The sequence below is a fragment of the Chelonoidis abingdonii genome, chromosome 14 (assembly GCF_003597395.2).
Source record: "Chelonoidis abingdonii isolate Lonesome George chromosome 14, CheloAbing_2.0, whole genome shotgun sequence".
NCBI lineage: Eukaryota > Metazoa > Chordata > Testudines > Testudinidae > Chelonoidis > Chelonoidis abingdonii.
Window position 1 is genome coordinate 8,214,655 of NC_133782.1, and position 72,089 is coordinate 8,286,743.

Below are 72,089 nucleotides of genomic sequence, written 5' to 3' on the forward strand. Positions count from 1 at the left end.
ACCCAGCTTGATTTTTTTAAATTTATTTTTTTTTATTTATTTATATATTTTTGTCCAGGTCTCTGACCCCTTAAAATCTCCCTCCCCAGTTTAAGCACCACCTACAGTATTGAGCACATCAAGGGACCTATGTAATAAACAAATAAATAACTTACAAAAAATACTGATGCTTTCAAAGCACAGCAGGCATGTTAATGAATTAGCCCTTCAACTCCCTGCTGGGATGGGGGGCAGATTAGGATTATTGTTCCATGTGGGGGAAGCTCAGATACAGGGAGGGTAGGTGACTTGCATGAGGCACAGCAGGTCCTATGGCCAAACTCTGCACAACACATCCCTCTGACTCCGCATGGAGATAGTGCCCCTTGGGTGTCTGGCCTCAGGGGGCAGGTGCTTCTATGCGCCCCCCAGGGGTGTGTCCGCTTGTGCCTCCACCCCTAGGGGTGGACCCCTTGAACTCCGCCCCGGGGGGTGTCTCTTTGTCCCCCAGACTGGGGAGTGTCTCCTTGTGGCCCCGCCCCTAGGGCCGCTGTCCCTTGTTCCTCCCCCATTGTGCGCTCCGCGCTGTTGCCGGCTTCAGGACCCAGTAGAGCCCGCAGGGCCGGTGGGGCGGGCTCGAGAATGGGAAGAGGGGCGCAGGCCGAGCCAATGAGCGCGCGCCTCGGCCCGTTCCTCATTTGCATACCGGCGCGAAGCGGCCAATGGGGCGGCGGCTGGCTGGCTGGGGCGGCCGCGCAGCCAGCGCTGAGGAAGAGGATGGCGGCGGCCGCGGCGTGCGGGTCTCGCCAGCCGGCCGTCCGGGAGCAGCCCCGCCGCGGAAGCGGGGCGACTCCCGGCGCAGGCAGGCCCCTCTACTTCCTCAACACATCTCCCTGGACGGGCGCCCCCTGGCCTGGCCCGCAGAAACCGCCGCCCCCTCGGCCCCGGCGGCGGCGGGGGAGGGCGGCGGCCAGCAGAGCCGGCCGGAGCCCTCAGCCGGCCTCTTCCCGCCCCGCTGCTCCCAGCGGGCCCCCCCGGCCCACGCCGTGGGGGCCAAGGGCGAGGCGGAGCCGGCCGGCTGGCCGCCTTCCTGCCCAGCTGCTCCTGGGCGCCAGCTCGGACCCCCGCCCCCCACGCCGCCTGCCCCGCCAGGGCCCCCCAAGCCGGGCACTGCCCCCCCGGGGCTGCTCAGCCCCACGCAGCTCGTCCCAGGAGGAGGAGGCGGCGGCGGATTCACGCTGGAGGTGCAGCGGCAAAGGTGAGCGCGCGGGGGGGTCCCGGACACCTGGGTCCCGCCCCTCTCCCAGGATGGGGGTGGCCGTGTCCCCTCCGCGCTCGCCTGCCCTGGGCAGAGCGTTGGAGCAGGCAGGGCCCCCCTGGGTCTCTGCTCTGAGCTGAGACCGAGCAGGGGGACACTTCATTCCCCCGAAGGAGAATGTGGGATGAGCCCCTAGCCCCCGCCTCAACACCCCGCCGCTCCCCTCCTCCCCCGGCCGAGGCATGGGCCTGGGAGAATCCAGTCCCGAAGGGGGGCTTAGCTGCGACCCTTTTCCCCGGACCCTCCCCAGCCCGTGAACTAATCTCCAGCCTGAGAGCAAGCAGGGGAATGTCAGTACTATGGAAAGCATGGGGGGAGGGGGCTGAGAGCCAGCCTGGGAAAGTTGGGAGCACCTCCCGGGCGTGTGCGGGGGCGGGGGGGGCGCCAAGTGTATAGCGACTTCTTGTGCTGGTATTAGCCCCTGGATTGCATCCGCCTGCCTTTTGTTGAGGTTCGTTAGGAGAAAGCCCTTAGCTGAGTGGCCTGTCTTTTTATAAAAGCGAGAGGAAGTATGTTGGGGGGGGGGGGGTTGGTTCGGTTCGGTACTACTAATCCCTTCGTACTCCTGCAAGTTTATTTTTATGCGAGTGGGAGCGTGTTTCCCTTTCTGTCTGTCTTCGTGAAATCCAGTCAGTGAACTTTAGGGGGTTCCTCATCAGCCTGAGATCTAGGAGGTCATTTTGACATCTGTCTTCCTTAAGGCTGGGCACAAACCAGCTGGTCTGTGTTTCTGTTTCTCTACTCAGCTCACTTGATATGTTGATACTAGCAGGCATGCTCCTTGCAGAAAAACTTTTCTTCCTCTGAGCCTTACAAAAGTCTGTAAGTGGCTAATGCTTGGTAGTTTGGTAGCATACTGATAAAGATGTAATGAGTGATCAGACTCTTAAAAAGCATTTTTGTGGGGAAAGGGGCTGTTTTGCAACATATTTCTGTCAGAAAACAAGGTTTGAAGTAATACAAATACTGTACTGTATGGTATTTAGCGATCATAGGTTTTCAACTGTTCAGAAGCATGTTTTTTCCCCCTCAGATCATGCTGATTCAATTAATTAAACACAACTTTGTGCCAGTGAATGTCCTAGCTAGAGCTATAATTTGCTCCCCTTAGTTTCAATTCTCTGTACCTTTTTTTTTAATTGTCTACTTCTTGTTTACACTATTGTTTGATGAGCAATATTAATCAATAGCTTGTATGCTATAGGTGTCTTTGGGTGAACTTCAGAGATGGGTACATTGTGTTTCAGTGAAAAAATATGACTGGACTGTGTTTAGGAGAATTCTTACTGGTCTGAAGTATGGATTATCTAATTATAGATTATCTAGTTAATGATTATTCTACTCATCTTGCTCACATAAATGGCCATACAGTGTTAACTGCCTCACTGAGTCTAGGGGCTGAAACAATCATACAAAGAGATACAAGCCCCTTAGTCATGGTCAGTGGTTTGCTAACTTCAGAAGTTGATTGCAGTGCTTAAATAGGAATGTTGTTACTCAAGTTGTAATGCCAGGCAGCTTCTCCGATGCATCTGACCAATGTACTTGTTCAGTGCAGCTGAAAGTAATGGATATGTCCAGTGATCCATAGGACACTGTTACCAGGACACATGAAGGCTCCAGCATCAATGAAGATAGAATCCTTTTATGATGAGTGACTCATGTCAGTTGTCCTGTCCTTTCTTTACTCCTCCACTCCCACATTCCTATCTGCTTCCCGCCTCCCCACCCCCCATAAAATAGTGACCATTCCTGTCTCAGTTCCCTTAGGTAGATGGAGAGAAGCCCCAACTGTCATGTTTAGCTTTTTACACATTGCAGATTACTGTACAAAATATTGTTATTACATAAGATCTAAAGAAACAGTGTTGCTCTGCAACATTTTCCTGCACAGCAGACCTGTATACCAAGGGTATACCATGTATGGTCCACAAAGTCTTTATATGCAGGCCCAGGCTACCCTCTCTGTTAGCGATCTGAAAACAACAGTGTTGATCAACAGTATTTTTTTTTTCTTGCAGGTGCACATTAATAACAAGCAGTTCTTCATTTTTCAAGGAAGATATAAGTAACAGGAGATGTTTTGGTTGTGTGCACTTCCTCTTGACTTTTAAATCATAATTAAATCTCTTAGGGAAATTTCCATCTGGATCTCTGCTTCTATAAGCACTAAAGTGCCCCTAACTTTTCAGGTATAGACCCCTATGTACTTGTAGGTATCTTGCATGCTACTGACACAGAGGCAAAATCGTGTGCATGAAGTTTCGCATATGTACACCAATGGAGGCTGAAGAAATATAACTGGATATGTAAATTAACTGTTCAGTGTGACTCTTCCCCTTCATGTGCCAAGTTAATTATAAGGAACTAACACAATATGTATTACACAAACAACCATGTGACTTTATAGTATGTAAACATTCCTTTCCTTATCACATCTCCCTCCTCTTGTCTGAGGTCATTTCTCCCTATTCAGTATCTAGTTTAGATGGTAATCTTCTTAGGTCAGTGACTGGTCACATTTTTTGTCTGTACTGCACCATGCACATCTATGGTGCTGTAATAAATAACTAGGTTCAGTCTTGGGAAGTAATCCGTCTGTCTGCAAAGGGTAGAAATTTCTGCTCTGTATTTTCAGTGGAACAGGTTCCTATTATCCATATAGAGTTTTGGGTTTTTTTTTTTAAATTCCATCATATGTATCAGCCACTGTATCCTCTGTATAATATGGAACAGAAAATGTTTCACAATAGCTGCATGTTTTTCTGTCATCCCAAATCTTGTACAAAACAATGAGGAAAACAATTGCATTTTAGTGGGACTCCAGAATTTAAATAGTAGATATTCAGTTTTTGCTGTATGGTGGTGCTCACTCAAATGGATTGAACTATTTGTGTCATGTAAATAAGCTCCAAATCGATGTATTCATAACATATCCAATGCCCCTGTAATACTGTGGCACAGCTGTTGATTCGATGGCACTGACACCCATATAATTACAGGGAACATTCTAAATTTATTTGTACGGTGTTGCTAACTAGGATGTGGCTTCACTGAAGAACTTGTAATGTTTGGATGCTATTGGGAAGAGCCAAGACAAGAACATAAGAAGAGCCATACTGGGTCAGACCAAAGGTCCATCTAGCCCAGTATCCTGTCTTCCAACACTGGCCAATGCCAGGTACTTCAGAGGGAATGAACAGAACAGGTAATCCTTGAGTGATCCATCCCCTGTCACCTATTCCCAGCTTCTGGCAAACGGAAGGTAGCTGACATGTCTGGTCAATATAGACCAGGGCAAACCATGATTACCCTCTACTAGGTGGAGGGTTTAATGAATATTTGACCAATGTTATGCCGAACACAGTTTGCTCAGGTCCAACGTGACTGGTCAGTGACGTGATGCACGGTTGCTATACAGTTGTCTAGTAAAGACAAGCCCGAAGGGTGGAAAGTTCCAACACATACCCCTTATTAATATTTAGCCTGAGAGAATATGCTAACAGCGCTTTCTTTCTTGAGCTGCCTTATAAATCTCAGTACCCAATTTTAAAATGCTGCTGGCTATACATTGTACATTTAAAAGAAAGCTTGAAGGTTGAAAGCCTATGTCTTTTGTGCATATGGGCTGGTAGACTATCTAAAATTACGAACATGCTTTTTTACCACCTTCTTTTTACTGCCTGTCATCCCTCCTCCCTCTCTCCTTCTCCATCTTACTCTGTTCTTTTGTTCTTTCAAAGAATAAGGTTAACAAAGGAGGGAGGAGGTGAATAGGGAACAGAGCAGCATTGCCAGATTTTAATGAATTTCTGCACCTGGGCCTGAAATTGGCTATTTTCAGAGTCCTCAGTTATCTGATTCCATGGCAAACTGTGCCAAGTTATGAAAGCGTGAAGAATGAGAGCAACAGCTATGCATGACGTTGTTTTATTTTGCACTTGTGAGGTTTTGGTATGGCACTAATGCAGGGAATAACAGTGAAATACATCTGCTGTGCATTTAGTTTAGCCTGCAAACAAATATCTGGCTGGATCAAAACCTCAGTAGTCACAATGCCATTTCATATTCTGCATGCAGTCACTTACTTTCCCAAGTTAAGCTGTTTTTGGCTTAGCAATTGGGGGAACTGTTCATAATAATGTGTGGTTGCTAATAAATCAGAAATGGCTTAAATAGATCATCTTTTTAGGTGGGTGATATTAAAATATGATTTATTGTTAAGGCTGACATTTTTTTTAAATAGCTGCTATTAATTGTGTGTCATGTTGATCTACTCATTGTCAAATTAATTCAGTATGTAAAGGGGGAGAAATATCCCACCAAGCAGCTACATCTGTGACTGCTGATGTCATGCTTTGCAGCACCATCATTCATACTTGAAGAAACATTTTATCTTTAAGCCATTAATGCAAACATACATGTTTGATCCATATGGCTGGGGCAACATTTTATCAAACATTTTTCAAAAGATATGTTATGAAGTCATTACTGAGACTCAAGCAGATCTTAAATTCATAATATAGATGCTTTCTATGCCATTTAGTTTTAATTTTGTAAGACTTCAAATGGCTTTTGATAGTGCACTGAGCTCTCAGTACTTTACAAGAAGCAGAAGATACTAAACAAAGAACAAAGTCCCCAGCTTTTGAAGAGCTTGCAGTCTGCAGGCGCAAGTACAATAGTGGCATGTGCTTTGTAGAGCTGAAATGAATAAATTCACAATTTACACTTTGTTCGTTTGTCTAAATGTTAGCCAGGCATTAGCCTAGTCACTGTTTAGCAAGTACCGTTTTCACGCATATAACTTGTACCTGCCTTCTTTGCAGTAGCAAACGAGTTGTGAGTGTAAAGGTCAATGTTTGCATGGCTAGCTTCTGTTGTGCCCACCAATCATCCTAATATTCATGTTCGCAATTCACCAAACAAAACAACAAACCCACTGTAACATATGTCTATAAAAGAGGGGCTGGTCTGCAGACAAAATGTGCCTTGATGCACTCTGCACTCCGGCCAAAGAGTCCTTAGGCAAAATTTCCACTGTGACTGACCTATGAGATCATTTGGCATCATCTTCTAAAGGAGACCAGCAGCTTTTAAAAATATCTTTTAAGATCCCAATCAGGGAAATCTATGTGTAGACTTAATTATACTTGCAATTGTTCTTATCTTCATGCAATTGCTGTAATTTTTCAAAGCAATTAATTGCTTGTGAAAATGTCATTGACAAGTGCATTAGAATCAACTATATGCTAAAAAAGACACAGCAGTGCCTTTTCTATCACTTTTACCCCACCTGCCTGCCTGCAACTCACTCATGCCAGCTTGCATCATCCCTGTTCTGGAGAAACCACTGCTAGAGGCGAAACCAATACAAGTGAAATCCTTGCCCTTTTCTGAGACAGTAAAAAATGAATGCTGCCAATTGAGATGTACTCATGAGCAATATTAATCTAAACACTTTATAACTTATAACAAAAAATGGGGGTGTTCTCGTCTCAACTTCTTAGCAAAAATATGCCAGCAGATTCTGTAGCAAGGTCTCATATAACCAGGACTTCATTATTTTCACGGTAGGCTACCATAATTATGCTTTCTGAAATACCATAAATTATAGCTGTCCAATATATATGTAATGATGCAGTATTCATGGGGAGGTTAATAGCTTACTTGAGAACTTACAGCATTCAGTGATTTTTTCAGTGTTCTTCCTCCCCCTTCCCCCCCCATCCCCACTCAGCAAACTAGTGAGGTTTTTACTGCATTTTGTTTTAAAATGCATCCTCTAGGTTTGAAATCTATTTGAGATCTCTGTTTATTTTTTAAAACAAAATCTATGCAATTCGCCTTTTAAAAGAATATCTTTTCTCCCCAAAACTGAGGTAGTGAACTAGTGTTTTCCCTCAGGTTTTGGCACTCAAGTTCAGAGAGCTCACGGTGTGCAACAGCTGTACCATTTCTGAGAGCTGAGTGTGTGTGTGATGAGTCAATGTTTAGACTGTCAGATGCTTTTTACCATAACAAGTCTTAGAGCAGGAGTCTCTCGTCTCAATAACTGCAGATAAGTGGATTGTTCGAACTTACAGCTGCTTAGCTGATTGAACTGATGGCCGTTCTACTGTGTCTGTATTTGAATTGCATGCCCCAGTGCTGCTGTATACTGTTGACATAGGATTAGGGAAGTTATCATGGGTGATCTAGAACCAGTCCGTGTGAGGTGTTAGCTTAATAGCACTGGGATGTGTATTTCCATTTGTTGCAAGCTATTCACTAATAGGGGGATGAGGCAGGTAGTGCAGGTTATTTACCACCAGTTCAGAGAGCTCCTTCAAACTGCAGAGAGAAATTGGCTCTCTAACCTTTTTTGCAGTAAGAGCAGCAGCTAGCCAGTGACTGACTGTTTTGTAGCTCTATACATTTCCCCTGAATAAATGGTTTTATTGTTTGGTTAGCTGGAATAAAACTTCAGTATCTACCCTGTATATCTTTCCCAAATAGTTAAAAGCTGTGAAATTGTAAAGGTAAGCATGCCTGGAGATGCCTGTGATCCTTCATAGAAATATTTTGGCTCTGTGGTTTATTCAGAGTTTAAAAATGCTTTAGTACTCAGTCACACAAGCAAACAATGAAATTTAGATTGTGTAACAAACATGAAGTATTTTTGATAAAGCAGGTAACTACGTACTGATTGCCCTGAGCTAAGAACATTCTGGCATTGTTCAAATGTAGAGTTCTTAAACACCTACATAGCTAATCTTTGGCTTCTGGCTGTTATTTTTATGATTTATTATAAATGACTATTACAGTTTTACCTTCAGAAAGCTGATGTTAAATTGAAGTCTTTAATTGTTACCTTGTAAGCAAAGTAATTATATTAGAGGGACACTCATCCCTCAGATCTGTGCCCTTAAAAAAATTATAGGGTGCACTCAGAAGTGGATTAAAATTTATTATGGCCCTGGGCACAAAAAAAAATTTGGGCCCCCCACACTTTGGGGGGCCCAGGAGTGTCAGAACCAGAGAAGTTGGTGGGGCCATGCCTCCCCACACTTAAGAGGTGGGAGGGCCACGCCCCCCACTTTTTAACGTGCATAGTAGCATCAGGCAGAATGGCCATGGCATAGTTTGGGGTGGGGGAGGCGTAGGGGTGTTGCCTCTCAAACTGCAAGCCTTGGGCCAGAGGTGACAGGAGGAGCGGTGCCACACATGGTTAGGCACTGCCTTGGGCACTGTCAGGGTTCCTTCTCCACTCTAAACTCTAGGGTACAGATGTGGGGACCCACATGAAAGACCCCCTAAGTTTATTTCTACCAGGTTAGGTTAAAAACTTCCCCAAGGCACAAATTCCTTCCTTGCCCTTAGTATCACTGCCACCACCAAGTGATTTAAACATTCAGGGAGGGCCACTTGGAGCCCTACACCCCATTTCCTGGGTAGGCTTGAGAGTAATACCCTAACCAGTTGGTTACAAAGTGAGCACAGATCAAACTCCCTGGGGCTTTAGGACACTGAAAAACAATAAGGTTCTTAAAAGAAGTCTATTTAGAAAAAAAAAAAAAAATCCCCTCTCTAAAATCATGATGGAAGATAACTTTACAGGTAACAAAAAGATTCAAAACAGAGGATTTCCCCTCTAGGCAAAACTTTAAAGTTACAAAAACAGGGATAAACCTCCCTCTTAGCATAGGGAAAATTCACAAGCTAAAACAAAAGATAATTTAATGCATTTCCTTGCTATTACTTACTATTTCTGTAATATTAGATACTTAATTTAGATATGGCTTAGGGCAGTAGGTCTCAAACTTTTTTTTTTTACTGGCGACTCCTTTCACATCGCAAGCCTCTGACTGCGACCCCCCCCCCCCAATAAATTAAACACTATTTTTAATATATTTAACACCATTATAAATGCTGGTGGCAAGCGGAGTTTGGGGTGGAGATTGACAGCTCATGACACCCCATGTAATGACTTTGTGACCCCTGAGGGGTCCCAAACCCGTTTGAGAACCCCTGGCTTAGAGAGATGTGTTTTCTCTGCCCTGGCTCCTCACTGACTGGGAGAGAACAAAGAAACATGATAACAAAAACCTTCCCCCACAGATTTGAAAGTATCTTCTCCCCTTATTGGTCCTTTTGGTCAGGTGCCAACCAGGTTATCTGAGCTTCTTGACTCTTTACAGGGTAAGGAGGGATTTTATGCTACCCTTAGCTGTATGTTTATGACAGGCACAAAGCCCAGGTGGCAGTAGGAGCAGCCTTTGAGCTGGGTGCAGGCACTGAGTGAGCCTGGGGAGAGTGCGGCAGCCGCCGAGGCTGGCCCAGGAGCAATAGGAGCTGCACTGGAGGAGCCCTCCCTGCCTGGCTCATCATTGCCTGTAATCTTCCCAGGGCTCCTCGCTGCCGGGGCAGGGTCCTCTCCCCACAGAGCGTGTCTACAGGCCTGAAGGAGGGGGCAGGAAGCCAGACTGGATTCCCTGCCCTTGGATCCCAAAAGCAGCAGCATGCCCCGGAGAGTGGGGACACAAGCTGGGGGCTGCTCTCAGGTACTCTGGCCCCCACCTAGGGCAGGCAGGGGATCTGGGGCTCTTCACAGTGGGCTGGGCCCACTCAGCAGCTCTGACCACTGCCTGGCTCTGGTTCCTAGCCTGGCCGGGGCAGGGCCACAGTTCCGGCACTGGTGGGTCCCCCTTCCACACTTCTACCCAGGTTCCGGCGCCCCTGTGGGGGCTCCCAAATTGAACGGGGCCCATGCATTAGTCTGCCACTGGGTGTGCTGGTAACAATCCCTATATTTAGGTTGCCTAACACTTCTCATTATAAAAGATTTTGATAATCTTTTCCTGGAAAGTTCTAACACATTCATTGTTTTCAGCAGGCCCTCAAAATCCATCCGGGGGAGGGGAGAGGCTGTGAGCTAGAGAAGTGCTTTCTCTTTGTCCTGTGAAATTCCATTCAGGTTTGGGTGAGAGGCAAATTTGTATTTTAAAACAATGCTTGTGTTCTTCTAGAAAGCTTTAACAGCAAGCCAAGGTGATAACTGAGCTTAACGTTCTAAGGCCTGGCTCGCACTGCTGCCAAAGCATTAGTGCACATTTCATTGGGAGCTGCTAGCACAGTAGTGGGGGAAGAGGGTTGGACTGGATGCACCCCTCCTCAGACCCAGCAGTGGTCACAGCAGCCCGTTTCCATCTCTGGGAAAGCAAAGCTGTTAGTGGACATGGATAGTCCTGTGGCTTAAGTGGTAGAAGTCTATGGGCTTGTCTTCACTACGGGGGTAAGTCAACCTAAGTAACACTACTCTAGCTAAGTGAATAAGGTAATTGGAGTCGATGTGACTTAGGTCGACTTACCCCATGTCTTCACTGCGCTGCGTCAACGGGAGACGCTGTCCAGTTGACTTCCCTTATTCCTCTTGGAGAGCTGGAGTACTGGGGTTGAGCGAAGAGAGACCTCTGCTGTCGATTTAGTGGATCTTCACCAGACCCACTAAATTGATCCCTGCTGCAGCAGTGTCAGACTCCCCCATAGTGAAGACCAGTCCTCAGCTGCAGGATTCAGAGTTCAAATGCTGCTTATGTTGCATGATGGGGAGATTGTTACAATTGTGTATAACCTTGTTTTTAATCATTTTCCTTCATTTAAAAAAAAAAACCTAGGAAATTGCATTCAGAACAAGGTAAAAGAATATTTAGGTTGAAAAGAAGATCAAGTATTTGGAAGTTGGGGAAATGTCAGAAGTACAGTTGCCATGCAACCTTAATCCTAAATAACATCCTTTTAACAGTTTTTAATGTAACACATACATCAAGCACTATTCTCAACATATCCCACACTGAGGCCATAAATTGGTTGTTTCATTTCTAAATGTGATCTGTATTTGTCACATTATTTGGGTCACTCAAGATGCAAATGTGTCCTATGCTTTTTGTATGGACAGACCTACATAGATGCCAGTGTGGGGTGAAATGGGATTTGGAGAGAAGGTTCTAACATCTTTCATCTAATGCTGTTCAGAGGAATCAGTGCAATCTAAATAGCCTTTGTAAAGCAAATTTTTGCAAGAGCACCAATGCCCAGAGTTAGCCTGAGGAAATACTGGCTCCCAGCAGTCTTTCTAGGTGCTAGCAGGTAAAAGGTGACATCTGGACTTGAGTTTGAAAAGAACTAGGGTTGGTGGTGAGGCTAGAACCTTGTGTTTGTGTGGATCTAGAGCAGCATTTCTCAACTAAGTCTGGCAGCACAGCATGTGGCAATTACACACCCACCCACCTTCCCCACTGCCAGAGAGAGGTGCCAGTCACTTTTTGGAGCAGCCTGAGGTAAGCGCCACCCGGCCAGAGCCTAAACCCCTCCTGCACCCCAGCCCAGAGTCTGCCCCCAAACTCCCTCCCAAAGCCCACACCCCTTCCTGCACCCCAATCCCCTGCTCCAGCCTGGTGAAAGTGAGGGAGAGTGAGGGAGAGCAAGCGACTGAGGGAGGAGTGATGGAGTAAGCCGGGGGGAGGGGGGCGGGTTGGAAGAAGTGGGATGGGGCCTTGGCAGAAGAGGCAGAGTGGGGGCAGGGCTTGGTGTCCCCAAAAAAATTAAAATCAAAATGGGGGTCCTGATGTTAAAGTTTTGAGAACTGCTGGTCTAGTGGGTAGAGGATATTGATTTGATGGAAAGATGGTGGGGTTGTGTATAAAATAACTACAATGAAACCTCTTTACAAATGTGTTAGGTACAAGCGCCTTTCTCGGTCAAATGCTTGGAGATGCTGCAGTTCTACTGTATTGGATGCTTTTATTTTAATGAGACATGTGAATGAGCAACCACTTATTCTACCGGCGGAGTGCAAGTTGGCTTTCACAGTAGTGTATGCATATGAGTTGTCTCTGGTAATCAAAACAAATATCCATTCTGGCAAATATGCATTTCACTAAAATAGAATATGCTTTCTTCGTATTTGAGCATAAGCTTTCGTGAGCTAAAACCCACTTCAAAAGATGCATGCAGTGGAAAATACAGTAGGAACGGGGGCGGAGGGGGGGGTGTACACAGGGTTTGGCAACACCCATATTTTCCGTGTCCTCTAACTGCAGGGAGAGTAATCAGTTAAGGTGGGCTATAATCAGCAGGAGGAAGAAAAAAAACTTTTGTAGTGATATGGGGGAGGGAATTAGCATGGGGAAATAGGTTTTACTTTGTGTAATGACCCATCCACTCCCAATCTTTATACAAGCCTAACTTAATTTGCAAATTAAGGTTTTACTTTGTGTAATGATATTTCCCCATGCTAATTTTTCCCCTACTGTTACTCTCACCTTCTTGTCAACTGTTGAAATGGGCCATCCTGATTATCACTACAAACTTTTTTTTCTCCTGCTAGTCTTGTACATTTCTATCCCCTTCACCCACTTCTAGAATACACAGAGCAAAGGACAGCTCTACCTCATATAACCAAGCAACAACTGGAAGTATCCAGGGGGCTCTTGGAGGTCTGGAGGTGGGGTTGCCACTGAGAATGGAATCCAGCTCTGTAGAGAAGCAGCAGGTCTTTGGCACAGCACCAGAGTGACAGTTTGACTCCCTTGCCTTCTGGTATGCCTGCCTCAGCTTCTTTATCTTTGCATCGCACTGATGTGTGTCCCATTTGTAGCCCTTATCCAACATGCCACAAAAAATCTGACTGTAGGTATCAAAGTTCCTGCGGCTGGAGTGGAGCTGGGTCTGCACAGCCTCCCCTCCCCACAGGACAAGTAGATCCAACAACTCAGGTGTGCTCCAAGTGGGAGAGCATTTGCTGCGTGGAGCTGCCATGGCCAGCTGGGAAGATGTGATGTGAGCTCTCGGTGCCGAGGAAACAGGAAGTGGAATTTCAAAAATTCCCAGGCCTTTAAAGGGGGAAGGGCAGATGCCTGTGTACTTGGGTGCAGGGCAATGGAGTTCAAACCGCTGACCAGAGCCTCTGGTCAGAATGGACATTGTGGGACACCTCTTGGAGGCCATTTACAGCGACATAACCAAGCGCAGTGTCTATGCTAACACTTTATCAATATAACTTTTCTGCAAAAAGTTCTGTGCCTCTCATCAAGGTGGTTTTATTTTGTCGGCAAAGTAGGAGAGTTTTCTTGGCGGAAGGAGCATTGTAGGGTGTATACCTCCACTGGTTTGTCAACAAAACTCTGTAGTGTAGACAAGGCATTATTCTGTGCCAATGCTGAATACAAAGGAGCTCTTCTCCAACAGAACTAATGTTGGTCCTAGTGAGCTTGACTCCACTGCTCCTGCTTTTGAAGTGCTACAGTATGTGTGAGAGCCCATACACACAGAAACGTAATTCTCTTACTGCTTGGCTCAGGAGGGAGACTGTAGGTAGGGGAAACTATTCTTTCCTTTATTACCCCCTCCCCCTGTAGTATCGGACTTGTTTCCCCCTTTTCTTTCTTGCTGTCTTCCCCTCCCCACAGGAGAAGCTCCATGAAACTGGCAAGGATCCTGTTTCATGTCTAAATTCTAGTAGCACTTGGGGACTCAATGTGCTAGCTGCTGTACAATCTGTATCGCTCTTCTGCTGCTGTGGGAAACACTCTGTATATCAGGAGAGGTGGAAGCATGAACCTCTTCCTGACATTCCAATGAGCCCATGCTGAACTAAAGATTGTATAACCTTTTCCCGGGTAAATATTTTGTAAAGATGTAACCTTGTTTAACATCATAAAGCAAACATTAACTCCTCACAGGCTTTCAGAAAAAGAATATACACAACATTTGTATAAAACAAAAGAGAGAGCAGTAAAAAGCAGCATGAGAATAGTTGAGGAAATATTTAGATAACATCACCAAGGATGCTGAAGCAGCTGCTAAAAAGAGTGGTAGTAAATCAACTCAGCAGGGTTCTAACTGGCAAGTTCACTCCAGCCCAGGGCCTGTTAAGGAAAGACCCTAACAGAAAACAAGAACAGCGTGTGATGGATGGAGCACTTCTTAGAAGCGCTAACCAGCACTACAGGAAGCTATTACTGCTTTTTGACAAGAAATCAAACACCCAGAACTAGACATCTTAACATCTTGCATCACAAACAAAGAAATGGAAGGTGCAATAAGTTTTTTAAAGCTGAAAGTGAGGACCAAGTCACTGGGGAAATTACAGTGTGATACAACCATTGATAAAATCACTGAATTGTCCAAGCAAGTGTGGAACCAAGGAGAGCCACAAGAACAATGGAAAAATGGCTGTATATTCAAAATACTAAAGCAAGGTGACCTAAGTGATTTCAGTATCTGGCAAGATATTGTACTCCCTTCCAATGATAGGCAAAGGCTTCTGCAGAATCAAGGAAGCAGTTGAGGCAAAACTAAGGGAAGATCATGTCTCAACCACACTTTAACCCTAAGAGTAATCATTGAAGGAGAACATCAGGTGGTAAAACCCACTCCTCATAAACTTCATAGATTTTTAAGAAAGCATTTGACAGCCTCCATTGCTGTTCATCTGTATTATGATATGCCAGTAGAAATAATTATCATCATCAAGTCTTCAAATGAAGATGCAGCATGCCCAGTTATCGTGAACGCAGACTTGAGGGAATGGTTTAACATGGACACGTGTCAAACAAGGATGCATTCTTACCTCTCCTGTTTGGCTTTGCCATTGACTTCATTATGAGAACAAGTGTAGATGGATCCAACATGGCCATGGTTTAACAGAATCAAAAAAAAATTTTAGTATACTTCTGCTGATATAACTCTCAGAGTATGGCTACACTTACAGCTGTACAGCTGTGTAGGGAAAGCGCTGCGGTGTGGCCACACTGACAGCTACCAGCGCTGCGGTGTGGCCGCATTTGCAACGCTATTGGGAGTGGTGCATTGTGGGCAGCTATCCCAGCGTTCAAGTGGCTGCAAAGTGCTTTTCAAAAGAGGGGCATGGGGTGGAGTGTGACAGGGAGCGTGGGGGAGACAGAGTGGATTTTTAGAGCTGACACTGTTCTCAGCTCCCTGCCTTGCAAGTTCTAAGGACTGGAAGATACACAGCACCTACCTTCAATCATTTTAAAAGTTTTTTTGACCCCTTCCCCCACCCCTCTTTTATTCACTAAATGCAAATTATGCACTCCTAAATAGCCTTCAGACCACATAAGCAGCTGCTCAACACGGACTCCCTCTCTCTCAAGCAAACAGCTGTGAACATTCCAAAGCAATTCCCCTGCCTCCGCTCGCTCGCTGGGGCAAAGAGCAGCTGTGTTGTTTTTTTAGATAAGTAGCTCCGGGGAGCTCGGAGTTCAGCCATTCTCCTGGTTTGTTGTGGACAGGAATTCTGGGATACCTCTGAATACCCTGGAGGCCAATAAAAGCGCTTTTGGTGGCCACACTTGATGAGCAGCGCTGCAATCGTTATACCCCAAGCAGACCAGGTGTACAGCCCGCACTGCAGCCGGGGAGTTGCAGCGCTGGCTGTGCCTTGCAAGTGTAGACACAGAGTAATCTGCAGCGCTGTAACCTCATCACCAGCACTGCAACTCTCCAGTGTAGCCACACCCTAAGTGACTGTTCAACCAACATGCAAATAAAGACTGAACATCATTGCAAGAAAGATGAGGTTAATAATGAATTACAAAAAAATAAATCCAGTGAGATCCCAGCAACTCCCAACTCCATTGAGACATTACATTGGAAGGCAAAGGAGTACAGGAGGTGAATCAATTCACATACCTTGGCGCTAATATGCAACCAATGGAGATATCTGGAAGGAAATAATGTCATGAATTGTCAAGATGACAACTGCATTCACCAGATTAAACATGATTTGTTCATCAAACATCTACAGCTTAAAGAACAAACTATGAATCTTCAACGTAAATACACCCATTCTTAAAATGAGAGGGAATGGGTGGAGATGTGTTCCTACTACTTTTAAGAACGAGAGTTGAGTTTCCACTTTTTGATCTGTTCTTAACTAGCTTCTTTTCACGCACCCAGTGACCCCTTCCCTCCTTGCTCAGGTGAGTTAATTGTCTGCAGTGACTAACCCAATCCTTGCTCTTGCATTTAGAACAGTAGTAGCCATTCCATCTCTTCTTCCACCTTTTACTCTTTCATGGACAGAGTACTGGTCCGCTAGACCCCCATCTTTCCTTCCACACTGGGGTTTGGTGGAAGCATCTTCACCTTCTATTTTCCCACAACCTTTTGCTGGAGCTTTCCTTTGATCAGAGACGCAACTGGGGAGCCCTTACTCCAAGCAAAGGTCCCAGCAGCAAAGGACCCAACTTTAGAGGCTGACTGCAGCTGGTGTTCTCCTAACAACATAAGGTAAAGGCTGTCTCAGGTCCTATACTCATTCAGAAAAGGAGGGGATGCTCACTAATTGAAACTCAATGTCAGTGTCAAATTAAGGGTAGTATTTGTTTTACATAAACTCTTAAAAGATTTTTCTATCCTTAGTTGCTTTCTCGGCAAGGATACTTTATTTTATTGTAACAGAGGATCTACTCCTTTGCTCCTACCTGCTGTTGGTTTCTACCAGCCAGTTTCCCCTGGTATATAGCTCACAGATTTTATTTGCTTGAACTGAATTACTTTTCTTAAGAATGCTGTATTTGGTGTATAAAGTGTTAGCTCAGGTAGGATTTTGGATGAAATAACATGCACTGCTTGAGCTCCTAAATGTCAAATCTGTGTGGTATTTGTCTTTAAGGCAGTTTAAACATATCTGTAAATGTGCTACAGTAGGTAGTTGTCTTTAAGACATCTTACAGGTGAATTTTCTTTGTCTTTAAATTACTCTTAGCGCTGAGAGCTCTGGAAACTCCTCTAATTATAATCCTTTATATTCCAATTCATAAAGCTACAGGCCAGGAACTTCATCCTAGATAAATCTGCGTAGAACAGAATAAATCCATTTTAAATATGGTTTCATCAGGCAGAACCTGACAAGTGGTCAGCTCATCCATGTAATCCAAGGTTTCTTATTATAAGAGAGCCTCACTAATTCACACTATGATAATGGGTATGGGGTGGGGGGAATAAAAAACAAGTTAACAAATTGCAAAATGTTCTTACACTTATTTTGACAATGGTAGAAAGTGTTATGGTACCACAGTATACTCTGTAAAAATACATTTATAAAAATAAACCATAACAATAGTAAAACTGTTGTTCTTTAAAACTCTGCTGATAGGTTCATGAATATCTAAAATAGAATCAGTCTGTTTTAGTGAGGTGGTATTTTACTATTAAATCTCTGCACAACTTTTGTGTGTGCAAATTATGGCATATATGAATTAGTAAAACTCCGTGGCACCCTTATTCCATAAGAATATGTCTTATTCAATGCCTTGGACTTCCAAAGGGAAAACAATTATCCTGCTTTGGTAGAAAAATCTTAACTCTGTTAATGCAGCTAAACTGGAGTGAAGTCTCCTGTTTACACACTAAGGTGTATTGTTTGTAGTTCAGAGTGTGGGGTGGGATCTTCCTATGCTGTAGTGTGTGTACTGCTTCTGATATCTCTTCCTGACCATCTCAACTTCAAGACGCTGCAACTGTGGGAAGCAAAGCTTTGTGATATTCAAGAATGGATAATATTCCGGACACTTCTTCAGTGTGCAGGCAAAGCACATCGTCAAGTGCCTAAGTTTGGGAGTGAAAGAGGAAGGTATTAATGCAAACACCTTTTTCATTTCTTGTCAAAATGCAATCTTTTAGAGTGGATCACCTAGACATGTGCTCTCTCCATTCCTAACATTGAGCCAAATGGACTGGGATTAATTATTTTATTTAGGAAAAAATAAACTTCAGTTAGATAAGCTTCCCCTGGTCCTAGAGTGAGGTTCCTCTTGGATAATTTTCATGTCTAATGTGTCAAACAGCAAATAAAAACTCAGAGCAAGCCCAGCAAACTGAAGTATGGGCTAAGGAGAGAAGCCAGAGGTTTGGAAGATTGAACCAAGCAAATCTGACTAGAAACTCTTATTGTAGTGTCTGGGTTTTTGCTCCTAGCGCAGAAGTGGGCTGTCAGCAGATCTGATTTCCTGTGAATTATATGGTCCAATTTCAGACAATGAGTGTAAGGCCCTTCTCCTTTCAAATACATCTAAACATCAGTGGACTTGGCCAGTTTTTCCCAGAGCAGTATGCTTCACCATCATAATGCTTCCTATTATCCTGCACAGGCTCTGAAAATGCACCTTCCAAGGTGAGATGGCTGCTTCCTAACAGGTGGTTTTCCTCTTTTGGCTGGAGTTGAACATGGCAAGTGGGACTTGCATTTGCTCCCCAGCCACCACTTGGACATGAATGCAAGTAGGCAATCCAAAAGTGAGCCCAAGACCTTTTTGCTCTGCCTTAGCATAACTAGTGATGGAGAATACCTTTTACTAAACATCCAAATATGTTATAGAGACACTTAAACTGGTTGATTCTAACTAACATCTGTTGATGTTTTTAAAGACAATACAGTGGACTTAGTGCTACTCTCCTAAACATGCTGAATATATCACACCCCCCAAAACCTGGAATCCTCCCATAAAGTTCAGAGCAATAAATACAGGTGCTGTCTCCAGGAAGCAGATATTCTCGCTGTCCTTCATAATCCTAGAGAGTTAATTTTACAGACCTTCCTGGAATAAAGAACAAACTCTTTCCTTCCTGGTACCTGCCTTCTAAGTGGGATTCATGCAGCCAAGCAAGGAGAACTTGTATTTGCATATCCCCGTGGTACTCTACACTTTCATCAAGGTGGCTTTGCCCATGGATTCCTACAGGTAGGGATTCTGTCTACCACTATTATTTGGCTAAACCAACACCCTTTTATGCAGCTATTCTCCTACCACCACCACACATGCATCTGCATGCATGCGCGCACACAGATAGAATCAGCAATCCACATCTGTGAGACTTTTGTTAGACATGGAGAAAACCAAAGTAATGGCGGAAGGAGCTAATAGTGTTTCATCACTTCCTGATGGGCTTGATGCTGTAGACCTAAGAGTTCTCAAACTTCATTGCACTGCGACCACTTTCTGACAATAAAAATTACTACACAGCCCCACAAGTAGGGACTGAAGCCTGAGCCTGCCCGGTGGGGTGGAGGAATAAAGCCAAAGCCCAAAGTCTTCAACTCCAGGTGGGGGGCCTGTAACCTGAGCCCTGCCACCCAAGGGCAGAAGTCTTCGGGCTTTGTGCCCTGGGCGGTGGAGCTTGGGCTTCAGTTTCGGCCCCAGGTCCCAGCAAGTCTAACACCAGTGCTGGCAACCCCATTAAAATGGGGTCGACACCCACTTTGGGGTCTTGACCCACAATTTGAGAACTGCTGCTGTAGACCCCAATACGTGAGTCCTGTGATGTTTCCTAAACTTAGGTCAGGGGCTGAATTCCAGATCTGAGAATGTTGCATCTTGCTTAATGGCCTTCTCTGCACACCAGGAATTGTTTGATTTATGTGGACACCTGTCTATCTTGGATGATATTGCAGGCTGAAATAGTGCTGCAGTGGCCATGCTTGTGGCTGTGATGGCTCCAAAATAACCATGAGTAGGATTGAAACTACTTTAAAAAGAACTATGCAAAGAAATGTTTTAAAACTGCAGTTTTGGCAGAGAACATTGGGGAGTACAGGTGATCCATTCCCCATCGATGTACCAAGTTTCTAGCCATAGAACACTACCAAAGACAGTTTCTAACACTAATCAGCTCACAAATGAGAAGATTTAACATTCCCTCCATTCTTGTATACAAGGAGCAACTCAGATTTTTCAAGTAAGTGCTTGCTTGAGCTTTGCTCTTTCCAGAGAACACCTGAACAACTCCACTAAGAGAAATTAAAGATGTCGGATTTGCTTTCTAGTGAAAATGCCAAGTTCTGTATTGGAGAATGGCGTTACATATTCCCTTAAGCCATAACTAGTTGTTAATCACATTTGCTTTTGACGGTTGCTTTTGATGCCCTTTATTGCCAAGGGAGAAAAATGCAGACAGTAGTGTAGTTTGTCTTGAGTTGTCTTGGGTTTGTAAGTGACACACGCTTACAAAAAGTAGACAAGAATGGTAAATCATGGTTTTGGGTTTTTTTGATCTGGGTTTCAGGAATGTATGAAGGCATTTTTCTAATAATTTGGACAAAGTGGATGGATGCTTTTATAGTGAAATGCAAAATACTAATTGGAATTCTTACTACAGAAAATCATCTAATTTTAAAATCCTTATCCTAGGGCATCTTAATATATAGGCAGAGCTGTTCCTGGAGACTTTCTCTTTGTACGGTTATTAAAAGTGACACTTTTTACTTTAAGCGTAGTAGGAAAAACTGGTAAGGGTTTAAGTTAGAGGTGCAGATATTCTCATAAAGGGTCTTTGCTTACCATGCAAACTGTAGATCTTGCATTTGCAGGAAAAGTACTGTACAGTTGCAACTATGACATAATGATTATTTACTGCTTAAACATGTTAGTCCAGTCACACTTTATAGGTAGCTCTGACAGTATCTTTAGAGAACTTGAGAAAAGTAACTACAAGGGTGGGGAGGTGGAAATAAACATTTGTCATATTAATCTTTTTATAATAGCTATCTAAAAAGTACCATTTTTACTTGTAAAGTTAAGTGCCTAAAGGTAGACACCTAAAGCCATATTTGGATGTATAAATGGGATTCTCAAGTATGAGAAGGGAGGTTATATTACTTCTGTCTTTGGTATTGGGTCTGACAGCTACTGGAATACCATGTCCAGTTCTGGTGTCCACAATTCAAGGTAGATGTTGAGGAATTGGAGAGATTTCAGAGAAGAGCCACAAGAACGATTAAAAGATTGGAAAAAGACCTTTATAACGATAGATTCAAGTAGCCAAACGTATTCATCTTAGCACACTGAAGGTTAAAAGGTGATTTTATTACAGTCGGTAAGTACCTAGATGGGGGTGCGGGGAATTGATAATGGGTTCTTCAGTCTAACAGACAGAGGTATAACAAGATTCAATGGAAGATAGAGTGCACGTTTTTAACAGTGAGGGTAATTAATCATTGAAACAATTTACCAAGGGCTGTGATGGCATCCCCATGACCGGCGATTTTAAAATCAAGATTTGATGTCTTTCTAAAACATATGCTGTAGTTTTTAATTTGGGGAAGTCCTATGGACTACGGTACAGGAGGTCAGACTAGATGACTACAGTAGTCCCTTCTGGCCTTATCTATGAATCTGTTTAGGCACCCAAATAATAAAGCAGGCTGACTGTTTTTTTCGTCTTTCAGTTTTGACCTTTAGTCTTTTTTCCAGTTTATTTACCAATGTGTGTAGCTGCTTATTTTTTAAGTGCTTGATGAAATTCCTAGGAGACTAACTGAAAATCCTTCGTCAATAAGAGCCAGCTGTGCAAGAGAATATCTAGCTTCTGTAGTTCCAATTACAGAATTATTCTTGATAAAATAAACAGTTGCTCCTTCTCATAGTTCTTAACGTAAACACTGCTGTCATTTTGTTTCCCCTGATATATAGGGATATTTGCCTATATTTTAAAGATATTGGTCTTTAAAATCTTACAAAACTTTTTTTTTAAACCAAAGCCCTCTTCCTTTTCTAGTACAGTCTCTGAATTGGCTTCTGTTGATATTAGTCCAGTTATGATAGTGCATATTACAGAATTAACAGACATCTGTCAAGAAGAACAGAAGAAAAACTTGGGTATCTGAATACATGGGGTGTTTATGGCTACCAAGACAAAGGGAGAAGATGTAGAATATGAATAGTTACAGGGAAGTACTATTACTTGGAGGTGGCTTCTTAGTGCCGATTGGGTCTGAACACATCATTCTTGTGGAGTATATAGCTTCAAAATCCTTGATCACATTTACATGTTCACTGGTTAATGAATGATCTAAGCCTTTTACAATAGGAACCTGTTCCTCTGGGCAAGGTCCATTTCCCCACGCTAATGTGATACACTATTAACCTTACACCATCTCAGTGTCTTGTGGATTCTCCCCCCCTCCCCCCACCATCTTCCATTTTAGGATTTTACATGGACATGTAGTACCCCAAGCATCCTCTTTAATAGCCCTTTCTATATTTTTCTTAGTCCTTCTGTTGCTTTCATTGAGCCAGAACTGTTTTTAAGAAGGCTTTTTTAGTTTGTCTAAACTCATATCACAGGAAAAGTAATTAGTCCAATTTTCCGCATTGAGGAAAAGCACACAAGCTATGAGAAGATTTTTCCCCCCTCCTACCCTAGGTGAGGGATTTTTCCCACACCTCTCATTGGGTCTTTTAAATTTGTATTGCAAAGATTCCTGAAGAGTGGTAACTTGCAGGCAGGCTTTTCTGTTCTACGGAATATATTTTGATTAGTCAAATGACCTCTTTGTTAAGAGAGCCGACTTCTTAAAAAGATGAAACCCTTTACTCAGTATAAACTGCTTGCTTTGGGAACTCTAAGGTTCTTGGCCTCTTCAGAAGTTTAAAGATGCTGAGGTTTGAATATTTCAGCTATCTTTTGCGAGAAGTACAATATCTTAAGACTTCGTAGATCTGTTGCAGTTTCTGATCTCAAAGGCCATGAACTAATATTGTTCACTCTTCATGGTGTTGTACATTTTTACAGAAGGCGTTTTATCTCCCAGCGCTGCTCTCTAGAATTTTTAGAAGACATAGTGGAATGTGCCAGTGTACGAAGGTACTTTTTCAAAAGCAGCATTAATCTTAACTCGTTGCATGCAAGTCCTCTCCTCCCTCCACCCTCCTCAAAGCTGAATATCTGAGGTCCTGCATGCTAGTGCTGCCATCTGATCATAACACTTACATCTTTGTTTTAGATCACTGAATAATTCTTTTTAATTGCAGAACTAAGCACATACCTGGATCTCCAAGACACGCAAGCTTGAAGAAGATGCACTTCATCAAGAATATGAGACAATATGATACAAAGAATAGCAGGTAATGTTTTTTTATTCACTTGGAGTCTGATTCTGACATCCTTATTTGCATGAAGTAGGGCTTAACTCATGTGAATAGTCTTTCTGAGTTTAGCTGGGCTATCCATCTAGGTGAATAAGTACCAGTTTACATGAGTAAAGCTGGCAGATTTGGGTCAAATAATTACAGCTTAACACACACGAATGTTGGGGTTGGGCTGGCTTATCCAAAGATTTGATTCTTGGACCCTGCAGTAAATGGGATGTTCATCTAAAATATATTTGGGGCGGGGATGTGGAGGGGAGATAAGATTATTTTTTTTTTAATTTTATATACATGTATTGTATAAATGTATTTGTATGGATACATTTTACATTTGCTAAGATATGTGAGGGTAAAAGCCAACAGGGAGCCTCAGATGGTTGAGTAGTGTGACACTTGGGGAATTGTTTGGGTCGGAAAAGAACTTTGTGACTTCAGCTCTTGAAGTGGAGATAATGAATGCAAAAAAATCTGATCCTTCTTATTTGTGAAATTTGAGTAAACTCTATGGTTCTATTTTATAGTGTTTAATACTAGACTATTGTTCTTAGCTCCAGCTAATTAGAGAGTCTGTATGCTCCAGGGAATAGGGAATGGAATGGAGGTCTGGAGACCTGAGTTGTGCTCCTGGCTGTTCCATCAGTTTGTTGTGTGACGCTGTACAAGTCATGTAACCTCTCTGTGCCTGAGTTTCCTGGGCAGTAAAATGAAGATGATAATCTGTACTCACTTCTTGTAAAGCTCTCTCAACTGGGGCGGGGGGAGTGATTTATGTAGGAGCCAAGTATCCCCTATCAATGGAACCTTAGAAATGTAGGGTTGGAATGGACTTCGAGGTCATCTAGTCCAGCCCCCTGCAAAGAGGCAGGACCAAGTATACCTATACCAACCCTTACAAGTGTTTTGTCCAATCCTCATCTTAAAAACCTCCAATGACGGGGATTCTGCAGCCTCCCTTGGAAGCCTATTTATTGCTTAACTATTCTTAGAGTCAGAAAGATTTTTCTAACATCTAATCTAAATCTCCCTTGCTGCAAATTAAGCCATCTTGCCCTATTTTTAATATGAACTCCACAACCATCCTAGGTTCTTTAGAGAAGCCATTTAAGAAAAACTTTGTGTGTGCACACTTCATAGGAAACTACAGGGTTACTAGCAAGGCTGCTGTTTTATAGCTGCAGAAAACTTTTGTTTCAGTTCTCATTTTAATCTTTTCTTCTCTGCTTTCAGAATAGTATTAATCTGTGCTAAACGAACCTTATGTGTGGCTTTTTCTGTCCTGCCATATGGGGAGAGCTTACGAATAAGGTGAGTCTATATTTGTAACTTGACATATCTGCACTGCTTTGAAGTGTCCAGTCCATTACCATATATAACGGACTAATTTATGAAATGATGTAGCCTCATAAGTGAGTGTAACTGTAATATACCATAGCCCATTTTAGTATATCCTGAAACAAAAGAAAATACATATTTTAAATGTGTTCATCAGACTTAAGGCCATGTACAAAATAGCAATGCACTCATTGAGTAGTAAAATAAAATATAAAAATCAAATTGATTCAATGTCAATTAAACTACTCAACCAGACTTCCCATAGAGAGTCAGTAAAATCCCCCCTCCTCCCCAATTCATCCACCAAAAGCCCATGCATAGTAGCCAAGTGTAAAAGTATAATTAAGCAAGCCAAAAATAATTTGAAAAGTAGCTAGTGAAAGACACACACAGTAACAGCAAAATTTTTCAGTACATCAGAAGCAGGAAGCCTGCCAAGCAGTCACTAGGGCCAGTGGATGATCAAGGTGCTAAAGGAGCACTCAAGTAAGAGAAGATTGTTGCAGAAAAGCCAAATGAATTCTTTGTGTCAGTCTTCACTGCAGAGAATGTGAGGGAGAGTCCCACATTTGAGCCATTCTTTTTAGGTGACAGATCTCAGGAGCTGTCCCAGATTGAGGAGGTTTGGGAATAAATTTATATATTAAACAGTAATAAGTCACCAGGACCAGAATGTATTCACCAAGAGTTCTGAAGGAACTCGGATATGAAATTGAAGAACTACTAATCGTATTTTTTAAAAGGGTCAAGACGCAATCCTAGCAATTACAGGTTGGTGAGCCAAACTTCAGTATCAGGCAGATTGGTTGAAACTATAGTAAAGAACCAAATTATCAGGCACACAGATGAACACGATGTGTTAGGGAGGAGTCAGCACTGCTTTTGTATAGGGAAGTCGTCCCTCACCAATCTATTAGAATTCTTTGAGGGTGTCGTCAAACAATCCAGTGGATATAGTGTACTTGGACTTTCAGAAACCCTTGACAAGGTCCCTCACCAAAGGCTCTCAAGCAAAGTAAGGAGTTATGGGCTAAGAGGGAATGTCCTCTCATGGATCAGTAACTCCTTAAAAGATAGTTTATTCCTAAACCTTTTTTCCTATCAGTTTTCACAGTGGAGAAGTAACTAGCAGAGTCCTGCAAGGATCTATACAGAGACCAGTGCTGTTCGGCATCTTCATAAATGATCTGGAAAAGTAGTAAACAGTGAGGTAGCAAAGTTTATAAATGATATAAAAATTATTCAAGATAGTTAAGTCCAAAGCTGACTCCAAAGAGTTACAAAGGGATCTCACAAAACTGGGTGACTAGGCAACAAAATGGCAGATGAAATTCAGTGTCGATAAATCCAAAGTAATGCACATTGGAAAACATAACCACAACTGTGCTTACAAAATGATGGGGTCTAAATTAGCTGCTACCACTCAATAAAGATCTTGGAGTCATCATGTATAGTTCTCTGAAAACATCTGCTCAGTGTGCAGCAGCAGTTAAAAAAGCAAACAATGTTAGGACCCGTTAGAAAAGGGACAGATAAGACAGAAACAATCATCATGCCACTACATAGATCCATGACACACCCACATCGCTAATACTACACGGAGTTTTGTTTATCCCATCTCAAAAAAGATATATTAGAACCATGAAAAAGTACAAAGAAGGGCAACACAGTGATTAGGGGTATGGAGCTGCTTCTATATGAGGAGAGATTAAAAAGACTGAGACCACTCAGCTGGGGAAAGACAGAAAATGGGGGAAAAGACTGAGGTCTATGAAATCAAGAATGGTGTAGACAAAGTGAATAAGGAAGTGCTATTTACTCCTTCACATAATACCCAAACAAGGGTCACGCAATGAAATTAATAGACAGCAGGTTTAAAACAAACAGAAGGAAGTATTTCTTCACACAACATACTGTCAACCTGTGGAACTCATTGTCAGGGAATGTTGTGCAGGCAAAAAGTATAGCCAGGTTCAAAAAAGAATTAGCCATTGGTGGACCTATTCTCCATGAACTTATTAGCCAAGATGGTCGGGAACGCAGCCCTATGCTGTGGGTGTTCCTAGACTTCTGACTGCTAGAAGCTAGGACTGGATGACGGGATGGATCACTCAATGCATTGCCCTGTTGTGTTCATTCCCTCTGAAGCATGTCACCAGGCAGTGTTTGAAGACAGGATACTGGGCTAGATGCACCATTGGTCACAGTGGGTCAGACCATTCTTAAGTTTTTATGAGGAGTATGCTTTGGGATTTAAAAGGGAAATAGGGTCACGTTCCTGGAGACGCTTAGGCCCATGCTTAACTTCATGTATGTGCCTAAGTGTTTGCAATATCAAGGCCTAAGACATCTTTCTTGATGCAAAAATCTGACAATGAATAAGGGTTGTGGCGTTAGGATAGAAGCCTTTTTTTCTTTTTTCTTTTTTTTTTTTTTAAGGTAACCACTTATGCTACACTTTTAGGAGTTTTACACAATATTTGAATCCTTTATTGAAAACGAAAAGTCAAACTACCTCTCTCTCCTTCCTCCTTTTGCCGTCACTCTAATAGTAATAGTAAAAGATTGGAGCCAGGAGTCTTGAGTTTACTTTTGTTGGCCAAAAAAAAATAAATCTAATCAAAAAAGATGGAGTGCGATAGGTATTTGTCACCAATTGTGCTTTTGTTTGGCCTTTGTGTGTGTGTGTGGGGGGGGGTTGGTTCATTTTTTAAACAGTTTTTTATATATATATGAGAAGGGCATTTGCTACCACCTGGGCCAGCCAGCACCAACATCCAACAACTTGAGCTGGGAAGTTCCATTCTCTTTAACTTAATAAAGGACTGAAAACTTGCCAGTCCTCATAAGAGAAACTGGATAACTCTATTGAGTTGGTCATCCTTGCCAACCTTATTGCACTGTTTGCAGTTGGCTCTCTTCGAAGTTTTGAGGTAGTGCTCAGTGCCCTATTAGCTTTTTTTAAAAATATTTTGGTCAGACTGTTCATTATTTTGCACTTAGAGCTGATATATCACTAGAAGTAAAGGCAACTGCTATCTTTCCTGACTCTCGTTTTCAGCCATAATAATTAATACTTCAAGATGCTCTTCTGACTCTTTTTAAAAAGATGTATTAAGCCCTGAAAAATAACATTAAATGCTGAATGCCACTAACTTTGCCTACTACCAAGAACTGAAAACAATCCATTATGGCAAATTATATGCAGTGTATTTTGGAAATGTAGGAAATGTGCTCAAAGTGTACACAATAAATTGCAAATACTCACACATGAGGAATAATAAGCGAGGAGAACTAGAGGAAAAATCCATGTAGGACTCTCTTGTGAGCTTTGAGCTAGCTCTGTGGGTGGACATTTGATTTACATAGTCTACAGAAAGTATTGCATTTACTCTTAATCCACCTTTGCTGAAACAATTGTGTTGTCACTTGTCCTGTGCATAACTTATGGAAGAAGGAAACGGATGTTTAGTGGAAATTGTATTGTATGCAATCATACTTTCTACAAAAATAGGCAATGGGAAATGTTTCTCTCACTTGATGGGAAAGCAGCAAGGTCACTTGAAAGAGTTGGATTTTAAAGCTGGCTGCTAGAGTACCACTACTTTCAGCTTTTCCTTGTCAGATGATGATAGTAATTTTTTTAGACTGGAGTAGGTGGCAAAATTGCTGTTACTAAAGTAGAGTTCTGCTAGAAATCTCTATTTATTTAGTCAGTGTGTTCTTTATGAAGGTGGGCTCCAGTCAGTAAAGTGTAACCGAAAGATAAGCTGATAGTGCAGTGAAACTAGTAAGGTAAAATGTGTTTGCTGCTTGCATTTGCTACCCAAAACTTGTACATTTGTTAGTTCAGTATGGGGTTGTGCATGTGTGTAGAAAGATTACATATGGCTCAGTTTAAATGATAGTAAGCATAATAATACTGAGCTGAATTAAAAATAACCAGTTTTCATCCTGTTAGATTGTTCTCTAGTTAAGTGAACCTCTTACATTTTGAGTTGGGTATTTAAAAATTAATGCTTGCAGTGGAATTTTTTTCCCGTGGTGTTAATGTCAGCGGTATGCCATGTCTAGTGTTTACTGTAGAGGAAGTAAGACTTGTAATGCAGTTTCTTATAGTACACTTCAGTATCCATCTTCATTTACAGTGATCTAAAAATGGAAGGGCAGAAACAGCGACATCCTTCTGGTGGTGTTTCAGTCTCTTCAGAGATGGTTCTTGGATTGGAAGGAGTGGAGCTTGGAGCTGATGGCAAGGTAAAGAAATATTTTGTTTCTTGTAGAGTCCACCATGCTAATGAATGGAGCTGTGGGTGGAGTAAAGAATTGATTGATGGTCTGAGTGGTGGTCTCTGCTCTGTCACTATATGACTATGAGGCATAGACATTAAATGACCTGCCCCATCCCGCCAGAGGTGCTGAAGTTTAATTGTTTATAAAGTACTTTGAGATCCTTTCATGAGAGGTGTCCCGGGAGGTGGAGAAGAGCTCCTTCCCTATGTGGCACTGATGGGCCACAAGGGTCATGCTGGGTCTGGTAAGGCTGGTGGGGAGGCCCCTTTCCAGTTCATTCTCCCCACTGGCAGAGAAGCTGTCTTCTCCTGGGGTTCCCAGAGCAGTGCACTGATGCTGCAGCTTTGGTGCAGATATGGGCCCAGCCTCAGATTAGAAAATTCATGTTCAGTTATTTGGCGTGTTGCCAAAATTCTGCTGACAATGCAAGTGTTGGAAGAGAAATAATGACTCCTCAAATGTTTATATTTGTGCCAAACCTGAATTAAATTTAATGGGACAAATAACACTTTTCCGCCCTCGGCGTTCTTCCTGTTGAATTTTCCAAGGCCTGTTGCAAACAATGGAGACAACTGAGAAACAGTTGCAAGCATTTTTTTAGTATGGAAAGTGTTAGCCTAAATATAGAGGTAATTCACAGCTCCTCCTATAATTGCTAACACGCATTGTCTTTATTTAGGTTGTGTCCTATGCAAAGTTCCTGTATCCAACCAATGCCCTTGTTGGCCGCAAAATTGATAATCACGGTGCTGTTCCTCCATGTCGATTCAATGCTTCACGGAGTCTTACGGGGTCAAGACATAAAACTGTAACCACTAAAACAATACCATCAGGAACAGAAATAGGTAAAAACTTCATATGGTTTTGTACTGCTTGCACGCAGAGGGAACTGCGATACCCTTTTTCCTTGTAAGATGCTCTAAAATGGCAGGAATAAATTTGTCGGGAACAAGCCTAGATAACAGTAGGAACTGAAGGCTGTCAGCAACAAGCACTTTTAGGAAGGATTTGATAAAGCTGAGAATTCTTCTGGAGGCCATTCCCTGAAGCTGTGGCCAAAGACTAGTCTAAGCATCTGATCCCTTCACTAAAGATAACTAAGCCCAAAGGAGTGAAAAGCTCAGAGGAGATAAAAAGCTACACAACAAAACAGCATTGATCTTTGGAATTGCTATTTTATTACCTGTTTCTATGTAATCAATTTAGTTACCTTTCCTATCAGGAGAGATAACACTACGCTTTGTAAAGGACAGAATTTTGCCCTGAACTGCTTAAGAATTACTTGAACTCATGGAAACATAAGGAAGAACTCTCCCTGCCCTTCCAGCATAACAAGACCTAACCTAAAGGAACACTTATAAGCTATTTTCTTAAATTCAGACTAAATACCGTAGACTTCATGTGTCCAACTGACTGCCCAAAAGATTTGATTTTTTTAGGAGTATTAGCAAGTTCATTTTGTCTGTGCCCTCTGTGAGGAGGTGCGGTTGCTATTTTCACATGTGCAAGTTTTGATCATGCCAGAGGTAGGGAGGGGAATCAATTTCTGCACACTTACAGAATAAGAGGTCTAGTCACAGTTTTGCTCAAAATAGAGAAACAAATTACCAGAGTTTCAGATTCCCTAAAGTAGCAGCATTTAAATTATTCAACGCTGATATTCAAGTGGCATCTTACCTGCAGAAGATTGTTTCCAGTGTCCCTCTCTAACAATTAAACATCCCAACCCACCAGCTCTTGCTGTTCAAATCAGAAAACAATATACCTTACAGTGCTTCAGTGGTAAAAAGGCAACTGTGTAAAAGTGACACAGCTAATTCAACAGATTTGCTACCTGCACGTACTTTACAAAGCAAATGTGTTGGTTTTGTTCATACTGTAGAGTCAATACATCTTTGTGAAAGTGAGCTTGGTTCTGTTGTGGCTCATGCATCAGTGATTCTAAGTGCAGAATCTTTTATCACGTGTGGTAATGCGTGAGCTGGCATGAACTCAGTTGAACTTTCAGATCCAGATTTAAAGCTGCATGACTGGCTATTGAAGTGTTCATCTTTCTGCTTGCAAAAAAAGCACATTTGGAACCATGGAAAGATATATAAATATGGAATCATACGGCTATAATTTTGTCACTTTTTTCAGATTATAATCACACTTAAACAATATTCTAACAGGAGACCATAAAATAGACTTGTGTATCTGGCCAGCATATGTAACCACTTTACCCTTGCCTTCCACTAAACTAGAACCTCCCATGCTGTGCCATTTCTGGCATCCTCACGTAACACCCATAAATTTTTTTTACAAACAGAACTTTCTTTCAGACCTTTACCTCTGCTTGAATGTTTCAGCTAGAATGAACCTGCTGTGCTGCTAATGTACCAGAGGTGTTCTCTAGCAGTCTGCTGACTTCAGTGGAATATAAGTAGCATGACAATAGAACACCAGGTGCAGCAGAATACCAGTAGGCAAAAATAACTGGATCCTTTTAACTCAGCAGTGTAAGGACTAATGATGAAAACATCCAGCTGACTCCTACTCCACACAACTGCTCACCTTCTTTCTAAATTTAGAGAGGGAGCCAACTTCTTTCTTGTGCTCCAACCCCTTTTATGCCACTCTGGAAGTGGCCTTTGCAGAATAATCCTGGTGTAACATGTTCCTAGACAGTGCAGAGTTCTTTTCTCCTCTGTTTCCACCACGCCCCTGCCCTAGCATAAATAGAAAGGAAAGGGTGTAATAGCCACTAAGAGGTTGTTACAAGCCAGTTCAACGTAAAGCAGCTCCAAGACTGCACTAAATGCAAGGCAGGTCCCTGGCTGAAGCCAGAATATGGGAGGTGCAAAGACAGATCCTGATCCCATTGAAATCTGTGACTTGGACAGTTGGAGATAAGGTTCTCTCTCATTCTTCATTCTTCTCACTAAAACCCTTGTAATATCCATGGACTGAGTATTTTTTGATTCAGATAATGGGATATTGTAATATTTAAAAACAATGTGTGAGTGCTTCATCCTCCTTTTCAGTTTGCATTATGGATGAGTTCTTGGCTCATGGTAGAGCTTACATGCTTTTTCACATTCTGTATGTCGCATACAATGTGTTACTATTTTTAAGCAGCAAAACAAAATCGCAAACCAATAATGTGCTTATTTTAAAAAAACACTTGCCTTTTGTCTCCTGTTGTCACTGCCTTCCAAGTACTGTCTTTGTGGTTGGTGTATGGTATGTACCGTAGTGTTTCCTGGAGCATGAGTAGGTGACCTGCAGCTTCAGAGTTTGCAGACCCAAGAATTTGGGGCATTGAGTAGTATAGTTAAATGAATTTTCTTCTCCCATTTGCAGATTGTCTCTAATCTTAGAGATGCATCAGGAATCTTTCTTAAAGCTCATTTTTATTTATTTATCTTACAACTCATGCTTTATTTACTTTTCCCATTCTTCCAGGAAACGAAGTTGGTGAGTCATCAGAGTATAATCCGAATCTCCTGGATGATCCTCAATGGCCTTGTGGGAAACACAAGCGTGTTCTCATTTTTGCATCTTACATGGTAAGAAATTGGTGTATTTTCGCTGAGCAGCCGTCTGGCTCCCTGTGCATACGTACTTAGCGCGTGGATGCTCAGTGTCAGTAAAGAACTACCTTGGCTAAAATGTGCCCTGTTTGTTGAGTACTTATTGGGAAAACCTATAAACAGACATAGTTGTGCATTGAACTTGAGCACTACTGAGTTAGAGAGCAATGCCAAACACTACATTAGTAATAGTTTACCAGAGAGCGCTAAGGATCTTCTGTCCTCAGGGAGATTAAACTTCTGTCTGAGATTCGATGGTGATGACCCAATTAAGCGTAGACTCTATTGTAGTGAATATGTAAGGAATGTGCATTCACATTAATTTATGCACTACTGTTCCTAAATAATAATATTGACAAAGGCACGTTTTAAAGATGTTGCAGCAAAAGCTTGTCTATTAGAACTGTGTGGCGATGACTGGATATCAGTAACTTAGAACAACATTTTTGTCTGTTATCTATAACCACTGATCAGTGGCAGCTACAAAAAATTAATTTTATGAGCCTTTGAGATTAGTTTATGCACAGCTACTTTGCTTAACACATTAAAGCAATTAGTCTTCCTGACAGCTTGTTCCAGGAGTGAACTCCTGTTTTTATTAAATTTGAAAGCACTCTTAGAGCGTGGAAATTTTGCAAAACAATGGCCACTAGTTACTCAGAGAGAAACAGCATAAAGGTCAGAGAGTAGATCCAACAACCAAAGAGCGCTGATTTCAGGATTGTTTAATTCTGTTCCCAGGAACGCTGTCAGCTGAAGCTGTAGGATTCCCTGCCACTTCCCTTACAAGAAACTGACTCATAGCAGCAAGACAGTATTTGGGTCATTTGGGAACTATAGTCTACTCCAGGGCTGAGAATTAGGATTTCTTCATTTTGCCACACTTTGGCTCCTTTATTTTTTTCAAAGCATCGCAGTGAGATTCGGATTACTACAGCTTTGCCTTGACATGGCCTTATTTCAACTGTTTGTCTAGCAGTTACTCTACTCCACTAACTTATGTGCCTCAACATGTAATGCTGATGTTTGTAACAGCAGGTTACCACTCCTAAGGCCAGAAGGCTTACTTTACCCTGCACAAACTTCATTCTCTGGCACCTCTTTGTCATGAGACCATATAGCCCTGCTCACACATCTTTATTGACCCTTAATGTTTTGGGGAAGAAGTAAACTCCTTCCTCTCTCATCATATAAGCCATGAAATAATACTTGGCACTTGAATACACAAGCTTTATAGTGCTCTGAAGAAGTGGACAGACTACACTGCTCTACAGCCCAAATGCTTCTGAAATAAATGTAGTCAAACTTTACTAATTCTGGGTCACTGAGAACGAAAATCATGCTTAAAATTGTTGATTGGCTCTAGTCTAGCTGTTGGGCTCCAGACTACAGCAGTGGAATCTCCTGGCAGGTGATGTTAGGGTTTCCATGTTGCGTGACGTCAAAAGGATCTTGTCCATTCTTTCTCAGGAAAGGTGAGTCTGTAGCCTGCAACAACATCGATTGTGTGATGGCAGCCCTCAACATCGTTCACGATCCAGATGAGTGGAGACGCTTTCATTGTTCATCGAAGACGAGTCTTAAAGCTGTTTTGCTGCATAATGGCAATGTTTTGTCATCAATTCCAGTTGTTCATGCAGTCTATATGAAGGAAATCTATGACAACATGAAACAACTTTTGAGGTGCATAAACTATGACCAACATCAGTGGCAGTTTTGTGGTGATTTGAAGGTTGGTTGCCTCCTGCTTGGTCTGCAGATTGGAATACACAAAAGTACCGCTGTTTTTTCTCTGCAAATGGGATAGTCATGCAAGAGATTCCCACTGACATCAAGAAAGATTGGCCACTCGACAGACATTGAGCCCTGGAGGAAAGGTGTTCGCATCCACCATGTTGAATCAAGGGAAGATTTGTTACTACCCTTACACATTCAAGCTGGGTCTGATGAAGAACTTTGTCAAGGCCATTGACAAACAAAGCAGCTTTCAAGTACCTCCGTGGAAAAATTTCCAAGGTAAGTGAAGCTTAAGATAAGGAAGGTGTCTTTGTTAGTCCTCATGATTCATGAACTTCTTCGAGATAAGCATGACCATGCAGGCGTGGCAAGAAAAGACGGCATGAAAGCCTTCCAGTTAGTGCAAATAAATTTTCTCAGAAACAACAAGGCAGACAACTACAGGTTGTTGCTGGAAAACCTCCTCAAGGCATACAAAAGCCATGTGGTGCAACATGTCACTTAAAGATACATTTTTTGCAGCTTCTCATCTAGATTTTTTCCACTGACTGCGGAGCATGCAGCGGCGAGCGATTTCCACCAGGACATTGCAACAATGGAGAAACGCTGTCAGCGGCAAATGGAGCCCATCAATGCTTGCAGACTATTGCTGGACAGTGACAAGAGATGCTCATTTAATGATACAAGAGACAAGCCAAGAAGCGCTGAGTAGACACTGAAGTAGACTATAAACTATGTAATAATAGTTTTTTGCCTTCTTGTTCCATAATAAATTTTAAATGTTACATAAACAACAGGAGGTGAAATATTACACGCTAAAGCCAACGATACAAACACATGAAACAGACCTAGGTTTACAATTTATTGATAAACCATACTACTACACAATGATACATAGCAATAAAATGTAAAACCTTACATATCTTAGAAACAGTAGCCAATCAGTTGTTTTAATTGTCATATTTGAATTCAGCACATCAAAATACATAATACCACATTTTATCTCTGAAGCAGACGACTTCTCAAAAATTGTAGACCAGTGCTAACAGCAGACTGATGGCTTTGTGGCCTACAACAGGCATCTGTAACAGTACCTAACATTCCGTACTGGTCACTGGCACGGCTCAATCGTGATAGTTTAGTAGGGAAGCTCTCATGATGAGCAGTGTCACTGACAGCTGAGTTCTAGCTTCACAGGAGTGTCCCCACACTTTCCTGTGTGTTAAAGGTAAAGCATTGGGCAGCTAATGAAGCCTGTACGTCAGGCTCTGAGGAGCTTATACTGGAAAGGGAGCCTGATCTATTGGGCAAGTCGCTGACCCTCCCAGTTTAAGTTTCACAGTCTGTAAAATGGGGATAATTGTCTGTCTTGCAAATTGCTGAGATTATTTTAATATTTTGTAAGCACTGGATGTTCACTGCAGGAGTGCAAAATATTATTAAAGACATGTCTGTCTTGCCTTTGTATCAAACGGGGTATGCTTGAAGGGCACCTATAATGCATTGTAGACCATAAAACCACAAATGTTGTAGAAAATTTGCCTCTTGTGTTTCAGACCACAGTAATAGAATACGTGAAACCCTCAGACCTTAAGAAGGACATGAATGAAACTTTTAAAGAGAAGTTTCCTCACATCAAGCTAACACTGAGCAAAATCAGAAGGTAAGAAACAAGCACTTGAGAATAGAAAGGAGAGAGAGAATGTCCTTTAAGACTCTTGTACAAGCTGCTTCCTCTAACACTTGTATGGAATTAAGTATTCTATTAATAGTATATATGATTAAATACTGATGATCTGTTGTTACCAGTTAAGCTGGCTGTGGGATGGCAGCCATTACAGGAATGCTTAGGATGCTGGAAGTAGTCCTCTATAACTCAGCCTAAAAGTAATTATTTTCAGACTAATACTGCGTTTTTGTTGACTTAATACTAATATAATGTTAGCAAATTACAAGTGACTCAGCAATCCTTCTGCAAACTATGGATCAAAACCTAAGTGGACTTCAGAGCCTACAATGTGGTCCACCTTTTCTATAAGCAGTCTGTGCCTCCATCTGGGACACATGGCTATCTATTTCTATTTGAGTAATGAGGAAAATATCCTGGGGTCTTGGCTTGTTATATGAAACTGCAGAATGGAAAAAAAAATCCAGGCAATTTCACCTTTGTGCCACAATATGGCAATTATCTTTAAAGAAAACTACAGTGATTTGTTATAGTACCTTTTAGTGAAATAAATACCCATAAGAAATACAATTGTTCAAAATATAATTTCAGATATTTTTAGAAATACCCTATGAACACATTTAACTTCTATCTTCAGGGAGGGACATTGTCTTGATGATACAGAACTGTACTTCCCAGTGGGAAGACTGTCATCTGTGAATAGCAAACTTAGGCCCTGACTCTGCAAACCCTTATGCGCTTTAGTCCTATTCACTTCAATGGGATTGTGCATGAGCATAAATTTCAATAGGAGTCTCATAATGGCGAGTAGGCAGGATCGAGCCCTATGGAAATTCAGACACCACTTGAAATCGCTGAAAATCAGTTTAATAACTTTAACAGAGTTTTCAGTTAACTTAAAAAAAATTGGAACTGAGTTTTATTGGGACTTGAATTCTTATTTTCTCAGCCCTAATTTGTTTCATCAAAATGGCAGTTTCCTGTTTGGCTATTTAATTCTTATATTTATATACTGAATATTTTCTTAGAGACTTAAGCCTGGTCTACATTACAACTTTAGGTTGAATTTAGCAGCATTACCTCAATTTAACCCTGCACACACCCACGCAACGAAGCCCTTTTTTTTTTTTTGATTTAAAGGGCTCTTTAAATTGATTTTCTTTCCTCCACCTTCAACGGGATTAGCGCTGAAATCGGCCTTGCCGGGTCGAATTTGGGATAGTGTGGATGCAATTTGATGGTATTGGCCTCCGGGAGCTATCCCTGAGTGCTCCATTGTGACCACTGTGGACAGCGCTCTCAACTCAGATGCACTGGCCAGGTAGACAGGAAAAGGCCCGCGAACTTTTGCTCATCAGCATGATGTGCACGTTGCCAAGGCACATTGCCCGGCCTGTACTTTGTGAGATGTCTATGATCATGTCCTTCTCGTCACCGCACTGCCATCGCCTCCTCACCTGGTTTTGCGTGAAACAATTGTCTGCCGTTGCTCTGACGGAGGGGCGACTGACAACATGGCTTACAGGGAATTAAAATCAACAAAAGAGGTGGCTTTGCATCAAGGAGAAACGCAAACAACTGTCACACAGAATGGCCCCTTCAGGGATTGAACTCAAAACCCTGGGTTTAGCAGGCTGTTGATTTTCACAAAATAAATCGGATCAACTTCTTGTTTTGATCCATCTATCTTTTATATCTTAGGCTAGTAGCACATGGTGCAGTACGACTGCTAGCCATTGTCATCTCCTGGGTGCTCGGTAGAAGATAGGAATGACCTGGCTGAGTCACTCCCATGTCTGCCCAGGTCCCCCTGACCGATCGCACCGAGGTCGGCTAAAAGAGCACCAAGGAATATGACGACAATGGCTACCAATCATAATGCACCATCTGCTGCCAAAAGGCAATGAGCTGCTGCTCTGTAGCAATGCAGTCCCACGTCTGCCAGCACCCAGGAGATGTATGGTGACAGTGAGCTGAGCGGGCTCCATGCTTGCTGTGGTATGGCATCTGCTCAGGTAACCCAGGAAAAAAAGCACGAAACGATTGTCTGCCATTGCTTTCACCGAGGGAGGGAGAGGGGGGCCTGACGACATGTACCCAGAACCACCCGCAACACTGTTTTTGCCCCATCAGGCATTGGGATCTCAACCCAAAAGCGGAGACTGTGGGAACTGTGGGATAGCTACTCACAGCTACCCACAGTGCAACGCCCTGGAAGTTGACCCTAGCCTCGGAACTGTGGACGCAGTCCACCAGCTTAATGCACTCAGAGCATTTTGTGTAGGGGGACGCACAATCAACTGTATAAAAACGATTTCTAAAAAAAGACTTCTATAAATTTGACCTAATTTTGTAGTGTAGACATACCCTTCATCTTAGTACAACCACTATAGATATTTACAATCAGAAATTACATCAATTTTTGTTTAATATACAGTGTCTTGTATGTGTCGAATGTTAAATTTGAAAAATCTAGTTCTTTATTTGCATGCAGACACCGTGCCCTGAAGTCCTGTTTCCCTCTTCTCCTCAACTGCTCCCACTCCCTACTCTTGCATGTTTAGAGAGAGATCTTTCACAGATACAGCATGACCAATAGCACTACAGGTTTGCACCACTGCCTTGCCAATTTGCCTTAAAACTGATATAGAGGGATCAGCTCCATGTGACAAGGAGGTTCAGTCTCCTTGGCCTCTGAAAGCGGCGAGTTAATGCCAGCCATCATGGTAGTTCCTGCATTGTGGAGGCCTGTCCACTGGGAACTGTACTGAGAATACCAGTTCACTTTATATGCCACCAAACAGCCTTTGCCTGGTAACAGCATTGTTGAGAACTAGTCTGGATTAGATATGAACCAGATGAATAAGTTCTGGGCTTCAGTTCCTTTACTAATCCTTGCTTCCTTTACACTGAAGAGTTTCCAATGTTTTTTAGAAATCATTTCATGTGATAAAGGTATTTTGTCCCCTCACAGCTTAAAGAGAGAGATGTGGAACCTGAGTGAAGAGTGCAATCTAGAGCCAGTTACTGTGTCAATGGCTTATGTTTACTTTGAGAAGCTTGTTCTCCAAGGCAAGCTCAACAAACAAAACCGCAAACTGTGCGCTGGTGCTTGTGTGCTTCTTGCAGCCAAGATCAGCAGTGATCTCAGGAAACATGAAGTTAAACACCTTATTGATGTAAGTATAGTTTAAATTCTTTCATTCACGGTCCTAAATAAGCTCTGTCTTTTTATTAATGTTGCAGTTTTGTATTTTATGAGCTAAGACCAAGACTTTTTCAAAAATTAGGCACCTGTTTTTGGGAGGGAAATGGCCTGTGTTTTTTTTATTTGATTTCCAAACAGCACCCCTAAAACTTCTGGGCTTGTCCCTTTCAGCATGCAGAAACCTGTTTGCATGCAGATTGGGTAATTTGGCTCCTAGTTACCAGAGTTGAACCCATAAATTGGTCTGTTTCTAGTTTTGTAGGCCAACTGCATATTTGATCCTGTATGTATGTACAGCTCAGGCCCTAACATGATTACTTTTCTTTCTTATGCTGGTATGATCTGTGACAATCTAGTAGCTTTCCTGAGGACAACTCCTGATCCAATTTTCTCTTCCGTCTTCCCCCCCCTCCCCCCTCAAAAAATGCCATTGCAGAAACTAGAAGAAAGATTCAGATTCAACAGACGAGATCTCATTGGATTTGAATTTACAGTGCTTGTAGCTTTGGAGCTGGTCCTCTACCTTCCTGAAAACCAAGTTTTACCTCATTATAGACGTCTCACACAGCAAGCCTGACCAAAGCTACATTCCAACTGCTCACCAGTGGCTCTGGGGATTAACAGCATTACTGAACATTTTGCTCCTGAATTTGACACTTGCCACTGACCTTCTCTATGACACAATACGCATCAGATCATGCCTACAGCTAGTTTGAAGACTGCAGCATGATTTTTTAACAGTCAAGATGTACATTAACGATACAGGTACCAAGTCTGTATCAGGAGATGGTACAGAAAGGGTTGTCTTGAACTTTATTTTCCTTTGGACATTAAAGCACAAATGATTCACAAAGTAGCTACCTTTGTGGCTGCTGGTTATTCTGTATTTTCCTTTTCAGCTTTACTAGGAAATGGTCAGTTCTTCCCTACAAAGGATGCTACACTATTGTTCTCTTAAATTGTTTCAACCTTTATTTTCTTCCTTGAAACTAAAAGGAGAAACACCTCCATTCAAAAAAAATCATAAACTTCAAATAGTGTATCTGAGAATTTTCCTGCATTTTCACATTAATAAAATGCATACTTTATTTTTTTTTTTTAAAGATGTGCCTAAAACTGACTGGTCTGGTACCAGTACTTTAAGTTAATTACGTTGCATAATAGTGAATCCTGAATTTAAATAGCAATGTTTCCTTTACCTGCATTTGCCTTGCATATAGTGAAAACAATTCCAGTATATCTGCACTAATATTACAGAGGGGATTTGTACTATAGATCTATAGGTAGCAAGTATGAAACTATTCTAGTTCAACTTCTTTAACTGTTAATACGTGAATAAAGGTTTTATTTTAAAAAAGGAAGGAAAAATTGTGTTTGGAAATCTGTCGTGAAATATCACTTGTTGAACACGTTAGCTGCAGCAAAGCAGCTTGGAGTTTGTTCTTGTAGTTCATTTTTCAATTGGAGATAAGAAATTGACTTACATGTGAGAGGAAATCACCATATTATCGTTTATAATTTTGATTTATGCCACTTTTTACTATAGCCTGAAGCTAGGCACCTTTTTTAAACATGACCGTGTCTATCATGAGTGATCTTTCTCTGCTCTGTACACAAGTGTTTCAGCCAGTACTGCTATCGCTTCCAAACTAAGTCAATGGAACAAAGTATGTCCAGTTGTTAAATTGCTACTGTTTACTCAGTTCTTCCAAGCATTGTGCCACTGTGATGGGCCTCATGAAACTGGCATTTGTTGCACATTTGATCAGCCATTCAGTTAGAGGTTAATGTTCAGCAGCAGACTGATGTTTATGCAAGGGTTAAATAACTTCTTCCACTGTTGCCCAGACACTTGGTTTAAACAGTTCTGAAACATGTTGTACCTTTAGCGATAGTTAGTCGCTCTTGGGGTTTTTTTCTAAGCAATACTATGCTACAAATGTTTGTGTGTGTTTGCAAGGGACAAAAATAATACAAAATTTCTCAATGTCCAAGTATTTGTTTGTGACTAACTTAGATACTAGATCTCTTCCTGAAGTAAAAAGGCTACCTGGTCTCTGATACATGGAGTACTGTAAATTTCAACCTCTTGTGTTTGTTTGTGCCACTAAATAAGAACAAAGAAAGAACTGAAGTCTTGCTATTCAACTACATTTTATCTAAGGCCAGTTTGACTTCAGTGAAATTGAAGGAAACTTAGTAGAGCCTTTCTTTTTAAGCAGCACTAGAAAGGTATTTTATATGTCTAACTGCAGTGATACTACTCAAGTCCTAGACCTAGTAGCTCTATTTAACAACTTTAGTGCAAGTAAACATGCGCCTTCTGGTCAATGAGCAACAGAGTCCCGTGCACCTTGTAGACTAACAGACGTATTGGAGCTTGAGCTTTCGTGGGTGAATGCTCACTTCGTCAGAGGCATGACTTATTCACCCACAAAAGCTTATGCGCCAATACTCTTAGTCTATAAGGTGCCACAGGACTTTTAGTCTGGCGCTGTAAAAAGCAACAAACACAGCTACCCCTCTGATACTTCTGGTCAATGCTCAGGACATGAATTTTAGAAAGCTGCTTCTCTGTAAAGTTTAATATGCATGACTAATTTCTTAATCTGGGAGAATTTTACAAACTTTTTAAATTGGAAGATAGCTAACATTCAACTTGCCAATTGAATTTGATTTTCCAAAAGAGAGGTTAGAAAATTGTTGGTTATTTGCTAAAGTTCTATACTGAATAATTAGTGCCAGTTTTATAAGTTCTATTTTACTAAAGTATTAGACTAACACTTATGGGTTGCCAACTTAGCTTTTTTTTTTAATTAATCCAGTGCACTCAATTTATAATGGTCCATTATCTGCTACAGATTCTCCAAATCAGTCAATACTTTTTTATTTATCTAAATATAGACAAACTTAATATGGAAGTTAAGTATTTGGGGAAGTGGTAAATGTAAAACTTCTCAGAGTATTTGTCCAAAAAATGTAAAATCCATTTGTCATGTTACTATAAATGTCTAAAAATGTAGTGCTCCAAGACAACTTGTGCTCCTGCTGTTATAGGAGTTAAATTGCTTTTAAACTAATATGTAATGGAGAAAAGATGCTCTGACTGAAATGTAAACCTTAAAGTCTAATCCTGCAATCCTTCCTCAGACATTGACTGCAATGGAAGCTGTGCCTGAGTAAGGATGCAGGTTGTTGCTTCAGTGTGTAAATGGGCAAGTTGGGTTTATTCTTCCAGCAAAATGTAGTTACACCTTCCTAAGATAAAGCATGTATTCTTCAGAGCAGTGTTTTAAGGAAAGACTTTACTGTAATAGGTTCTCATATTAAACCTCAGCATGTGCACATCCAAAGCTCTGAGCTCTAAAGCCCTAGATATTATGGGTGAAAATTGTATCATGGGAATGGTCTATTATATACAGTGTTCACTGTGTGTAAATTTCTATAAGAAATGGAAGGAAACTCTCTTCTGTAACACCATAGAAATCTTGTTTCAAGTCTGAAGATGGGTTATTGATCCCAAATTGTCATTTTAATCAACCGTCTACAACGTGTATGTTGGGTACCCTTTTCTGTGACTTATCTGTACAGAAATAGTACTCCTGATGGCAAAGGCAGTAACGTACGTGTGTGTGTGTAATGTTTTATAGACGTTAGCATTCTCTTCCCTAAATTGGCTTAGAGTTCTATTTCAGTTAAGCCTCATTGTGATATATTTCTCTTGTTATAGAAAAGCTGCCACTGTGTGGTAGAAAATTATTACTGCAATGTTATCAATGTCTAAACCAAAATGTGACCCAACATAACATTCTGAGAGATGTTACACTTTTTTTCATGCAAAAACAAAGAGTCTGTTTTCCTTTAAAGAGAAATGCTGGTCTCTTTACATTTGGGTGTGTGGTTTTAATTATGTATCACATGTAAATATGGTGCTGCTTAGATTTAGCACAACAAAAAGACTCTTGATAGGAGCTTGTACATTTTTATGTGAACTGTTATAGTTTTGTCTTAGTAAATTAGTTTCTGTTTGTAATTTGTCTATTCTTTTGATGAAACTTGGATTGAGAAGCTGTGAAATAAAATTTGTTTTGATACATATTTTGTAACCAATGAAGTGTAACATACTTTGGCTTGTGTCTGGAAAAGATTCCTTTAAGAACACTAACTATATGAGCCTTTCCTTTGCCTCCTTCTAAATACCTGGCAGAAAGAGGTAATCCAAGTCAACTTGCAAAACAACTATTCTGGATAGTTTCATGTACTACACTTGCCTCTGAATCCTTAACCCATATTTGAGTTCTCAATAATGCCCTATTTAAAAAAAATATAATACTGTGTGACAGGACCACACAAACTGAAGAAGCTGATTAAACATACATGGGAACTAGTGCTGTCTATTTTAGTCTTTCAGTTACAGCAATCATAGTCACATTTCAGTATGAAATTTTTCTTATAAGGCAGACTGTTCATTTAATACATCTTTTTAGCTCTAGGACAAACTTATTTAACAAGCCAGATACTTACTACCTCATAGACTTCAAGGCCAGAAGGGTCCATCATGATCATTAATCCAGGGGTTCTCAACCTTTTTTCTTTTTGACGACCCCCACAGCATCCTGTAAAAACTCCACAGCCCCCTTGTGTCGCAACCATTTTTCTGCATATAAAAGCCAGGGCCAGAGTTTGGGGTAGCAAGCAGGGCAACTGCCCAGGGCCCCATGGCACAGGGGCTGTCATGTAGCTAAATTGCTTCAGCTTCAGCCTCGGATGGCAGGGCTTAGGGCCCTGGGCTTCAGCCCCAGACAGTGGGGCTTCAGCTGTCTGCCCTGGGTCCCTGCAAATCTACTGGCTCTGCTTAATGGACCCCCTGAAGCCTGCTGACAGCCTCCTGGACCCCTAGTTGAGAACCACTGATCTAGTCTGACCTGTTCACCGCAGGCTACAGAACCTTGCCCACCCACTCCTGTAATAGACCCATAATCTCTGGCTGAGCTACTGAAGTCTGTAAATCAGCTTCAAGAATCCATGATTTATGCTAATTTCAACCTGCAACTGACCCATGCCCCATGCTTCAGAGGAAGGCAAAAAAAACCTGGGTCTCTGCCAATCTGACCCTGGAAAAAAATCCTGATCCCAAATATTGTGATCACTTAGATCCTGAGCATGTGGACAAGACCCAGCAGCCAGACAGCTGGGAAAGAATTTTCTGTAGGAACTCAGAACCCTCCATATCTAGTGTCCCATCACTGGTCATTGGAGATATTTGCTATCTGAAAGTACAAAGTGGGAGGACGCAGCGCGGAACAGAACACAGTGGTGCCATAGGTCACTTTGAGGAGTAGATGTGCTCATGAGACAGAAGTGACAAAGGAGGAAAGAGGGCACAACAGTCCAGCCAACAACTGTCTCCTCCAAGATCACACCTTGGGGAGATCTTTTCTGTGGGAAAATCTGCAAGGCATGAATTGGGCTCCTCAGCCACTTAAAAAACCCACCAGTGAACCCCCTTGGCAAACATCCTTGCATGGAGGGATAGCCAAAGACATGCTATTGTAGGCAGTCTCATCATACTATCTCCATAAACTTAGCAAGCTCAACCTTGAAGCCAATTGAGCTTTTTTTTACCCCTGCTACTCTCCCTGGATGGTTGTTCCAGTTTCCTGTCTATGCCCCTACTATTTAAAGTAAGAACTCCTGTTTCCCTGCTTACAAAACTGAACTGCTTCCTAAAATATTGCTTGCTTGCTTTCACATGCATATGACATCTGCAGAGCAACATACTATAGATGCAGTTGTATGTCCATAAGGCAAGACATTTCAAGGCCTCCTCTGTGACATTGTGGATATCATCCAGTTCACCTTTGAATCAGTATTTGGGGTACTGTGTTGTATGTTTGGTTTGGATGTTCTCACCCCAGTCCCATGAAGTGGAACTTTTAATTTTCCACTTGTACATCAAGAAGCTGCATCTTCCATGGTTTGTTCAGCTGCAGTTGAAAGTGGTCCAATGTTTGCATAGCAGGTTGAAACCAGGAGGGGCAGCTTCTTGGGTCAATAATAATGTGCTTGTTTGGAATAGTAAGTGAGGTCCAGACACTAACGTTCCCTGGCTGGATCCAGAGACGTCAGATATTCCATAATGGTTTTTGCTATTGTGTTTGAATCAACTGGCTGGAGCCCTCTCATTCAAGCTGGAGTAAATGTCCTTGTAATACCAGGCATTGAACTATGTTGGATATAGACGAACAACTGCAGTTCTGTTCTAGGGCAGTGATTCTCAAACTGTAGGTTGGGACCCTAAAGTAGATCTCAACCCCATTTAAATGGGGGCACCAAGGCTGGCTTAGACTGTGTGGGGGCCCAAGGCTGAAGCTGAAACCTGGGGCCAAGCTGAAGCCTGAGCCCGCGGCCTGGGCCTGAAGCCCTTGGGCTCTGGCTTGCCCCCCTCGTGGGGTCACATAGTGAGAAGGGGGTCGCGGGCCAGTGGCGTGAGAGAGCCCGTTCTGGGATGACAGCCTGAGGCCGAGGAGCGGAAGAACCTTCCCGCTCGCCAGTGAACCGCTGGGAAGGTCCTGACTCGGAACCGGACCGTTCCGCTGCGGGCGCTGGTGGCGGGGGGGTGATATCGGGATTGCCCCTTCCCGCCCAGCTCTGTTGATATTGATGGGGGGGCTGCTCCTGTCACCCTACGGCTCCGAGGCCACGCGCCCTGCGTCTCGGCTCTGTTCACACCCCCGGGGAGCTGCCGCCAGGTAACTCCGCCCCGCGCTTCCGGGCCCGGCAGCTTCTCGCGCTCCCCGCCGCCATCTCTCCCCAGTGACGTCAAGGACGCTGCCCCGGAAGCGCTCGCGTCTTTCACCGTCTTTGTTTTATCGCTTCCGGGCGGCGGGTGCCGCCCTTTCCGGTCTGGGCTGGCGGCGAGGTAGGAGGCGAGGGGCGGCCGGTCTGGCGGGGCGCGAGCCGGGACTGGGGGCTGCAGGCCGCGCGGGCGGCTGAGATACCGCTAGGAAGGGTGGGCGGCGGCGCTGGGTTCCCTGCCCCTTTTCCGGCGGGCTCGGCCCCCGCCCCCGTCTGCAGCCTGGCCCGGAGTCGGTTCTCCCGCCTAGCCCGGGCCGGCCGCCAGCGGAGGAAGCCCCGGTTCTTCTGCCGTGCGCCGGGGGGAGCTTGTCTTCCCGGCCGGGTTTGCGCCCGTTAGGCCCAGATTTGAGTTCGGGATTTAATGGCTCAAGTCCCGGTGCGTGAGGGTGACGGTTGGGCCGCGCCGATCACCTAGCCCAGGACTAAGCACACGAGGATTGAGGGCGAAGTATTTGTCATGGGGCCCTGGTTGTGAGATTAGGCAAATGTGCCTGCTTGTCTCTAGGAGACGCTGCAAAACCTTCCCGTTTGAAAGGCCTTTCCGCCATAAGACTCTCACAACGCTCACACGTCCTTATACTCCGAAATCCACCCCCACAAAAACTAGCAAAATCCTCAAAAACAAAGACTTGACCACAAGCAGAGTTGTATGTGTTGCAAAAGGAGAAATGCCAGAGACTCCATTAAGCTCATAAGGGGCTTTGTTATTGCTATTGATTTGGTGCAAAAGACACAGAGATGCTACAGGATAAAATTTAAGCTGGATCGGCTGAGGTGTGCTTGGGCTGGGCTGTTAGAACATGTAGCTGAGGACTTGGTTAGTAGGGTATGACCCTGTGATTTATGTCTCCTTAGGCATCTCCTCTTGCACATCCCTGTGTGGTTACATATAGAAAAATAAGATGCAGAACGACGCTGGGGAATTTGTGGACCTGTATGTGCCTCGTAAATGGTGAGTTTCTTTCCTTGATGTGCTTGGTGCTGTTGTATAGGGACATGGGTCTTTCCAGGCTGACTCAGAGGGTCAGTCTTGTGCAGCCTCCTGCATCCAACAGTGTCAGTATCCCCATAATAAACCTCACTGGTATGTGATGGTGTGTGAAAGGCAGTTCCTGTGTGAGGATAAGTTTATACCCTGAAGCATGAAGCTTGGTAACCAAAGCACCAGTTCACTATATTCTATGAAGGGATTAATTTAGTTGAATTATTACTTCCTCTTAGATCCCAAGGTCAGAAAGGACCATTGCGATTATCTAATCTGACCTGGGTAACACAAGCCATAAAACTTCTCCAAAATAATTCCTTTATTGAGCTAGATCTTTTAGAAAAACACCCACTCTTGACTTAAAACTTGTCACTGATGGAGATTTCACCATGACAATTGATAAAGTGTTCCAGTGGTTAGTTACCTTCACTGTTGAGAGAAAAAAACACAACTTCATAAAAGCACATAGGCATTAGCAAGTGGCCAGATTGGTGTTGGGAGTCATTTTGTTCTGACCTTCAAGGGGGAACAAAAATTTATAAAATGAACTGCTCATTTGTGAGTAGGTGTTTATTTCCTGCAGGAGCAGTTTCGTGAGCTCCTTCTGAGTTCTTAGGAGTTTTTACCATGAACTCATGATTACTCACTGCATCTGAATTCACAATGTTTAGTCTAAAAGTCACAGTCCTAGGATTAAGATAGGCACAGAATTAAATAGACATACTGGGAGTTTTTTAAATAAGAAATTCAGATAAACCTGGTAAACCCCTTAAATAAACTATATGAAGTGCAGGCAAAAATAATTTTGTGTGAGGGTGCTATTGGAAGGGCCAGTTGATTCTACACAATCACCACCACTGCTCTGTTACTAAATAAGTAGCATTCGTCTCAGACATAGTAGGCAGCTACCTTCCAGTTTCTGATAGTTGTTTTCCAGAGCAGGTAGGAATGCATATTTCCAGTGTGAGATATCTTCATTTACATGCAGTGAACATACATTCTGAAAATAATGAAATAGGCCAGCACTAAGATTATTTACTGCCATAGCTAAGTGTAATGATGCCAAATAAGAGCCAGGTTTAAATCCAGTGTCAGACCTATTTTTAACTGTATGGTCATTGAGCTGTCTGATGCCTTGACTATCATCATCAAACTGCTAGCCCAGCTGTATCCATACTGTGGATAGGCCTTTAATAGGCTTTGTTCTGTTAATATAATACCCTCCTTGTATGCTTCTTATTTTAACTTCATATTACCTCTTTCCTCAGCTCTGCTAGCAACCGAATAATCGGTGCTAAGGACCATGCGTCCATTCAAATGAATATTTCTGAGGTAAGTATAACTCATGACAGATGTAGATCTAATTAGAGAGTTGTAACTACTTGTGAAGTTTAGAACCTTCAGTTTCACTAACATTGATGAAGTGCTCAATATGTCAGCGTGAATGTTGTATTACATCTATTATTGTAACGTTTTACCTTACAAATAAGTCTAATACCATCTCCACAGCATTGGATGTAATTTATCTTGGCAGCTTGCTTTGGCAAATCTGCCTTCGTTGTGCTGTGTACAGGATTTGTAACTTTTTTAATATTCGTGGAGGGAATGTGGCTTAGTAGTTAAACTATGGGACTGATAATTGGAAGTCTTGCAGTTTTGTCTCTGCAATTTGCTTACTGTGTGGATTTTGGCAAATGACTTCATCTTTTTTTACATCACCACCATAATATGAACATTTTTTAAGTGATTTTATTTCCCTTTAAGTGTTAAGAAAAATTCTCTTACTTACCATATTTCATTATTCAAGGATTGGGGATCAGCAGAAATGGAAAATACATCCTTGTGCTATTTTAAGGGTCACTGCAGGGTTTAATCTTACACAGCTCAACATTCTCTTTCTGGGAAGCTTCCCTACAGCTTGAAAAAGTGAGATCATTTGCGTCATTTTTCTTGTGCGTTTATCTGCCTGCGGAACAACACTGCCTCTTCCAAATTTCGATACAGTCCTAAATCCAGACAAGTTCACTTGTCATTAAGGCAGCCGAATCCACAAACTTACTTTTAAATTGGACTTGTACTTGTGTCGCAAAAGAGACTTTGGCTTTATCTTCTAACTAGGCCTTCATTAATACACCAGTTTGTTACTGGTTATTGTATGTTGTCTGATCCTGAATCCATCAGACTCCATGGTCTTTTTATGTATGTGGAGAACCTAACCAGTGATTTTCTTTTTAATGGGAACATTTGGCTCAGGTTTTGTGATTCATGATATTCTGACCATAGGACCCATTTCCCTGCAAACGATTTACCTTTTTACACCTTGTCTGCAAACTTGATATTTTTTAGAGGGTAAAGCATTACAAGAATTGTGTGTCTACCAACATGTCTAGTTAATCAAAATGATCTAATTATAATTGTAGGTTGACAAGGTCACAGGCAGAGTCAATGGCCAGTTCAAAACTTATGCCATTTGTGGAGCAATTCGTAGGATGGTAAGAATGTTTTCTTGAAAATTAGAACTGTCTTAGTTTGGTTGTACTGTTTATCCCCATGTGATGCATGTTTGGCCTTTGTGAAAAGTTTGTGATCTCAGTCCAACTCCCAGTGGACTAGTGTGTCTATCACAAAAACCATACCTCTCATCTGGCACACTGTTTGGCAGACCCAGTAAAGGGAACAAAGACAGTGGACCCCATCCAACTTCTCTTTAAATGGAAAAACTCTCTTGACTTTAGTGGGAGTTTGTACAGGGCCAGTCCATCATAGAAACACTGCTGTTCTTTATCTACAAGTTGTTCTTCCTCCAGGACATATCTGAGGCACACTGTCAGAGGATTGTAAGGTTGTTAGTATTGTTGCTTCCTATGCTACTCTACATCCTCACTGGATGGAGGATTTCTGTTTCTAAAGTTCTCAATCCACTACCTTTCATGAGACCTTAATCAGTTTTAAATGTAAAACAAAAAGCTAGCTTGTATTCATTCTGTTTAGATTTGAGAGGTGAATTTCACGAACAAATTCCATTACCAAATCAACTTCTCCACTTATTTATTCTGATTTTTTTTCTGGTTAAAACATGTATACTTGAATTGTCCAAAAATCTGTAGTAATGAAATCAGTAAAAGAAATAGCTGAAGTTTGTGGTGTTTTGGTGGCAACCAGTATACCGAGTGACCAATTTCTAGAGCTGTGTTGGGTCTGTGGTGTTAGTAAGCAACACAAAAATCCAGCTTTTAAGATTTCTTTAAACCAACCCAGTGTGATGCTTTTACTGCATTTTCATCAGGGTGCTGTGTCTTCGTAATAACAAGATATATCATTGAACATCAAGTGACATAATGTATGAAGTTAAAACCACTTTCTGGTACTGCATGATGGCCAAGAATTTGATGAATACTTTTGGAAAAGCTAATTTGCACAAATAGCATTCCATCCACAGATTTATATACATCTCTAAGCCTTTGATGCTTCCAGAAATGTCTTTAAGTAGCTGAGCACCTCACATCTCTCATTTTACATTTAAAAATGAGAAACCAGGGATTTTAGACCCGTGTTTCAGAACTCCATTTTTTTTTCTATTTAAGGGTGAATCTGATGATTCTATTCTGCGTCTGGCAAAAAATGATGGGATTGTTTCCAAGTAAGTATGTTTATCTCATCTTTGCAAAAGTTATCAATGTGATTTTCTTTCCAGGTTCCAAAGTTTTAGGTCTTGATGAAAACGTCTGTTCTGGATTTACAGGCTGTTTATGAAGTTTCACAAAAATATTTATTAAAGCTGCTGAAACAGATTACGACTTTGTAACAATTTTGTTTGGTTTTCTTTTCCAGGAATTTCTAACTGAAGATGCTGTCTGATATGGAACATTTTGTTGTAAAATAAACACCTTAAACATATTTGATGTGCAGTGTTTTCTTTTAGTTCAGAACCATAAATGCCAGTGGGTTTTAAAGTTCCCTAAAATATCTTCAGATGTTTGTGCAGGAAGGTTACAGAACTGACTAATTCTGAGGACCTAGAGATGAAATCTTTTGATAACCCAATATATAGAACTATGCCTCATTTGAAAACCTGGGTCTGCATTTTTGTTAACTTAAAACTTTCTCATCCAAATTTAGTATATGTTGCAAATATAGCTCATTGTATTATCCTTGCTTTAATTATACACCGCTACCTCAATATAACACCACCCGATATAACATGAATTTGGATATAACACGGTAAAGCAGTGCTCCGGGAAAGGAGGGGGGGCACTCCAGTGGATCAGAGCACGTTCAATATAACGTGCATCTGATGAAGTGGGTATTCACCCACGAAAGCTCATGCTCCAACACATCTGTTAGTCTATAAAGTGCCACAGGACTCTTTGTTGCTTTTACAGATCCACACTAACATGGCTACCCCTCTGATAGAAAATAACACCTATATCACAGTAAGATTTTTTGGCTCCCAAGGACAGCATTATATCAAGGTAGAGGTGTATACATCATAGGAGTCTGAAAACACTTAAAAATTGTTTGATTCTGCCTGTTCCATTGAAATGTGTTTGAGGGGGGCCTGGTCTACGCTGGGGGGGGATGTCGATGTAAGATATGCAACTTCAGCTATGGAAATAGCATAGCTGAAGTCGACGTATCTTATTTCAACTTACTCCTGTTCTCACGGCGCGGGATCGACAGCCGCAGCTCCCGCATTGACTCCGCTTCCGCTGCTTGCCCTGGTGGAGTTCTGGAGTCAACGGGAGCACGTTTTGGGATCAATATATCACGTCTAGACGAGATGCGATAGATCGATCCCTGATCGATTGCTACCCGCTGATCCGACGTCTGGATGTACCCGTGGAAAGCTTATGTAGGAAATGCCCTTGTGGGTTAATTTGACTGAGCCTGTTAAAGTATAGGCTCAGCTTTCTTCTGCTGATATCAGTGCTGTATGTGTTTCTGCCATCGATGCACTCATACTCTTGGCTCTTCTATTGAAAACTTATGTGTTGTTATAGGAAATGCTTACATTTTCTTAACATGCTTTCCCCGTATTAATTACTCTGCAAGAGACAAAATATTCAGGAAAACGTCACTTTTCATATGACCTCAGATGTTAAAAAGTAGAGCATTATGCTGTCTGGGAAACTCATTTAAAATATCTAAACAATATTTTAATACATAGCTTACAGGTCCTTTAATGGCCTATTAAACTTTTTACCTGCTGACATGTTATTTTTAGCTATCTCACTAACAGAGCCCATAGGGAGTGTAGCCAGTTGGAATGAGAATACACATGCTGACACTGCCTCTGTTATCTGTCAGTTCCCTGTCTCTGGCTAATATCCACCACATCGCACTTTTGACCTGAAGCTCACAGCTGTTCTTGCCTTTAGGTTTTGAAAGAATTGTTTCCAAGTTTTATCTATCCTACTTCAGGTGTTTTATTTCAATGGTAAATGGCTGGAGAGCATGCAGACTCAATACTCAGTTGATGAAATAGGCATTGTGAAAGGAGATTGGTTGGCTGAGGTTCAGACTGTACAAATATCCAAAGGATATAGAAGCAGACTTTGCAGTTTGGGTCCAAGCTAGAGGGGTGGGGTATTAGGCTACAGCAAAACCCTACTTCCAGTCTAGTTTCTAATGTTATTCTGCAAATCTGAAATCACAGAAGTCCAGCAAAACTGCTGGATAGCCACGGTTCTCAGGTGTCTGAAGTTGCTCCAGCCTCATGTATATTAATGCACTGCACTTTTTAATTATTAGATACAACTGTCCTTTCTCCTACTGATTCAGAAAATCTTAATTTTTAAGATCTGTGGGGTAAGGCCTTGGTATGGTGTTTATCTGTGAAGTGCTATTGTCACACAGGATGGTAAAGAAATGAAATACCTAACAAAGTAAATCCATCTAGATTCTAGCTCTACTCACTAATATCTGTAATGCTCGTATCAAAATAGTAGCCAATACTTTTGTCAGTATTCCTCAAAAAGCAAGTTTCATACCCTGCCTTGTATAACACAAGCCCTCACAGCGAATAAACTACATCAGTTTCTCAACCCCGGGAACGGGCAGTGGGGGGTTATGAAAAGCAATCAAGGAGTTATGAGGCATGGAAAATTCGATTAGCTTCTAATGGAAAGAAAATCTTTCTCCCCCATTACTTGCACACCCGTCCCCTTCGGGATCCATATTCAGTCAGTCCCATGAAACATGCAGATAAATTAGATCGTTTATCGTTGAACCCTTTTAAATGTAACGGATTCATACAAAATGTTGGCTTCAGATAAGGGGTCACCAACCTGACAAGTTCGAGAAACACTGAACTATACAAAGCTAGATGGTTACTACAAAAGTAGCCACTGAAAGGAATAAAGGATGTGGCTAAATTAGGAAGGGGGAGGGATAATGGGGATTAAAAGTGGCCTACTTCCTTTCAAATACCATGTCTCAAATCTCGAGCTAGAGTGCTGGGAACAGGGTTAGAAGGTGAATTGAGCTAAGGAATCTGTCTGTGGCTTGGGTAACTTGATAGGTGAATATCAAATGTACTAAAAAATCTGATCTCTGGACTCTGGTTTACTTTGGCTATAACTCCAGAGGAAGCTATAAGCACGAAAACTGGTGTAGCAGTTGAATAGCTCTTTACCAGGGAGGCTTGTCCCTTGCATCAAGAAAAGAAAATTAATTTGCAGATGGGGATCAGAAAGAAATAGCTATACTAACATTTGCAGATGTCCTCTTATATTACTGAGTTGAAGGTTTAAAACCCCATGGACAAAATTTCTCTCAACTTTCAGTCTGGTGTTGCATAACAATAATCATATTACTATAGATCAGTTACAACAGTGAGAAGTGCTATACAGAAGTTGTTTGCCATTCATTCTTTGATGGTTGGTATTGCTATAATTTCCCGGTGTTGTCATATTTGGCATTATAGGTGTTTTTTTATCCATTGTTTGCCATCTTCTACCAATGTAGTGTGTAATGGAGACATTAACTTCATCATTATTTCAGGTTCCATTAAGGCTCCTGTTGTCCTGAGTATATTTCCAGAAATTAAGGTGGAACACGTCCAGATCCTATGTGGGTCACCTCCTGTTTTGTGCATTTCCCAGTATAGTTAGATTTCAATGTATTTTTTTATAGTGTGGGGGATTTTTAAGTGTTTCCTTCAGTCTTGTGCCCTTTGTGCTTCAGAATGTTGATTCTACAAATCATGCCATTCAAAACTATGTGTTTGCCGTTTTCCCAGGTTTTAGAAGCAGCTCTTGGGGGGTGTTCTGCTGTTTACATTTAGTATCTAGCTGTATATTAAGACTGTTTCTGTGTTTGTAGATTGCTGAGGATTCATGTGGGTGTGGGAAACTGAAGCCTAGGACTCTTCTCAGGCAATCTGGAGAAAGGAACTTGTCTCGTTATTTTGTTTGTAAAGGATTGTCTACATTGGCAGAATATATGCGGTATCTTGCTCCTCATCTGTATTTTTTAGAAAGGCTGAAATGGCATGAGGGGGAGGTTTGTGTAAGATACTTTTACTTGCATTTATAGTAGCAGTCAGAGACTCCAATTGAAGTGGGGGACTTGTACTAAGTAAGGCAAAGCAGATTGTTTAGTTCAATATGATCTTTGAACTCACTAGAATGTGGTAGGATCCCCAGAATATGCTATTGCATGGATGTATGATCGTACACAGCGCGAACCTTGAGCTCTGGAAGCACCCTTAAAATGCTCAGAAATTGCTCCAATAGTATTTCATCTCACATTTTTTTAAGGTACTGCAGCAGACAGATTTCAGAAATCACTCTTCAGAAAGACAAATACGGCAAAGCTTTAGTCTTGGCCTATTCCAGTCTTCATTAGCAACTTTCTTTTGTACCAAATAAGAGCAAGATAAATTTTAACCCACTGAGAATGGCATTAGGATAAAGGTTAGAACAGCATCAGGAAATGTTTAGTGATGATGAATGTCCAGTGTACCAAAGAGTCCAGATCTTACTGAGTTGTGTCTAGTCCGCCAAGGTAGTCAGCCACATGGATTTCTGTGGAAATCGCCCCCCTTCCCCCAAGAAAATGAACTGGGCACATAAAAGCCCAAGACAGACTTGAGGTGTCCTATATGTCATCTTTTGCAAGCAGATAAAAATTAATATTTTAATCTGTAAGACCCCAGGAATGTCACTCATTATGTCACTTAGAAGCCTAAAATGTCCATACAGCCAGTGTGAAGCAATGGAAGCAGCTACAAGCATATTGAAAATATCACCATATTGATTCATTGCTGGGTTTCATGGTCTGTTACTGTCCAATGTTGAAGTTCTCACTCATTTTAACTTTACGAATTACACCTGTATGGTGTGCAGCTACAGTAAGGCATGTATCTATGCCATGCCAAGAGTCCTAGACTATTGTGATATCATTGGTAACTCAGCCAATCGCCACCCTAACTCAACAGATAGTTTGCATGCAACAATTTCATTGGTCTTATAAGGGCAACCGCACAAATGGTGGAATGCTTGGCCCAACTGCCACCTGCACAAATCTCCCAGCACAACCCCCCTGTCATAAACAGATTGTTAAGGGTTAATGTGTCTTTTACCTGTAAAGGGTTACAAGCAGGGAACTGGAACACCTGACCAGAAGACCAATCAGGAGACAAGATACTTTTAAATCTGTGTGGAGGGAAGCTTTTGTGTGTGTTCTTTGTCCATTGTGTGTTCTTCTCTTGGGGGTCTGAGAGAGACCAGACATTACTACAGGCTCCTCTAAGTTTCTGTTCAAATAGTAAGAAAGAACAGGCGGTTTTAGTCTTTTTAATTGGTTTTCTCTATTTGCAAATGTGGATCTGGCTAGTTAACTTTTATATGTGTAGTTGCTGGGAATATTTTGATTTGTATTGGTATTGGGGAAAGTTTCTCTTAGTGTCTGTAAGCTATAGGACCTGTAATATTTACATCTGAAGTTACAGAGATAGTTCTTTATTTTTTTCTTTTCTTTTATTAAAAGATTTCTTTTTAAGAGAACCTGATTGATTTTTTCCTTGTTTCCCTTGTTTAATCCCAGGGGATTGGGTTTAAACTCACCAGGACTGGTGGGGAGATGGAGGGGGAGAGGTGGAATCTCTCTCTGTTTTCCTTGAATCTGTTTGCTTCTTTGTGGAAGGAAGGGACATGCTTCTCTGTATTGTGATTTTAAAGAGTTTGGATAAGTAAGTCTCTCAGGGTAGCCCAGGGAGGGAAAGTCTGGGAGGGGGAAAGAAGGGGTAATGGTTATTTTCTCCTTGTTTTAAGAACCCAAGGGATTTGGGTTCTTGGGGTCCCCAGGGAAGGTTGGGGAGATCAGAGTGTCCCAAAACACTATATTTTTGGGTGGTGGCAGTGCTATCAGATCTAAGCTGGTAATTAAGCTTAGAGGATTCATGCTAGTATCTCATTTTCTGAACTCTGAGGTTCAGATCTGGGAAGGAATACTATGCATGGTGGCAGCTGGGTGGGAAAGATAAGAATCCAAAAGCCAGTAAGATTATTAATTTGCTTTTCTCTGCTAGCTGGTTATAAGCAGAGGGAAGGGGTTTCCTTTAAAACCTACAGCCAGAGAATTTTTTTTTCTTGCTCCTCTGTGCATAGAGAGGGCTATTAAGGTTTAACGACGGTCGTTTGTTAAACAAAGCATGTATCTATGCCATGCCAAGAGTCCTAGACTATTGTGATATCATTGGTAACTCAACCAATCACCACCCTAACTCAACAGATAGTTTGTATGCAACAATTTCATTGGTCTTATAAGGGCAACTGCACAAATGGTGGAATGCTTGGCCCAACTGCCACCTGCACAAATCTCCCAGCACAACCCCCCCTACACACAAACCAATGCAATCAGCATACACAATCCTGGCCCCTCACTACAGCACACACCCCACACCTGGCAAGTGCATCTAAGTTCAAAGTGCTATCCAGAGCAGTCACAATGGAGCACTCTGGGATAGCTCCTGGAGGCCAATACCCTTGAATTGCATCCACACTACCCCAAATTCGACCCGGTGATGTTGATTTCAGCGCTAATTCCCTCGTCGGGGAGGAGTACAGAAATCAATTTGAAGAGTCCTTTAAGTCGAAAATAACGGCCCGTCGTGTGGACGGGGCGCAGGGTTAAATCGATCTAATGCTGCTAAATTCAATCTAAACTCGTAGTGTCGACCAGGGCTGAGTCAGTGCAAAATGATGGACACAGATACAAGCATGGCTGAGAGCCCTTTTTGTTTCGAATATCACCAACTTCAATCAGTGCTGGGCCCTCAGGGAACCAGACAGAGTCTAAAGATTCTGTGGCGGTTGGAATGTGACAGCTGACCAAAGGTGGGAATAGCGGCTAGGTGGGGTAACGATGAGGTGGCTTTGCCATGACAGGGGAGAGGGGCTTGGGGGGGCAGCTCTGTGCATAAGCTTTGGGGAACATGCAACGTTGTTTACTGCAACAGACTACTGGAAACAAGCCCCATTGTCTGCTTCTTTATACTCATGGCTTTGTGAATTGTACATGTGAGAGCATGGGCTCTCCGCTATCTGTATCTGTATTAATTGAAATACGTGCTTTCAAATATGTCTTTTCCTCGCTTAATATCTGAGATTACTGAAACTGACATATCGAAATTTATTCTCCACTACTTACGCAGATTGCTGGTTTCTGTATGTTGCCTTTCCTCAGCACCCATGATGAAACTAGACAAATCATTTTCACTTTTGTTTCTAATCAGAACCAGGAAGTGAAACTTACAACACTAGCACAGCTCTGTAACTAGGACAGAGATGTTTAAATCCAAACCTCATTCGCTAACAATCTTTTCATTTGGGGACAACATTTGTTAGTATTAGGTTTTGTAAAATTTTATTCTGCAGAACCATAATATGGGGCCTTAAGTACTTGACAGTGTCCCTTTAGAGAGACATCTTAAGGCACTTTCTAGTACCAATATAAAGTAAAATGCCCTCTTGTCTTGTGACAAGAATAGTTCAGATCCCACAGAGCCATGAAAGGGAATGTACTGTACAAGATGGACAGAGTTGCCCTTACATGGTTACATTGCACCAAGTTGTGAAATTCTTTGCTGTTACTTACAAGGACTTGGCAGTGGCATCCTAAAGACATCTGCATTAACTGAGGTCAGAATGTTTCTGCCTGGGCAGAGGGTAGCTGCTCATGTTTTAACATACCTCGTTCCTTGCTAGGAGCTTGTTACTCTCCCAGTATGTGACAGTGTGAGTTGTGTGGAAGAGCTGCTGGGAGGATGATGACCATAAATGTCCTGTGGTCAGAGGTACAGATTCAGGAGGATACTGCTGCTTTAGTAGCTGCAGCTGAGTTAGGGTTGGGGGAGGAAGGCAGGACATAGCAGGAATCTCAGGAGGGAGGGTGTTTTTGCGACACTGCCAATAGACTCAGGAGGTTGGAGTAGTTCACTGAAGCTTCTGAGCGCATGTTGAGGCCCACAGCTACAGTGGAGATCTGAGTCATTGGCTATCTAGGTAGGTATTTGAACCAAATCATTGAGCTTGGCCTGGCAGTATTTTTTGTTTTTCTTTCTGCCAGCTGGGAAAGCTGCCTGTTCCATGTGTGTAATTCTCAGCAGCATTAATCCCAGTGCACCAAGGGGAGGTTCATCTGCATCCTTCACATCTGAGTGGCAAGTTAGGGGATTGAGAGAATCCAGTAGCGATGGAAACAGCTTGCCTTTTAGCATCTCAGGGAGAAGAGGTGACCCACTTCCATGCAGGACTAATCAGCCAACAGTAAACAATGGCAAACCAATTACACACCGTTTCCTGCTAGGAAGTAAACTATTGTTGAATAGCAGGCAGGAGTTCCCCCTGCCTAAATCCCCAAGCGGAAGTATGAGCACTGAGCTGAATAAGAGGGCTATTATCAAGATCAGCGGGAGGTTTTTACACACATTGGAAAGAAATGGCAATTTTTAATCATTGTGGCATCTGATGATCGTGGCTATTAGGAAATCAAACAAATGTGAAGAAACTGAGTTATAACTGAATATTATTTTCCAGGACACACGGTAGCACTCTAGTCTTTCTGGACATTTTCTTCTGATGTCTTATTTATTTGGCTTCAAGTTTAAAGGCACTTTTCTGCTCTTCCATGATAATTTGGAGGCCTGAGTTAGGGACTGTGAATAGCTATTGTGCGCTCTGTGTGTTTGTAGCTGGATATCCAGGGGACAGGTATATTGTTGATGGAGGCTAGGGGGAGAAAGAAGGGTTTTTCACAGGCTTTGTCTACACTAGCCCCTTTTTTGCAAATCCCCCAGTAGTGGTGGCAATATCTGGGAGCTCTAATGTAGACAGGACTCCACTGATTCTTACCCTCTAACTCTGCTCAAGAGGTGTATGTGACATGGTGGTGAAAATACCAGTAGCCACCTGTGCCTTGTCTACACCAGCACTTCTACCGCTGCTAGCACTTGTGGGAGATTCTAGTCATATTACCTATCTCTCATCTCATGCTTTTCATCAGTAGATCTTAAAGGGATTTACAAAGGAGGTGAATATCATTATCTCCATTTGTAAAATGGGGAAACTGAGGCGCACAGGTGCAGTGACATGCTCAAGGTCACCCAGCAGGCTAGTAGCAGAGTTAGGACTAGAAGCCAGCTCTCCTGAGTCCACTGCCTCCCCTTTTAAGACAAGTTTTAGGAGAAATGCTGGTGTAGATCTGAGACTGTCATCTGAGTAGAGGGAAAAGTGGGTTGTAACCCACTGGAGGATTAAAAAAAAGTCACACTTTTCATCTTACAATCTTGATGTGTTGATCAGAAGCGGAGAGCTGAACCATGCCAGATTCTGTGAAACAGAGGCTGCTCCCAGTATAAGGGCCTGATCCTACACTCATTGAACTCAATGGGAGTCTTTCCACCAGTTGCAATGGTCATTGGATCAAGCCCTAGAAGGGAACCTCTGGTTTTGTTTTATCTCCCAAACCTTATCAGTAGGGGAAACTGTTACGCTGATGTTGTGTCTCTAGAATAGATATAATACTAGGACTGCACTAGCAGGTACTTTCAGGATCTTTTTTGCCATATCTGTATTGGCTGTAAAGTTTGATCTTTTCTGTGAAATTTCACAATGCAGCAGACTAGGTTTCAGTGTAAAAAAACAAAACGTGATCTTAGCACGACTTCCATTAGAAAATATGGCGGTTGGCACACTCAGTGAGCAACAGTGTCTGTTGCCACTCAATCGGCATTGAGCAAAACCGGTAAGAATTTGTAGGCTGTGCATCAAATCTGTTAATATTTAGCACAGCTCTTCGCTTGTGGCGATTGACAGCCCTGAATCTTTCTTAAGCTGGGAGATGTGCTATTTTATGCTGCGAGAAAAGGGATTTGTGTCTTTATCATTTAATAAAAAGCGCTTTTAAAAATAAATCCAGCCGCTCCCTTGAGAGTTGCCTCAAATCATTCTCCTCCTCCGTCTCTGCTTCCTTCACAGTCTTCCCCGATTCGCACCTGGGGAAGGGCAAGCAAAGGTGGTGCATTTAGTTCTATGAAAGGTGATGCACATGACTCCATTCTGACTAATTGGACCCAAGCACACGACTAACTCCCTGAGCATTTGTAGCAGAATAGGCTCATTTATGCTGAATTACTCAGCCCTGCACAGAAGCCAGATCTGACTGTACGGCCCCAGAGATCTTTTGTGTTGATGAACAGACCGTAAAAAAGCTGACTCTGCAGTTATCTTCACTGTCTTCTGATGAGTCATTTCCCCCCTGACTTTGTTGTACCTGCTCTCCAAAATGTTAGAAATCCACCATGATAAGAGCAGGGGAAACCTCATGCTTTGAATTGTTTCTACCCGGGTCGCCCCAAGTGCTTCAGAGAATCTGAAATTACATGTTCCCCGCCTGAAAGTGAGCAAAGGGGAACCTAACCCAGCATGTGCCTCGTGATGCCCCCAGCAAGAGGCAGCTGGGGTAACAGACTGCTGCTGATCGATCTTGGAGGCAAGGCTGTGGAGGGAGTTCTACTACTTTGGGGGAAGCATCTTGGGACAGGCGTGGGTTGGATGGATGAGCCAGTCCCCTGTCCATTTCATATGGGGATTAATTCCCCACCCCCAACATAAAAGGAAGCTGAGTTGAACTTTGGTTCACTAGCCTCTACTTGGGTCACAGTGTAGGGAATGACCTGCAATGGAGGGAGATGGACTAACATCCCCCCAATTAGGTCATCTGCTCTGTAATTTCTGTGCAAACAATACTGGTATATCGCTATTAAGTACAAAAAAAACCTAATATTTTCGGTCTTGTCTTGGTGAAAGATATGAATGCCAGTGATTGAATGTATTCCTCAAAGATGCACCTAGCGCAGAGTCCTGCTCAGTAATGGAGAGGATGATCCACTTTCCAGTAGCAGCTTTGCCCCTTTAGAGTTTCCAGTTCTTCTCTTCCCAAATGCACTCAGCTTTGCATTATTCATCTTGGCCACCGAGTGGTCCCAGAGAACTGTCGGCTGCTGGAGAGGTGTGCTTGTGTATGTCCATGATGTCTTGGCAGTCACCTGAACGTGATCTCAGCTTTGACAGGGCCCAGCTTATCCTGATTTAGGCTACGTTGCTTGGCGCCATTGTAGCAGTGTTTTGATTCCTGTCCGCAGAGCCGGTGCACTACTTTCCCAATAGTTGATATGGGCAACAAGCCCTATCTCCAAGGGTTAATCCTCAGTTCTGAACAGTCAGTTGGGAAGTAACTTGCAATGTTCCATCACTGTCATGTCTCAATACACACAGACAATGCAATTGGAAACCTTTAATTTAAAGCATTGCTGATCAACTGATCCGTAGAACTCTTTTTGTACGTGCTAATGTAAAATCTTCAAACGGTATCACTTAACTGAAAGCATTTTGTCTGTTCCATTGTCCAGCCTTCATCTAGTTTGATGGCTGACTTCTTTAAAAGGTACTGTCGCTTCCTCCTGATTAAAGAGTTATCCCTTGGCATGCTGGCCCTTTAAATAAATCTCCCCGCCATCCTGAAGAGGCAGGGAACTGAACTGGCCTGGCCAGCTTAGGGCCTCGACACTTCATTGTGACTTCCCTGTGCTGAAGTTTCCCGTTCTGTAAAATCGGAGTGAGATTTGCCTCCTTTGAGAAGCACTTTGAGATCTGTGGTCAGAAAGTTCTACATAGGAGCGAGCTGCTATTGTTTAGATTGATCTCAGATTTTGTCTTTATCAATCCATTTCTTGTCCAGGTAACAATCTAATTCTTCTGTAGCTGTAATGAAGTCAGCAGAGTTGCCCCAGACATGGCCAGGGTCCTCCTGAGTCACTTATTTGGCCATTTATATTCTGCACCTTTGTATTGACTGAACTGTAAATTCATTATATGCCCATCAGGATGTTACTGGTGATTACACTATTTTTGAACTGCCGGACACATGCGTAAAATAATCTGGGTGGCTTTTTCACTTCTTGCAGAAATGTTTTTGCTTGATGAGACGGGATAGGCAATGAAAGAGAAATAAATGGTGTGTTTATGGTCATATCGAAATTAATTGTGCTGGAAGGAGCAACCCACTGAAATTGACAGGGCTTGTGTTTCTGTGGTCAATATACAATTCACACAGGTGGAGGAAGTGCCTCTGATATTTTGAAAATCCTATATGGAATGAATTGTACTAATGGGGAATATGTGCTTGCTCTATTTGCAATGCCTTTATTTCTTTGGCCTGATCTACACTTGGGGGCAGGAGGGAGAGGAGATCGATCTATGTTACACAACTTCAGCTACGTGAATAATGTAGCTGAAGTCAACATACTTAGATTGACTTACCGTTGTGTCTTCATTGCGGTGAGTCGACTGCTGCCACTCCCCTGTCCTCTCGCAGCGCTGGAGTACGGGAGTCGACGGGAGAACACTCGGGGGTCGATTTATCGTGTCTAGACTAGATGTGATAAATCAACCCCTGTTGGATCAGTCGCTGCCTGCCGATCCGGCTGATAGCGCAGACATACCCTTAGTTGATATTAAAATAGCTGGAACCCATGTTGGAAATCTGTGACTGACAACTAACCAAGCCGAAAGGAAAGGGCTTGATATGATGTAACCTTAAGTATCTAGAGCACACACAGGTGGGTACCTGGAGTGATTGCCTACAATGGTGCTACCACTGCTAGAGCGGCATCCTCGCTAGTGACGGTAGTGGGGGAGAAGGCTAATGTCTTATTCTTTGCTTGTTCCTTCCTAGCAGTAGCCCCTGCTAGGGAGTTACCAGCCCCTCTCAATTCAGTGGAGCTTTAAACATAAATTAACAAGATAACATTAGACCCCAAAGATTCCCATCTCCACATGTTTACAAAACACTGTACCAAAGCCACCCCATACACTATCCAGAAGCAAACAAAGCTGGGAACAGCCAGACCAACCTAAGTGAAATTCCAGCAAGTGGGGTGGTAACTGATTCTAACTGGAGATAAAGATCTTTATCAGAGACCCTCATAAATCCCACTGGATTTAAACAGTGTCACGCAGCATCCATTTCTGCATCAGATGTAGCTCCAGAGTCCTTCACAGAACCACAGTTGCTTGTTTGGATCAACAGCTTCCATTCCATCTCAACAACTCAGGTTTGCAAAAGACAGCATTTCCTGCATTGTTTGGCTGGGTGCTGACTCCACGCTTTGCTGCTGCCTTTGTAAACAGTCGTGGGACATGTTGTACTGACAAACACACTCCCTAGCTACTGCTTGGCAACACTTGGAGGAGGAAATGATCGATTTAATGAATAAAACAAAATGAATCAGATAAGTGAGCTGACCAGAAGAATGGTGGTGTTCCCCCAAGAAAAATTTTGATTTTTTTTTTTTTTTACTGAAAAATCAAAGATCATAATACATCATCTGGAAACCACTGCTGTGGTGCCTGGTGGGAGCTATAGAGCAGCTGCCTCATGCTCCCATTCTCTGTAGGGTGGGCTTATGGGTTAGACAACATCTCCCATGATGCATTATGGTCTCCCTCTCTGAGTCCCACATCCTTTGTGCACCATGGGAAATGAAGTTCAGCTGCAGAGCCCAGCCCATAGAAGAGAATGGAGATATGAGGCAACTGAACAACAACTCCCATGAGGCATCACAAGGGCATATACAACAGGAAATATTTCTGGTTTAGGCTAAAATCTTACATTTCATGAACGAATGTTAATCAAGAACCCTGTTTTCTGTCCAAAAAATGGTGAGGGATGGGAAAGGCTAATTAAAGGACCTAGTCCATCTTCCCCCACTCTCTTCCCTTGGCCACTGCAGAATTGTTCTGCTCCCCACACCCCACAATCTCTTGTGCATTGTCCAGTATACAGGTACATGGCCAAAGCAAAGTTGCTTCCATCGTTTCTTTTGGGAGGCTAATTCTGCGCACAGAGATCACCTTGTTATGAAGCTTTCCCTGATATTCAAGCAAAATCTTCTGCTTAAAGTTTTCATCCCATGACTCTGTTACCCTGGTGTTAACCCCCTAACCAATTCCTCTTCCTCCATGGTGTTTCCACTGTTTGGAAAGAGGGCAAACAGCAGCCAACTTCTCTCAGCCAGGTGAAGGGGAAATGAATCTTCATGACTCTTGTGTTGTGGTCAGCCGTCTGTTCCAGCAGCATGGTGTCTATCCCAGGACATAGGAATGCCTGTGTGGGGACACTAAGCAACAGATAGTGTGTCAGGTTGCAACCTACAGAGGCAGGGAGAATCACAACATGTGCCATTGAACCTGCTTTATATTTACTGAAGCTGAATTTTGTCTCCTCTCTTTTCCACTAGAGAGACTGCTGTTCCCAGCTCAACAACTGGAGCAGGATGAGACCATCTAAATCCTGACTTTCAGATGACCCCATAGAACAAGGGCCAGTTGATGGAATGACCCCATAAAATACGGCATTGGGAAAACACCGTATCACAGGCTGCTGGGATAATTGCACAGAACAGGATGCTGGGATTAACTCTGTAGGACATGACATTTTGGAGAAGCCCATAAAACGAGACCCTGGCCTCACCCCACAGAGAGGCTCATATCTAATCCTCCAATGTGATGTCAAGGCAGACTGCTCCTTTGGCACCAGGCGACCGGGGAACGTTAGCCCCGTGACAGCCATGACGACCATAAGTGACACCCATTCCCAACTTTCAGAAGAGTATCAGGCTGTCCCTGGCTTCCTCGCTGGGGAAACCAGTTTGCAATAGCTGTGGCTGCTCGGCACAGGCAGGTAGCTTGCATTTTTTTAAGACTGATTTGGAGAAGGGCTGTAAATAGCGACCCAATTATACAGCACAGCACAGCTCCATGCTAACAGGAATGCTGCAGCACCACAAGAAGGGTCCCGGGTTTTGGGGTAGGGAGGGGTTGATGGGAACTGTGATGAAGGAAAAAGAATTATTGCCCTGGAGGGGGTATGTGTTTAATGTTGTAAAACTTCCTGGCTCTTTGAATGGAGGCAGCAGAGAGAAATGCTCTCAGTGCTGAGATCGGGGTGAGTGGTGGGTCAGATAGCAACCCTCCTCATCAGCCTGGACTGAGCTGCTTACGTAAACACTGAGCCTGTGATCTTCCTTTTAAGTGGTCCTGGAATCGTGTAATCCAAAGTGCATTGTGATATGCTGAACTTCCTACATGATATCAAAACACACTGTGGGAAGAGAAGAAGAGGGGACGCTCTATGGCTGGATATAGCCCTTTTTGCAGCCAAAAAGGGGCTGGACAATAATTGTACACGAGAGGTAAGATTTGAAGAGATGTGGTCCAGTAGATGGGTAGTCCCACTTGTGCTGCTGACTTGCTGCATGTCCTTGGGCAAGTCACTTAACCAACTCGTTCCTCAGTTTCTCAGTCTGTGACCTGAGGGTTGATGCTCCACCTTTGTAGAAGTAGAAAAGCAGCAAAGATGAAAACATTCTTGCAGACTGGCTTCTGGAGTGAAGTGGAAGATGGCAGTAATGAAGGGGGTGTTGATCAGCGGCGTTGGGAACAGATGTAGGCTAAATTTCCAAGGAAGGGTATGCTGGGATCAGAGAGAGGAATTGTTGCCTGCTGAAAGACAGCCTGCCTATTGTGGGGAGTCCCTGGGAGGGAATGGAGAGGAAGGTAGTTGGGAGAGCAGACTGGGATGTAGGGGAATATAAGGATGGAATGAGTTCCTGGAGACACTTAGAACCCTGTCAAGAAGGCAATTTTGAACATGGTTTGACTGTCTCATCACAGTCCATCCCTGCTGGGAACCAGTGATGATAGATTTGGAGGCTTGTAGGGACTATTCTCTCCTCCCGCTCATTTCTTCCAATTATCTTCTGGTCCTGAGAGCAGTGAAAATGCCAGCTGTCTTGCCCAAGGCTGGCTGCCACTGATGGGGAGGATGCACACTGGGTTGCCCAGCCATGGAGTACAGAGGGAGAAGGATGCTAGCCAGCTTTACAGACTGGCTAACTAAAGTGATCTCTGTAGCGGCGTCCTCTGAAACCTGTCCTATGAAATCTTTAGGTGTTTCCTACGCCGGTAGAATATTTATACTCTGTGGCCCAGACTTTCAGAACAGTGTGCAAGCAATTATGCAAGCACCAATAGACGTGCACTTCCACCTGGAAGTTGAAAATGTGCACGCAATCATAGTGAATGCGTGTGAAATTCTGAACATTGGGGTCATCATTTTTGTTAATCTGAGCTCTCTAGCAGGGGTAAATTTCAAAGCCAAATCAGCTGCTCTGAACAGAGTGTTAGAATTCCTTGGGTAAGAACTCCCATCCAGGACAACTTCCTATGGAGGTTAGTTTTAAGGCTTAACAGTCGAGCTAGTCAGAAAATGTCCAGTGAAGTAAAATGTCACTGCAAAAGAGGGAGACAACTTTTGTAAAATGATTATTTTTTTTGGTTTGGTTTTTTCCAAGCGGCTCTAATTGGGCGTCTCTGTTAATAATGCAGAGAGCTCCCGAGGGACGGGCAGGCACAGACAGGAAGGAAAAGGAGTCGTTCGGAGTCATCACAGCACTTTTTAATCTCTCCTTTGTTGGAAAAGTTGGTTTTGTTTAATTGGCCCTAATAAACCCTAGTCACGGGGGACCCTTCCCCAGGCATATTCTGCTGTGATAAATCACCCAGTACATGTGCCACAGCAGCAGTGGCCGAGAGAAGACCATTTCACATCTTCCATGGGACCAGGAAATGTACCGGGGTCAGGAAGTGTTCCCTGTGATTAGGAATAGCAGACAAAAGACCAGATTTCACAGTCCATGGGGGCAATTGGGGGAGAAATGGGACATACTTCAGCCCAAATAACACTGAACCCAAGTCTTTAGGTTTGCAAAAGTAACTCTGTTCCTCTGTCTGCCTCCCATTCAGCCCTGCAAATCTATCTCCCTTCCTCTGCTGAGATTTATCTTGGAGTCTTCACAGGCGTTGTTATTTATGCTGGGTTGTTACCAAATCCCACAAGTTCCTGGCCTTTCACTAGGTTAGGGAAGAGCAATGTGTTCTGGGGCCTGCTGCCCAGCCAGGGACCTGAAGTCGTGCAATTTGAAATGACAAATCAGAGTCCATTGGAGATAGCACCAGCCGTGAGATTCCTGCTGCTTGCTGGAGGTGTGATTGAGAAGGGGGTGTTTGATAGGGGTCAGATCTCCTGTAAAATATATTAGGATGTTTACAGGTTACTGGCCAGTTCCCAGAAACCAACAGGGCCCATGAGACATCTTGGGGCAGTGGATCTGTTGAGTCCCTGGGAACAGAACTCTTGAAAGGTGGGTAGGTAGGTAGGTAGGAAGAAGTTCCTCCCTTGCCAGCTTTTCAAGGAAAATGGCTGAGGTTTTTGGGCGACTCATTTGTGCTGAGCAGGGGGCCTTAGTAGACATCAGTGTAGGTACAATGTAAAGGGGGCGTGACTGGACTTGGTAACAAGCAGAATGCAGAGCCTTGCCTGAGAGGCTCCTAGGAGCTTGAGGAGGAAGGTCGGTGATTTATGGGGAGCGTTCTGGCTACGATGTGTATTTTCATTTCTTTGGAGGGAGAGAGTGGGACTATGGCCTGTGTCTTGGATCTCTGAGACTCTTCCAGATGTGAGTCACTAGAGAAAATACACATCCTTGGGAATGGGTTTTTCTCTGACCCCTGATCTCTTGTCAGTTGGCTACTCAGCTGTCCCTAGCTGTCCCTCAGAGCTGGCAGATTGAGAGCAAGGGGCACTGGGGTCTCTTAGAGATCAAGAGAGAATTTGAAGGTGCGATGAGTGGCTTTTGGTGACTGAGCAAATAGAAATGGAGGTGAAAGGATGGGAGGAAGATGGGAAGGGAGACTTTAAACCTTTCAAGTAAACCTTTGAGTGGTCTTCAAGCTGTACCAAACATTCTGACATTCCCCCTTTGCCAGCTGCCCGGATGGCAGCGCGGATTCCCTCCCCCTCATGTAAACCCCGTGTAACAGAGTCAAGAGCAAATAGCAACCAAAAGCTGCATATGAGTCAGGCCAGGGCAGAAGAGCTGAATCATTTTCATGAGTGTTGAGTGCTGGGGAACATAAAGGGCATGTAAGTGTTGCAGTAAAACATGGGTTAGCTGGCTCAGGCTGTGGGGCTTGAAAATTGCAGTGTGGATTGTTGGGCTTAGGCTGGAGTCGGAGTTCTGAGACCTTGGAAGTGGGGAGGGTCAGGGTCTGATGTCCCATTGCCCTTACAGCCTGTCCCTGCCATGGGGTCGCTTACACTATCAACCTCTCAGATAGCACTATGGTACCTGCCCGGGACTCAGCCTAGACCCCAAAATCATGGGATTTCCTATTGTTAGGGCCCTACCAAATTCACAGCCATGAAAAACGCACCATGGACCGTGAAATCTGGTCTCCGCTGTGAAATCTGTTGCTTTTACCCTGTACTATACAGATTTCACGGGGGAGACCAGTGTTTCTCAAATTGGGGGTCCTGACCCAAAAGGGAGTTGGGGGGTCACAAGGTTATTTTAGGGGGGCAAAGTATTGCCACCCTTACTTCTGCATTGCTGCCTTCAGAACTGGGTGGCCAGAGAGCAGTGGCTATTAGCCAGGCACCCATCTCTGAAGGCAGTGCCCCGCCAGCAGCAGTGCAGAATTAAGAGTGGCAATGCCATACCATGCAGGGGTGGCTCCAGGCACCAGCGCAGCAAGCATGTGCCTGGGGCGGCAAGCTGGGGCGGGGGGGGTGGCGTGATGGTTGTCATGAGGGCAGCCATCAGGGAGCCTTTGGTGGCATTTCTGCAGGAGGTCCGCCAGTCCTGCGGCTTCAGAGGCAATTCGGCATTGGGTCCACCAAAGGCGTGAGATTGGCAGACCTCCCACAGAAGCGTTGCCGAATCCGCATGACCGGGGCAGACCTCCTGCACAAACACCGCCGAAGGCTGTCTGACTGCTGTGCTAGGGGTGGCAAAAACCATAGAGCCGCCCCTAGTACCATGCCACCCTTACTTCTGTATTGCTGCCTTCAGAGCTAGGTGGCCGGAGAGCAGCAGCTGACTGAGGGCCCAGATCTGCAGGCAGCAGTGCAGAAGTAAGGGTGGCAATATCATACCATACCAGGCCATCCTTACTTCTGCGCTGCTGCTGGTGGCAGCTCTGCCTTCAGAGCTGGGCTCCCAGCCAGCTGCCACTGCTTTCCAGCTGCCCAGCTTTGAAGGCAGCGCCCTCGCCAGCAGGAGCGCAGAAGTAAGGGTAACAGTACCACAACCCCTGCTACAATAACCTTGTGACCTGCCCAGAACTTATTCTTGGGTCAAGACCCCTAAAATTACACCACCATGAAATTTCAGGTTTAAATAGCTGAAATGATGTAATTGATGATTTTTTTTTTAATCCTCTGACTGTGAAATTGACCAAAATGGATCATGAATTTGGTAGGGCCCTACCCATTGTATCCAAATATCAATTCCCCCTCCTTCCCCACCCTCCAAGTCCTTGCCAGGTTAATCTTGCCTCTCGTGTCTCAACAGAACAAAAGCACCTTAAAATGTCCCTCCCCACCCCAGCCATCCCTGCTCTCTTAAAACTAAAATAATTTGTACTTTTCTCTGATCCCTAAGGCCACAATGTAGCAACTTGAAAGAAGAGGATTGTAATCAGTAACATCTAGGATTAAAAGAAAAAAGAAACAGTCGGCTCTCCCTGAGGGAAGGGAAACAGAGAAAGGAAGAGCGAATGAAGGAGAAACACTGTGTATATCCTGGCCAGGAGCCAAACGCCCTATGACCAAATCGGATTTAATTTTTGGTGTGAGAAACCACTAGAGTGAATCCATAGTGAACAAAAGCTAATTCACAAGGAGGCTTAGGCTCAACTGATGAGCAAAGGAAGAGGGGCAGCCTGCCAGTGGTGCCAGTGCTCATGATTTTATCACATATCTTGCAGTATTTGGGATTTGTCTTTTTTTTTTTTTTAAACCCCAGCTCCTGGAGCCCCGTGATTATATGAGCCTCTCAGCTTCCATTTTTAAAAAGTAAGTTTCAAGTCCTCACAATTGTGGAGAAAGGCTTGAAAACTTGACCAGAGTGCACCCTAGAGCTCAAAAACCAAAAGGTAAATAAAAGGGCTCCAGAGTTTTTGTTTTTAATCTCATGATTCTTAAGCCAATCTGATGACTTTTGGGGACTCGAGTCATGATTTATTTTTTTTTAGCGCTTTGGGATGGCAGTACTATGGATGAGAGAGTGGTCCTGCACTTCAGATGTAATTTTTGAAGGGGACCTATGATAATATGAATATTGTGTTCATAGACATGCCAGCTGCAGTGTTCCCCTAGAGACCATGACACCCACCTCAGATTGCTAGAGCAGAGCACTCCCTTCCATCCCCAGCCGGACCAGGAATGCCCCGTAGGTGCTTAAATAGACCAGGAGGGAACGAGATGATACAAAACCAGCTTTGGCACATGGAGTGCTGTAGGCTAATTAAACAGCCAGCTGCTAGTGTACATTGATTGATGAATAGGATCTGTGTAAAATGTTGCATTGTTATGGTCAGACATTTGGCTTAAACATTTCACAGCCTCAGTAATTAAGTATCCTTGGTGCAAATGAAGGCATCATTTGAGATACTTTTAAGTGAGATGAATCTGTTTTGTGCCTCCTGGTAGGGACATGAGCTCACTATTCCCACAGGGCCCAGTGGTGTATTTTCCCATGATATTAACTGATTTTGAATGCGGTTGTGTGTTTTGGAATTCTGCCCCTGTGCTGATATAGATCCTCATTGTAGGTTTTTGGGATGCTGGTGATTCAGCCCACTCTAGGTTGCCTGAGGCCATTTGTAAAGCGAAGCCAAGGTTCAGAACGTGATCCTCCGATAAATCGGTTAAGATGATAAATCCTTTCTTTCAGTCTTGCCAAGAACTGGCCTTGGTCTGAGGAGCCATTGTAATGTTTTGGTCTAATAGAGATTTAACAAGATGGCTGAACAAAATCATATCAAATTGTATGTAGCACCCTTCATCTGCAGATCTCAAAGCACATCCCAAAGGGGAGTGAGCATCAGCTGGCAAAACTGAGGTGCAGGGAGCTGCAGTGATGTGCCCAAGAACTCTGCTGGGTTCTGTCTCTTCTGGACTGGAAGCTTTCTGGGTTCGGAGTGTCTGGGATTGAGCCCACTGTAAGTGCTGTGACAAATAATAGAGGCCTCCAGGCTCCTCGTATAGTGCTTAATCTGCTGGGACTCTGTGCCCCTGCTGTCATGGGCATGTATCAGAGCAGGATGACAGAAGAAGGGTGGCTCACTGATCAGGGTACCAAAGTGTGACTTGGGAGACCAAGTCAATACTCTTCTTTGCTACAGACGTCTTGTGTTGCCTTGGGCAGCTCAGTTCTTGCTGTACCTCCACACCCCTTCTCTAAAATGGATCTAATAGCACTTCCCTTGTGTTTAAATCCATTAAAAGCTATGCGATATTACAGTAATGTGGTCCATTTAAGTACTTTGGATATCTGCAGCTTTCCTTAGTAGCTCCCCATATAAGGGGCTCAACGTCACTGAAGTGAATGGAGCTGCTGCTTGGTGCCTTCTCCAGGGAATTTGGTCTGGTACGTGTGTCTGGAAGTGGGGCGAGACACAGCTGCCAATAATGTGCGCTGAGGGGCAAGTTATTCTGTTAGACTGGTCTGGTGCAACTCTAACTGGAAGTACACGAGAGGCGAGTTTGGCCCTAATTCTA

General features: G+C 42.9%; 2 protein-coding genes across 2 annotated transcripts; both read left to right on the forward strand.

Annotated features, from left to right (window-relative positions):
• The first annotated feature begins 756 nt into the window (after positions 1 to 756).
• Positions 757 to 43,156, forward strand: CABLES2 (Cdk5 and Abl enzyme substrate 2). Its single transcript, XM_032802272.2, is given in 12 exon segments — positions 757 to 780; positions 783 to 932; positions 935 to 1,008; positions 1,010 to 1,237; positions 23,113 to 23,205; positions 24,457 to 24,534; positions 28,710 to 28,818; positions 29,534 to 29,699; positions 32,299 to 32,402; positions 35,720 to 35,826; positions 38,825 to 39,029; positions 39,495 to 43,156. Coding segments are annotated over 12 exon segments (1,479 nt in total). The 3' UTR covers positions 39,636 to 43,156.
• Positions 43,157 to 45,901: 2,745 nt separating this feature from the next.
• Positions 45,902 to 50,798, forward strand: RPS21 (ribosomal protein S21). Its single transcript, XM_032802273.2, has 6 exons — positions 45,902 to 45,980; positions 46,772 to 46,868; positions 48,170 to 48,233; positions 49,322 to 49,393; positions 50,486 to 50,541; positions 50,733 to 50,798. The coding sequence occupies exons 2-6, from the start codon at positions 46,819 to 46,821 to the stop codon at positions 50,740 to 50,742; spliced, it is 252 nt and encodes an 83-aa protein (XP_032658164.1). The 5' UTR covers positions 45,902 to 45,980; positions 46,772 to 46,818; the 3' UTR covers positions 50,743 to 50,798.
• Positions 50,799 to 72,089: the final 21,291 nt, after the last annotated feature.

What these genes read in the sequence shown, in the direction of transcription:
- RPS21 (XM_032802273.2), top strand. Translation starts at nt 46,819, where the DNA reads ATGCAGAACGACGCTGGGGAATTTGTGGACCTGTATGTGCCTCGTAAA. An exon ending in CTGTATGTGCCTCGTAAATG is followed by an intron (nt 46,869 to 48,169) that starts GTGAGTTTCTTT and finishes CTCTTTCCTCAG; the next exon opens with CTCTGCTAGCAACCGAATAA. An exon ending in GTGGAGCAATTCGTAGGATG is followed by an intron (nt 49,394 to 50,485) that starts GTAAGAATGTTT and finishes TTTCTATTTAAG; the next exon opens with GGTGAATCTGATGATTCTAT.